At 37.1% G+C, this 60,948-nt stretch overlaps 4 protein-coding genes and 2 pseudogenes across 4 annotated transcripts; 4 read left to right on the forward strand and 2 right to left on the reverse strand.

Annotated features, from left to right (window-relative positions):
• LOC114498883 overlaps positions 1–63 on the reverse strand; it is a 976-nt pseudogene extending 913 nt beyond the window's left edge.
• Positions 64–19,224: 19,161 nt separating this feature from the next.
• Positions 19,225–20,160, reverse strand: LOC114500508 (olfactory receptor 51A7-like). The gene has a single exon (XM_028517218.1). The coding sequence runs from the start codon at positions 20,158–20,160 to the stop codon at positions 19,225–19,227; it is 936 nt and encodes a 311-aa protein (XP_028373019.1).
• Positions 20,161–31,427: 11,267 nt separating this feature from the next.
• Positions 31,428–36,866, forward strand: MMP26 (matrix metallopeptidase 26). Its single transcript, XM_028514895.2, has 5 exons — positions 31,428–31,566; positions 31,957–32,144; positions 34,016–34,141; positions 36,601–36,761; positions 36,837–36,866. Exons 1-5 carry the CDS (start codon positions 31,472–31,474, stop codon positions 36,864–36,866), a joined length of 600 nt encoding a protein of 199 aa, XP_028370696.1. The 5' UTR covers positions 31,428–31,471.
• Positions 36,867–40,594: 3,728 nt separating this feature from the next.
• LOC114500901 (olfactory receptor 51L1-like) lies at positions 40,595–43,803 on the forward strand. The gene has a single exon (XM_036028926.1). It carries the CDS (start codon positions 40,969–40,971, stop codon positions 41,932–41,934), a length of 966 nt encoding a protein of 321 aa, XP_035884819.1. The 5' UTR covers positions 40,595–40,968; the 3' UTR covers positions 41,935–43,803.
• A 4,018-nt stretch (positions 43,804–47,821) lies between these two features.
• On the forward strand, positions 47,822–52,730 carry LOC114501033 (olfactory receptor 51G2-like). The gene is made up of 2 exons (XM_028517773.2): positions 47,822–48,094; positions 50,762–52,730. Exon 2 carries the CDS (start codon positions 50,786–50,788, stop codon positions 51,725–51,727), a length of 942 nt encoding a protein of 313 aa, XP_028373574.1. The 5' UTR covers positions 47,822–48,094; positions 50,762–50,785; the 3' UTR covers positions 51,728–52,730.
• A 1,647-nt stretch (positions 52,731–54,377) lies between these two features.
• On the forward strand, positions 54,378–55,346 carry LOC114498885 (annotated as a pseudogene).
• Positions 55,347–60,948: the final 5,602 nt, after the last annotated feature.

Consider the following 60,948-nt stretch of genomic DNA (forward strand, 5'->3'; position numbering starts at 1 on the left):
CCCTGGGATCCCAATGAGGAAGAAGGTAGAGATTTGCACTTCAGAGATGTTCAAGACTGACATTGCAGGAGTGTGAAGGAATTAGGATGTGGGTCTCTGAAGAGCCTTCTGCAATGGCTTAAATAGATTAGCTCAGATGTGAATGCCTTAATCATCTGGTTGGTATAAATCTTGAGATTGCAGCTATTTTCCTACAACAATTCTTCTAACTAAAACAGTGTTTTGTAATATATAAATAACAGCAATACCAGGACCTATATAAGTAAGATATTAAGAAAAAATATGAAACTATATTAATCTGCACAAGTAATCTCCAACAGACAGATATCAATATTTCAAATTCTTTTCCTGGACTTAGTACACAGAAAGTAAAACAGTGGATTTCACAACCTCTATTTCCAGTAGCATTTTAAAAAAAATAATAGTGCCTTTAAATGTGAAAATTGTAAGGACATCACTTACTTACTACAATTGCATTTACAGTTATTGAATAACATAAACTTTTAAGAAAGACTATTCTTTCAAAACATGGGGCTAGGACAGTTGGATATTCCCATCCAAGAAAATAAAGTTAGATCCCTATTTTACTCCTTGCACAAAAATTATGTCAAAACATATTATAGACATAAACTCAAGAGCTAAAACAATAAATGTCTTAGTGGAAGATATTGGTGGTAAATTTCTGTCACTTAGGTTTAGAGTAGACAGCAAAGGCATAAAGAGAAAAAATATGTAAATTAGACTTTATCAAATCAATCACTTGTGATTTAAATGACATACTCACAAAAGTGATGACAAGTCACAGAATGAACATCTTTGTAAATTGTGTGTGCAGATTTGTATGAAGAATATATGAGAGACTATTACAACTACAGCATAAGATATTAACATCCCTAACATCATTAATCATTAGAAAAATGCAAGTAAAAATTAAAATGTGATACAGCTTCAAACACATAGAATAGCCAAAATTAAAAAGAATGACAATCATAACTGTTGACAAGGATGTGGAGAAATTTGAACTCTCCTACATTGCTGGTGGGATTGTGAAATTGTTCACCCACTTTGGAACCCTTTTTGGTAGATTTTCAAAAGTTTATACACACACACATATATATGTTACTTTGTTTTCAAAATTTTAAACATAAAGTTGCAGTATGATCCAGGAATTCCACTCCTAGGTATATATACTCAAGAATTAATGAAAGCATATGTTTACAAAAACTTGTACACAGCCCAATTTTCCATCAAATGATGAATGAATAAACTATTGTATACTCCTAAAATGGACTACAGTGTGCTAATAAAAATTAGTACAACATTGACATGCTAGAACACAAATAACAAAATAATGTTTTCAGTAATGTTGAAAACATTAGGCTAAGTGAAATAAACCATTCACAGAAGATGACATACTGCATTATCCCATTTGTATGAAATGTACAGAATAAACAAATCTATAGAGATGGAGAGTAGATTAATGGTTTTCAAGGACTGGGGGAAGGGATAAATGAGGAAAGACTGCTAGTGGATATAAAGTTTCTTCTTAGGTTATAAAAATATAAGACAGCAATAACAATTGGGTAATACCATGAATACAGTAAAAACCATTGAATTATACACTTAAAACATGAATTGTATGGTATGCAATATTATCTCAATAATGCTATTATATAATAAAATTAAACTGCATTCTAAAATACTTACCTATATATTTCTCTTACATAAGAAACTTATAATGTGGAAATGGCTTTTTATTAAGGAAACACTTGATATGTCCTCTCTGTAACTGAGGTGCAGAATAAACTAGTATGACTGCTGCCTAGGCAAATTTGAGGGTACCTGAGATGGCTGGGCAGCCACATAAGGTCAAAGGTACATGACTTTAGGTATCAGATGGAGAATGTAATAGAGGAATGGTAACCTGCCATTATTTAAAAAGACATCCCATAAAGGCAATGAGGGCATGGGTGGAGGAATAAAGATCAGCAGGCTAAAGGAGAGGCACAGCTCATCAACAGAGGACCAGTGGGAGGATCCAGCAGCAGAGTCTATGAAGATTGCAAAGGTGCCCTGAGGAGAGAGAGGGGGCCTTAAACATCTATAAAACTTGGAAAGCCTGAAGCCATTTTTTCACAAGACTAGTGAAATAAAGAGTTTCTCTGCCTTCATTGTCTCTTGCTCTGCTCCAGCACTCCACCTTCTAAGAGTCCTGTCAATGGAGAAAAGGGGAGGCAGTAAAGACGGGTTACGGAGACAAACATATCCCGTTCTATACTGCGGGATCTGCTATCTGAAATTGATCATAGCTTGGGAAAGGAAGAACTATTACTTCTGATTGAACACTGAAACAGTCGACAGGAAATTTTTGTCTTTTTTTTTTAAGTTAAAGTGACCTTAAGGAATTCTGTTACCTAAGAATTATTTGAAATCTCACCTCGCTTACCCTAGTTTCCATCAGAGCTAGGCAAGAACAACATACATTTAAAAAGTTAAAAAGTGACAAAAGAAAATAAAACAAACTTGCCTTTTTTCTTTGCTTTCAAATTTTTTCCTCTTTTATTTTTTTAATTAAGTGTATTGGAATGACATAAGTCAATAAAATTATACATGTCTCACGTACATCTCTGTAAGACATCCTCTGTATATCACATGCTGTGGTCACCACCCCAGGTCAAATCTCCTTTTTGTTGTTGCTGTTTAATTAAATTAAAATCTTTGATTCCTGCTTATTTTATTGCCATCTTGCAGCAGAATATCTGGACTAGAGCAGCAAGGAGACATCTATTTTTAGCTGTCTAAATCTAAGATTTTATGAGTTAACTAGATAAAAGGGATTTGAAAGTTATAGCAGAACCAGAGTTAAAATTTATATCAAAATGATTGCATTTATTGTTTGGGGTGTTAAACATAGTGATTTCCACAATTACTCTCAAGAGGGTCTTAGAATCCACACTCAGATCGTAGCATAGCCCTCAGGTTATGTTAAAGGCATGACATTTCATATAGTCCTCTCCAGAAAAGGAATTGTTGAATTGCAATAGGAAAATTAATAATGTGGGTTTTTTCCATTTAGTGAACAGAAAATAGAGAGTGTGGGACAAGTCATTTATAGTAGTGACCACACTGTAATCCTGGCCTCAAAGAGACATTTATTACCACCTTCGAACCTCTCCTTGACCATTGTGCCCTTTATGTTCCAGTCATAGTGTATGGCTCACTTAGTGATATCTGTTCTTCAACTTTAGAGACTTTTTTGTGGGCAGGGCACATTTTACATTTATTTGAATTGCCTTGAGGCTCTGGCTCATTTGGTTCTTAATTGCTATTTGGTGAATAAACATAAACTAACTTTGTTAACTAGAACCTAAAAGAATGCAAAACTGAAGTAAACTAGATAAGGGTATGTATTGCACATGGGCGATTATCTCATTCTGGGACTAATTCTGTGTCCTAAATGTTCTTTATGAGCGAGGGAATCATCAATCCTGGAAGGTCAGAGTTAGTTTACAAGTAGAAAAACATAAGGAATAAAAGGGGATATTTAAATTAAAATGCATATATTTCAGTATAAAAGTGCCTGTCTGATTTTTAGTGTTGGCATGAATGCAATTTTATTGAAGATAGTGTGTTCATGTCATTTAAAAAATGTAAACATTCCAAAGTGTTAATCAACATACTGCAAATAAATATAAAGTTAGAAAACGTGTTTTGCTTTTACACCAATTCTTGATCACTAGAAATTTGCAATTAGTTATGAAGTGCAGTCCAGGTTATTGCTCACTATACTACCTTGTTCTTTTCTTGATTTATTTTGTCCTTTCATATATTTCAAGGGACTTATTGATATCAATTAGTTCACATTTCTTCCAGGTCCCTCTGCCCTACTCTGCTATCTTATTTTCTATTTTTTAAAAAGATTTTATTTATTTTTTTTTAGATGGGGAAAGGGAGGGAGAAAGAGAGGGAGAGGAACATCAATGTGTGGTTGCCTCTCACATGCCCACTACTGGGGATCTGGACTACAATCCAGGAATGTGCCCTGACTGAGAGTTGAACTGGTGACCCTTTGGTTCACAGCCTGAAGCTCAATCCACTGAGCCATACCAGCCAGGGCTGCTATCCTATTTTCCAGCCCACTTTTTAACATATTTTATATTTATGATAAGAAATATTCTGCTTGCTTCATCTGCAACCTAGATACTACCTGGTTCCCACTGCAATGTTTGGACACCTTGACGATGGTCTCATTATGTCTACTACATTGCAAATTTAAAATACTGTCTGGAAATTTTGCTTGTATTCAGACCTTTATACTTGGGGTCATATATGTCTTCAAATTCAACTTACATGAACCCAGGTACAGAGCTTAAAAATTATTTTAGACTTAGTTTTCTGAATGTTAAATAGCAAATTTTATTTTTTCAGCAAGTTGTAAATGAATAATAAAAGTGTAATATGTCATCCTTCTCCAGAATACATCTCACATATGTCTACACCTTGTTTTGTAATATAGCGCTCCCCGGGGCATTTCAGGCAGCCATGGAGGCGGCCAAGGTGGTATTTGCTACAGTGAGATCCCCACACATCTCATGCCATCTTCCCTATTGAGGCACATCACCCCACAGAAGCCTGGTCCCAGATTTCAGACTGCACTTGGTTAAATTGTCTCCAAGGAGGAGTATTTCCCGAAAGCTGTACTAGAATAATGTGCTGCTTTTTGAGGAGGCTCATTAGAAATGAGTCATTACTTTAGGATTCTCACACATTCTCAGTTTCCTAGGCAGACTCTTCAGTGCTCTCTCACTCCCTTCCTGCTCACTGTCCGTCTCTGAGCCACTTGGGTGCAGTGTTTTCAAGATACCCAAAAGGCATCTGGTTCACATGAAAATGGTGTAGCCTCTCATGACTGTCAGCACCCCTGTTTTCTTAGTCATATATAGGACATGCTTATGTTGTACTTGTGTTGAGTCCTACTGAACTCTCACCACCATGGATCCACTGAAATTCTGTGCCATGGGGCTTCCCAAATGTGAATGGGTTGGTAAGGAATGGCAGGTGCTCATATTTTGCACATTCCTTCTGCTCATGTGCATGTTCCATTGTCCTGTTGGACCTCACTTGTAAACCCACGATCTAAGATAAAATTATCGAGAATCTGAAAATGGTGACAGTGGAGCATTAAACACAGCACTGAGTGCTCTTGAGTGTGTCCCCTGTGAGGTAGCACAAGCTGGATTCCTGTGAAGTTGCTCTGCAGCTCTGTTCCTTACCTAGATTCACATCCTGGTCTTAGGACATTTTGAATGTGTGAACTTGAGACTGTTAGTAAACATTATGGAAGCTAAGTTTTCTCATGCGTAAAGTAAGAACACATATAATGTTTGTTTTCAGCATTACTAGAAAGCCTTTGTTCAGTATCTATCATTGTATTGACCAATAGAAATATACTGTGAGTAAAATAGCAGGTCCCAACCCTGGCTGGTGTGGCAAAACTGGTTAGGTATCATCCAAGAAAGAGAAGGTCACCAGTTAGATTCCCAGTCAGGGCACATGCCTGGGTTGCAGGTTTGGTCCTACATTGGGCATGTCCAAGGGGCGTGTTCAAGAGGCATCCAATCAATGTTTATCTCTCTCACATGGGTATTTCTCTTCCTGTCTTTCCCCCTCCCTTCCTCTCTTTCCCCCTCCCTTCCTCTCTCTAAAAATGAAGAAATAAAATCTTAAAAAAACAAGCCAGTCCTTGTGTACCTTTAAATTTTCTGCCATTCAACTTTTAGAGCTCAGTCTGTGATTCTTTTCCAGGTCTTTGCTCAAAAGTAACCAACATGCAAAGTCCTTCCTGGACCCATTCTGTCTGAAGTAAGTAAGATTCTAAGGTGGCCCCCATGACCTCCACCCCCTGGTATACGGTCCTTGTGCAGGTGGAATCTGTGATTTAATGAGATCTAACTCCCATAATTAGGTTACTAACCCTTGGCTGAGTGGAGATTACTCTGGGTGGGCTTGACCTAATCAAAGTAGCCCTTAAAGGAGAAGAGGCAGTTACAGACATTGTCCTTCTGCCTCCATGGGTTCCATAGCTGTGGGACTAAATTCTGCCAACAAACATATGAGTTTGGAAGAGGATCCCAAGCCTTGGATAAGACTCAGCCCTGACTGAATCTTTGACTGCAACCTTGTGAGACATAAGCAGAGAACCCAATGAACACAGGCCTTGATTCCTGTCCATGGATAATGTGAGCTAATACATTTGTGTTGCTTTAAGCCACTAAGCTTGTGGTGGTTCATTATGTAGCAATAGAAAACTAATATAATGTCTAAAATACATCCTCTAATAGCATCTCTGTTCCTCTTTTGTGTATTATTTTTCTTCATAGCATTTTTGCTACCTGAAGTTATTTATGAAATTATTTCCTTGTTTAGTCATACCGTCCCACTGAATGATAATCTCCACAAAAGAAGGAGCTCTGGCTCATTTACTCCTGAATTCCCAGCTCCTGAGAGCAGTTCTTTGCATACAACAGGTGTCAATAAATATTTGGTGAATGAGCTCATAAACAAATATGTGCATATTCAGTGTTTACCTAATTTTAAAAGCAATTCTTACAGGTGTCCTTCAGTTCAAGCATACTTGGCTTAGGGAGTCTCCATTTATGTATAAGAAAAGTTACATTTGTCTTTAAAAGAATATAAAATATGAAACAATTTATCAAAAACTGCTACCTAGGTACAATATTTTAGGAGTATATATATTGCACCAAGCAAGATAAACCTGGCTATTTAACAGCCTCATTACACTTTCTTTTTACGAATGTTACCGCATTTTAACATCAAAGTGTAGGAGCAGGACAGAAGACAGATGATGCTGACAATGTGCACTTATTGAGGGACATCTCAGCTAGAAAAGCATGTTGAGTGGATAGAATGATAAAGTGCTACCAATGCAATTTAATGGCTCAAAATTACTTTAAAAATACTTCAGTGATGGCAGTGCCCAGAACAATTTAATGAATTATTTATAATTTTTATAATGGTAAATTGCTTTATGAGTTAAAAACTCATATACAAATGCAAATGGACAAAATAAATTTGTTAATACCCAGTGCTTATTCCATTTGATCATTAATGATGCTTGATGATATACTGGGACAGTCATTTTCACTTATTTTTTGAGAGGGGAATAAATACATAGCTAAAACCACAAACAAGAGAAAGAAGAGATGTTTGATGCTCTAAAAAGATGTTTTCCATTGCAGTGGAGCCCAGGGTGGGTGCCTTTCACTGGCCAGTCTGCCATGCCCCTTTGCTTCCTGCTGTGTACCAGCAGCAATGCTGTGACAGCATAGATTTGTCCTGAAATCATGAGACATTTCTCACACCAGAGGTGGAGTTTACAAAAGCATGGATTTACAGATGTTGACTTTTAGTCTGACTGCCTGGGCTACTTTGCTTAGCCTACAGCCATGAGTAGGGGGAGCATGGGATCTGGCAGTGGGGGGCAGCCCTGGGGTAGAGAAGATCATCCACCAGAGCCCAGAGTATGAACACTCATTCCTGTTTTTTCCATATATGACAGAAAATGATTTATTTTCCTCAAAAGAAAGAACAAAACAAAACAAAAAATAAACAAACATAAAAATCTACTTGATAGAAGACAAGTATCCTGAAAAGTTACTAGGAGGATAGAGAGTATGGCCTTACCTGAGCAAAAACTTTTCATTCATGAGGATCTTGTGAGGATCCCAGTAGTTCTCATCTGCGAGTGGAGATGAAGGAACCTGACAAACACTACCTCAGCCAGGTGGTCAAGGTTAACATTAACAAGGAAGTCATATTGATAGTGTATACACTGGATATTATGCCATGAGAATGGCAGCTGACCTCTGTGATCTTCCTCCAAAAATCTCTTATGAGAAAAGAAAGTTTTCTCAGGCCACTCATGAGAAAAACAGCCAAATCTCAATTGGAAGACATTCTGCAAAGTACTTCACCAGAAGATAAATATACATACAAATGTATATACACAAACACCTATATAAAATACATATTTCCATATCTAAATTTACATGTGTGTATGAGTGTATTTCAAGAATAATGATAAATTGTGGTATTTTATTTTTGCTAAAATATAGGTAGTTGGATAAATTTAAGTAAGAGTAAAAAATGAACAAATTTTAGAGTCAGAATGATTTCTATTGAAGAATTATTGGTAAGTGATTTTTAAATAACTGGAATTTCTGAAATTGAAATTTTGTTACCTACTTTGTGACAAGGTAATTATAATCCTTTCAATGATAACTTTCTAAAGCACCTATAATTTATTTTCTGATAGAGTAAGGTGTACATTTTTTTCATTACCAATTCTTTGTACTTAAAAATTATGGCTGATTTTCACATCATTAAGGACACATATTTTGCAAATAGTTATAAGCATACCTACATTCAATATTTATAGAGAAAAATCTAATAGAATAAAATTTATTTCCCTCAATAAAATGAGTATATATATCCCCTAGTCAAACTACTTCTGAATTCAATCAGAATCTTGCCAAAACCTGAAAAATATATTACAAATATATTGTCAGCCTAGCCTTCTATGTAAATGCTCCAATGTGTGCATGCATGCACACACATACACAAAGAAACCAAACAAAACAAAAACTAATTTTTCCTAATTGTCTCTTCATGTTTCAAAGAGGTAGAAAAATGACACTATTTGAATTTTTACCTTTAATTTTTTATTTGGAAACTGGTCAATTAGGCATTAATTTTCTACGTGGCATATACTAAAACATATTAATACCATTTCCACATTTTGTACCACAACATAATATACTCACTATACATGATGCTGATATTATTGATTTGTAAAGTTAGACAACACCTGAGCTCAATAAAAATAATTGACACTAAATTTTAGTTCAGTAAGCATGGTTACAATGCACATTCTTTTACAGCAATTACTTCATTGTTTGGGGAAACAAACATATTTGGAATACAAATATTTTCAAGAATGGTATAGGTTTCAGAATGAGTCTGCAGAAATATATCAAAGAAACAAAATAATTTTTTCAAATTACCTAAATTAGCAGTTAATGGAGTAAGATTAATTTTTAATTTACAATTTAAATATATTTTTATGTTTAATCCCTTCACCTCTTTTCACTAGCCTTCCAACCTTCCTCCACTTGACAGATGCCAGTCTGTTCTCTGTATGCTTCTGTTTCTATTTTGTTTGTTAAGTTATTTTTTTCATTAGCCTCCACATATAAGTGAGATCACATGGTATTTGTCTTTCTCTGGCTGCTTATTTCACTTAGCACAATAAACTCCAGGCTCATTGATGCTGTAGCAGATGGTAAGATTTCCTTCTTTTTTTGCAGGTAAGTGAGGATGGAAAGAGACTTGACTTTGCACAATGGGCACATGATGCAGTTTTCAGATGTTTTGTTGAGTTGTACGCCTGAAACCTGTATGGTTTTATTAACCAATGTCACTACAATAAATTCAATAGAAAGTAAATTTATCAGTAAAATAAGTAAATAAATACTGAGCTTAGAGTCAAAAATATAATAAAATTTAAATATCAATGTAAGCCCTTTTGCAAAGATTTATCATGAGAAATGTATACAATGAAAAATGAGAATAGGCTACTTTCTACTGTTGCAACAGTCATCAAATGACTGTGTGGTGAAATTGAGGGGTGGTTGTTTTCTCGGAGCATGTTTTTTTCCAAACAACTGTAAATATACTTTTGTCAACCTCAGTATATTTATTATATTCTGTACATATATTGTATGGAAAGAGAAAGTGCAGCGTGTGCGCACATGAGAGAGAGAGAGAGAGAGAGAGAGAGAGTTTACATCTTTTTTCCTCTCATGTTTTTTATCTCTAGTTCATGTCCATAAATTCAGGATATGCCAGCTGCTGTGTTTCTGAGCTTCTGCTTTTGTGGCCACTTTTATTGAGTTTTATTTTTTCCTATGAATTAAACTACATTTCTGTAGGTTGAATATCTTGCTTTGTTTTGTGATGTGTTTATCATTAAATTTATTATAAGAATATGATAAACATATGTGATAAACATATCCAAAACAAAATAAAGTTTGAAATAGATGAACAAGAAATACCAGGATAACCAGCAGAGAATATAAAGGAATTCCTGAATACAATTGGAAGAATATAAAAAGCTACAAGCAATTGGTTGAGTAGCTTTACATTCAAGTTTGCAAGTTACTCAACTACTAGTATCAAAGAAGGCCCTTATGTGTACATAATTGTTACAAAATGCCTTTGTGCCAGGTTCCAGATTTGTCTTCCTCTAAGGTTAGTTTGTTCTGTCTTCTCTTAAAAGATATTAGAAAGATACACCATTGTCAAACACTTTGATAAAAATGCAAATACCTGCCTTCTCCTCCTGTTAAGGGCTATGTGCAGTTCCAGCATCTAGGACTTTACTCCCCCACTTAAGTCCTCTGTTCCTAAAGAATGGATCTATTATTCCCTAAACACACACAGTATAAAAAGCTTCCTTCTTTCACACTATTACTCCAGAAAATAATCTAAAATGAAGTGTTTAGTGATCAATGAAAAGCAGTAATTTGTTTGAAGGCCATGTATTTTTAAATAAAAAGTATATTGCTCTGGCCAGGTAGCTCAGTTGATTGGAACATCCTCCTGATGGGCCAGGGTTACATGTTTGATGTCAGGTCAGGACACATACAGGAGTCAACCAATGAATGCACAAAATCTCTATCTCTCTCTTCCTCTCTCTCTAAAATCAATAAAATTTTTGAAAAGCATAAATTATTTTCCTTTAATAGAAAAGAACCTAGGACAGATTTGACATTTTTAGTGCTGCAAAAGTTGAGCAATATTTGTTGTTTCTGCTTCTTGGAATGCTGCAGGTTTTTCTGTTTGTTTTGGTCATTACTGTTTGTTTCTATCCTGTCTATACAGTAAACACAAATTAACCTCAAATCTTTGGTCAAGGCCTAACTTAGTATGAGTGTAAGAGTAACTTAGCATATAGTGCATTCTCCTTGACATTATTGTTGCTTTTGTCCTCTCTCTACCTTCACAGTATTTCATTTAAGTACATATCATTTTGCTATACTCTGCCATATATTGAATAAGTAATATACTCTCAATGTGGAGGCCTCTGTATTTAAATTAAATAATTGAGTAGAATTTATAAAAACCCCACCTCCACACCATTACTTATAATCCACAAATGGACAGTTTTTTGTTAGAATCATAAGGTTGCATTCTTATTTATTTGGAAAGGAAAAATTTTAAACAAAAGTATAAATCTAGTTAAAAACATGCTGATTTAAGACAGAGTGTGAAGAAAAGAACTCCTAGTGGTCACTTTTGCCTTCTCAATGATGCCCACTGCACAATCCATAGTCTTGCATATCTGTACCCTGAAACAACTTATACTAACATGTAAGGCAATAACGCCAACATCCAGCAAATATGTCACTCAAGGGACAGGACCAGGTATTTGGTTTTGAATATCTCTCTGCTCAGCCAGTGATTCTGGCTTAGCAGTTAGTTGATTGGTATTACTTGGCAGGAGTCTAGCTTTCTACCATGCATTAACAGAATTGTTGGACTTTTTAGAGGATCAGCGTAACGGTATTCATTCTCATCACTTGGCAACCACAGTGAAACAAATACTATGCAGATATTCTGCTTGAGCTGGTTCAAAGGTAAATAGTAACTCTGAATATCAGGAAACTTACCAGTAAGTTGGTAAGTTGTTAGACCCTCATGTCAGAGTGAAGAGGAAATGGAGGTGGCATGCAGTCACCGAAACTTCACTGTTCTGTAGGCACAGTAATTTATTCTGACCTCAGAAATTGAGCCCTGCCTCCTGATGCTCTTCTATTGGTCCGGAAAACGTCAGCATTCCAGCTCAGCAGACTCTATGAAGCAAAAAGAAAATTGCCTGTGGTGAACCCTCAAAGGACACTGGATCCAAGGAGAGTCATCCAACCTCTGTAAATGAGAAGAATTAATCCTTTGAGGAAAGAGCTCCTCAAATCTTCTTTGCCACCTTTGGCGGAATTATGCTCCTGTCATCCATCCATAATACCATAGCAGCGTGTGAACAGTCTCAGAGCAGTTTCACATGGTAACTACGTCTTTATGCATCTGTCTCCTCCATTACATTTCACTCCCTTAAACTTGTAGATGTTTTCTTATGCAAATTGAGAAAGTTTTGATAATTTAGTTTTTATGTAGCCTATGCAAGGAGAGTGGTTTTCAACCTGGGATGTTTATCAGACTTTAGTATAGGGTTTTATAAAAATACAGATTTTTAGTCCTATTCCAGATTCACTGAATCTCTTTAATTGAGATTTTTAGTATTGTCCTGATATTTTCCTGACATAATATGCATATTATTTCTCAATATTACTATGTTACATATAAATATTTTTCCACTGTAAAAACTATGCTTATTTATTTTGTGTGTATCTGATGCAACAATCTCTGTCCAAGAATATAGGTTATATCATTATCCTCACGGACATTTGTTTAAGGCTTTCTCTTTTTTGGTAATAATTTCACTGTCTTGTTTCACATGCCATGGATACAACCAAATATATTTGTCAGTAACATTGTGTAATCAACTCACATCAGATTTTTTATACTGGATGGTATAAGTAACAAATCCACAATGGCCACTTGCAAGGCAAATTAAACTTTCTTAAGTTAGCTTTATTATATTCAAATAATAGTTTTTGTTTGACTCTGATGCATTCACGAATCCTTTGCAATCTGTAACAGGCCACAACATTGTTTTCAACAAAGACCATGTCAGAGCCCATGGAAAAGGACTGTACCAATACTTCCAAGTTCAAAGAATAGACTCTTGACTAACTTTCAGATACAGGCGTAACTTGGAGAAACAACAGGTTCGGCTCCAGACCACCGCAATGAAGTGACTATTGCAACAAATTCAAACAATTTTTTTTGTTTCCTACTGCTTATAACAGTTATGTTTATAGTATATAATGTAGTCTAGTAGGTGTACAATAACATTATGTCCAAAAACTGTGCATACCTTAATTAAAAATACTTTATTGATAATAAATATTAATTATCATCTGAGCTTTCAGTGATTTGTGATTCTTTTGCTAGTACAGGGTTTTGCCTTGATGTTGATGCAAACTCATTATCTGTGAAATATAAGTGAAGCACAATAAACTGAGATATGCCAGTATTCCAGTGGGTTGAGTCATAATATCCAGGACCCTTTTAAATCAAGAAATAGGTCGTTTCATGAGCCTGCTAACTCATGATCCAGTGAAATAAGAATTCATTGCATGAGGTTGAATAAATTGATGAGAAGCATCTCATTGCATTTGCTTGTAATATTATTGATGCTGTTTTATGTTCTGTATTCTGAATATATAATGAGATTTTTCTCTCTGTCTCTCAAGCTATTTTCGACCAATAATTTAATAGACTCTGTTTTTGTAAACTGAAATGAAACATTCTGAAGTTAGACTTGATTCTCATTGACTCCTTAAATTCCAGAAACTTAACTGTCCTTGCTTTTCATGACCATGTGCTATTTGCACAGGTCCAATAAGAACCTGCACTCTTTTTGATTAGGACATAATTTGAAGAATTAGTTATGCAAGCAGGGGTTTTCCTGAAATGTCATGCTTATGAATGTTGTTCATTAAGTCAGGTGTAACTGGTCACTTCTAGAGAACTAAGATTGACTTTTTTAGAGTTTGTGCTGACAAAGCCCTCCCAGATAAACTAGCCTGTGAAGGGATTCAGAACAAATCTCTTCAGAATGTGCCACTATTTTGAGCTATAGATAATCAGGAACCCCAAAAATGCAGAAAGAGCTTATAACCTCCTTTTTAACTCCCTCAAATTATTTGGATAAAGGGCCTGGCCCAGGAACTATATTATTACCATAGATAATTACAAAGATATAGGCTAGGTGTGGTGGGATAGGGGAAGCTAGGCCCCTATCTCCAGGGACTGGAGATCAAAGTTTTCTCTGTATCCCATTGTCTCTGCAAGGCCAAACAAACTCCTGTGCATTGTCTTCCTTCCCTTTGAAGCCTTAGACCTCTACCCTCCTTTCTCCTTTAGCTCAGAATTACATGTAAGCCTTTTTATCCTAACTGCCTATGGTCCCTTGTAGTCTTATGGGCCCCCCAAATCCCCTGTATGTATGTAATTAAATTTGTTTTTCTCCTGTTAATCTATTTTATGTTAATTTGATGACTAGACCAGCCAAAGAAACCAGACGGGTAGAATAAAAATTTTTCCTCTCCAATGCATGTTATTTGGCTTATAGGGTCAGACCTTCCAGAGGCGGTAATAAGATAAAGTATGTAGTGAAAGGGTTTAACCTGTAAGGGCAACAGGGACTATCAAGGAGACAATAAGAGCAACTTCCAATGGATTTATGGCTTAGAACCAGCAGAAGACCAGCTTGATCTAACATGGTAATAAATGTTACCTTATGGTGACCCCTGGAATCATTATATGCTCATTGTAATACATCAGCACGATGAGGGATTCAAATGCTGGAAAATGTTTAGTTTCAGGTAATAGCTAATAAGTTTAGTAATCAATGTATATAAAAAGCTATTGTTTCAGGAACTGAAGGTATGACCCACTTTGACTCCAGGACACCTCCATCTTTGTGCTTCAGGAGGACTGCAAGCCATCAAGATTGTTTCTGGGCCATTGTACTCCAGGGAGAGGTATCCACTGCCCAGGGCACAGATAAAGACCACCACCTAGGACACAGATGAAAGAATGCTGCAGCTTTTATCTGATTAACTCTTTCCCTGAATTCCAAACCTCTTATCTACATTTTCCTTCTCTTTATAAAAATGGTGGTTTCAAAACAGAATTTAAGATGGTCTGTTAGGGTACAAACCCACCCTTCTTCATATCTGAGAAGATCACCGACCATTTGAATAAAACGCCTATAAGGATTCAATCCCTGTCTCTGCTTATTGAGTCTGGTAGGTGACAAGCAGCATGAACACCAGGTTTTCAGGCATGCTAAACGACACACCCAGAGCCACCAAGTTTGGAAACAGAAAGTTCTAAAAGGTCAAAAAATGCCTGGCATAGTTCTTCTGAAAAGTTTCCACTCCTTTCCTGGAAAAATTCTGATTATTTCTGCCTCTTATTGAATGCTTTATCCTCAATTAAAGGAGCCAAAACAGAAGAAGTAAATCCCACTAAGGAGGGGCTGCTTTGCCTGTGGAATAATCTTTGTCTCACTGCTCCACTAATAAACTCTTTTTCACTTTATGCTGCCTCTATGTTGAATCCCTTCCTCTGCAAAACCAAGAACCCACCAGTGTGTTGCAGACCTTAGGGTGCCTGAGCCCTGGGAACATCTACAGCAGTAAGAGAGATCACTTCTGTGTCAGGCCAGAATCCTGGGATATTTTGGGGAGTTTGAGAAAATAAAATAATGCCCAGATGTATAGGTACCTGAAGGAATAAACTGTTGGAGATAATTTCTTGGTTATAATTCTCTATACCAGATATAGCATAAAATAGCAGCTTTTAAACGTCCAATCTAAGATTCTATATGGAAATCTTGTTTTATTATTTTTTTATTTTTTAATATATTTTATTGATTATGCTATTACAGTTGTCCCATTCCCCCCTTTCACTCCCCTCCGCACTGCACACGCTCTTCTACCCACATTCCCCCATTTTAGTTCATGTCCATGGGTCATATATATAAGTTGTTTGGCCTCTACATTTCCCATAATACTCTTACCCTCCCCCTTTCTATTTTCTACCTACCATCTATGCTACTTATTCTCTGTACCTTTTCTCTCTCTCTGCTCCTACCACTCCCATGTTGTAACCCTCCATGTGTTCTCCATTTCTGTGATTCTGTTCCTGTTCTAGTTGTGTGCTTAGTTTGTTTTTGTTTTTGTTTTAGGTGTGGTTGTTAATTATTGTGAGGTTGTTGTCATTTTACTGCTCATATTTTTTATCTTGCTTTTCTTAGGTAAGTGCCTTTAACATTTTGTATAATAAGGGCTTGGTGATGATGAACTCCTTTAACTTGACCTTATCAGAGAAGCACTTTATCTGCCCTTCCATTCTAAATGAAAGCTTTGCTGGATAGAGCAATCTTGGATGTAGGTCCTTGTCTTTCATGACTTGGAATGCTTCTTTCCAGCCCCTTCTTGCCTGCAAGATCTCTTTTGAGAAATCAGTTGACAGTCTGATGGTAAATCCTTTGTAGGTTACTGTCTCCTTTTCTCTTGCTGATTCTAGGATGCTCTCCTTCATTTTTATCTTGGGTAATGTAATTATAATGTGTCTTGGTGTGTTCCTCCTTGGGTCCAACTTCTTTGGGACTCTCTGAGCTTCCTGGATTTCCTGGAAGTCTATTTCCTTAGCCAGATTGGGGAAGTTCTCCTTTATTATTTGTTCAAATAACTTTTCCACTTGCTCTCTCTCTTCTCCTTCTTGAACCCCTATAATTCAGATGTTGAAACGTTTAAAGATGTCCTGGAGGTTCCTAAGCCTCTCCTCATTTTTTGAATTCTTGTTTCTTCATTCTTTTCTGGTTGGGTGTTTCTTTCTTCCTTCTGGTTCACACCATTGATTAGAGTTCCAGTTTCCTTCCTATCACTATTGGTTCCCTGTACATTTTCCTTTATTTCACTTAGTGTAGCCTTCATTTTTTCATCTAATTTGTGACCAAATTCAGCCAATTCTGTGAGTATTCTGATTACCAGCATTTTGAACTGTGCATCTGATAGGTTGGCTATCTGTCGCTTTTTGTTTTTTTTCTGGAGCTTTGATTTGTTCTTTCATTTGGACCATTTTTTTTGTCTTGACACGACTGTTTACATAATGAGGGGTGGAGCCTTAGATATTCACCTGGGGCAACCCCTGTGGCAGTGTTGTGAAGCTGTATGTGGGGCAGGGGTCCAAGAGGGAACAATGGCGCTTGCCCCTCTCTCTGCCAGATTTCAGTCTCTTCCCCCACTTCCCACAAGCAAATTGGGCTGTTCCGGTGCTGATTCCCACATCGGCGTGTTTGTGTACATTCTAGGACCCTGTGGGTCTCTCCAATGAACTCTCCTGTGAGGCTGGGAGTTTCTCCCACTGCCTCAACCCCTACAGATGTTTTCAATCAGTGGTTTGAGGCTTTATTTCTCTGCACTGGGGCCCTGGGTTGTGCAGTCCATCCGGCTCCCCAGTGGTTTCTCCTGGTTTATCGAATGTGGGACCACCCAGTCCACAATCTGCCATTTCGCCAGGTTCTCCCGCTGCTGCCTTGCCAGCCAGCTGCAACCTTGTGTGCCCCACTCCACAATCCCCCACCTCACTGGGTCTGCCAGCTGCCACCTTGCCACGAGTCCTCTCTGCCCAGCTGCCTGTCTCCGCCCCTCCTACCGGTTTGGATGATTTTGCCTTCTTTAACTCCTTTGTTGCTGGACTTTCATACAGTTCGATTTTCTGTCAGCTCTGGTTGTTTTTTGTATTATTTGTTAAATTGTTGTTTTCCTTCTTTTGGTTGTGTGAGGAGGCACAGTGTGTCTACCTACACCTCCGTCTTGGCTGGAAGTCTTCTTTATGGAAATCTTTAGCACTGCAAACTTAAGAAGTCCTGTGTGGTAAATTAACATTCTGCAATTGTGTAAATAATGAGGCCAGATCTGATGAGGCAAGCCTTTTTTTGTAATCAAAAATAAGCTTTCTTAGAAATTCTATTTTATTAAAATGAGGGAGACAGTAGGGGGAAATGTATTCTTCAATGGACAACTTTACATGTTTAGAACACACCCTGATGGATTACTGTATGTGATTCTGATTATGTGAGGACTTTGTGTTTTTATTGCTTTTCAGCTATTTTCCAGCTCTGAAAGTTGTAGATACCAATAGCTGTTAAAAAACAAAAATTCAGCTGTGCTCTGAGAAGTTGTGTGAAGTGGAAAAACAAGGAGGCGGAAGCAGGTGGGTCGGGGAAGTCATTAGCAAAAGAAAGCACTGCTTCAGGCCAGGTCCTCTTCTTTTGGGAGGAGGGAAAGGCAGAGATTTTATCATCAGATAACCTCACTAGGACTAATTAGAAAACTTCAGATTGACTGATCAAACTCCATTTCTGGGAAGAGTTAAGTTGCAATTGTATGCTGTCTCAGGGCAAATGACTACATTTTGGGCTTGTTATTTTTTAAAAAATACACTAATTAAAGTAATTTATAATAGTAGACATGCAGATAAATTCTGGTGGAAAGTCAGTTGGCATGTGTCCTTCAAGGATGGTGGAAGAAGCCATATTTATACTCATTTGCAAATTAATATCAACATTGCTATCTATAAATGTATCTTTTATATGGGCTGTCCTTTGAACTGATTAAATCCTTTCCCTGGTTCTTTCATTAAAAGTAAGTTAAACAAGCTCTTTAATAAATGTTCATTTTATGTCTTTGTAAGAACTGTAATGATACATTTTTTTGAAGATTTTTCTTTATCAAGAAAAATTCTCCCATTCTTGCATGGGAGAGACACACATAAATTACACACAGTATAATGAGTTATGGCATTAGTTAGAACTCCCATAGAAACTTGAGAGGAAACTTTCTACCCTCCATAATTTAGAAAGTGATATTTTAATGCTCAGGCAGGACACATTAAAACTAAAATTAATGAATGAATTAAATTCTTTTTGTGTTTTAAAATCCTGCATGTGTGCATATTTATTTGTTTCATTGCTTTCATGTGTATGTGTCATTGCCCAGCTCCATTTCTATTCCTGGGAGCATACACATGCCTCGTAAAAGTGAAAATGATGTGTTGAAGGGGATTTCTTAAAAAAAAAAAAAAGAGGCAATCCTCTGTCACTTCTAATCACTACCCACTTGTCCTATAAATGTAAACAGTTAATTCTCAAATGGACACATAAAATACTACTTTAAGAATGATAAAAATGGCAAGTGTATGTTGTGTTCATAACACTGGTAAAGCAAGCTGGTGAAAATGGAACCTTAGAATGCATTTTATGTTTACATAAAACCCTTAATCCTAAATTCTAATCCAACCAATTTACAAGGCTGATTCTCCATTCTTAATAAACATTTGAAAGATGGTGTTTCACAATAATTAATATATGTCTAATTCCTTATCAATTCAGTCTACTTATTCTATGTCATTAGCTGGTTAGGTTTTTATTGTGGTTAAACATTTCTGTCAACTGTGTTTCTGACGCAGTTTCCCTAAAACCAGATTTCTGATCTGCTGGCTCTTCACACAGTATACAATAGGGTTCATCAATGGAGGTACCAGGAGAAAAACATCAGCCATGAGAATCCTAATAATTGCAGAACTGTGTTTGGCAAACCGGTAGATAACAGCAAGGGAGATAATGGGAACATAGAAGATGAGTACAGCACAGATATGAGAAACACATGTATTGAAGACTTTGAACCTTTTTTTCTGTGATGCTATGCTCAATACTGCTTTCAGTATCAGTATGTAGGACATGAAAATAAATGTTAAGTCTAAGATGCCTGTGAGAGCCACAAATAAGCCATAGATGACATTGACCTTGTTGTCAGAGCAAGCCAACTTCATGACATCCTGATGTAGGCAGTAGGAATGGGAAAGGATATTTTTCCTACAGTACCTAAGACGTTTTAATGTGAAAGGGAAAGGGAGGGTCAACAAAACATTTTTGAGAGAAAAAGCAACCCCGATTTTGGTGATTCTGGCATTGGTCAGAATGGAGGTATATCTCAGAGGATTGCAAATGGCAATAAAGCGATCAAAGGACATGATGAGAAGTACTGATGATTCCATAGCTGAGAATCCATGAATGAAAAACTCTTGGGCAATACAAGCATCTAGGGAAATTCCTGGAGCGTTGAACAAGAATATCCTTAGCATGGTAGGCAGAGAGGAGAGAGACAACCCAAGGTCAGAGACAGCCAGCATGGAGAGAAAATAGTACATGGGTTCATGAAGAGAAGTCTCTGTTTTTATGAAAAATAAGATGGTACAGTTCCCCAGGATGGCAACAAGGTAAATGAGGCAAATGGAGATGGAGATCCAAATGTTGGCAGGCTCCATCCCGGGGATTCCAATCAGGAAGAAGGTAGAAATTTCAGAGGTGTTGAAGATATGCATGCCAGGTGTATAAGGGAAGCAAGATGAGAGGCTCAGGAGAGGCTTCCTGCAGTGCTCTAAATAGAGTGGCTCAAATGCCTGACTCTATCTTATTGTAATCATTGAGGTCTTAGGAATCCAAATGATATACATATAATCCTTACATATAACCCTAAATGAAAAAAAATAGGGAAGCAGATATCAATATCCAACTAAAAACGAAAACAAAGAAAAGGAAAACAAGTTGTTATCAAAATGGAACCTTGATGTGGATTGCAACAGATATCGAGTGCAACAGATATGGTTATAATAGATATGGACTATAACAGATATAAATTCTATACAATGACTGATGAGTCAACTAAAATGCTTATGAAGGTATCTATTATCCAGTTCAAGACTTGAGGCTTTTTCTTTTATTGTGGAAATATTACAATCTATGTACTGTTAAGAATTTCTTTAAAATTTTCATAAATTTACATAAAATTCAGAAACAAATAATGTATTTTATTCAATGTCCTCTAATGTAAACATAGGTTTTGTTTCCTTTCTTCAAAGCATTTTTTATGTCTCTCAAAAATTGTTGGTCGTATCATTTTATTCATAGGGATTTTTATATTTTTATAAAATTTATTCTTAGAATTCTTATGAATTGGTTGCTATTATTTATAGGATCATCTATTCTCTGTTATTTTCTTAATGATTACTAGTCATATAGGGCAATATTACAGATTTTTGTTGCTAAAATCTGTTGTCAGTCCATGCCGGTCATTCTCTTTTGTATCCTCCCTTCCTACCACAAATCCCTAAATGATTCTGTATCTTCTTTCATCCCCTTAACCCTGTATACACTTCCATAAAGTAATCCTTCAAAAAGCACTACTCAATTGACTTTTCATATACACCTATCTCTTGCTGGTTGGCACATATCTTTCATTCTTTTTAGTTAAAATTTCTACTCCCCTCTTCTAGTATGTAGGATGTTCTCTTTTTTATAGTGTTCTGCAGTTCAATGTGTAGTACACAAATGGAGATTTATAATTAACTTATTTTTCTTGAAACTTAACCATTTCAACCTGAAAGTCAATGCATTGAATATTTCTTTACTCTTGAATATTCTCTGCCATTATAACTTTTAACATTTTCTATTCAGCAATCTTGGAAAATCTTGAATTTTCTCTTTTGAATTTCTGGTTAGATTGTTTCATGTTATCCAATTCTCTGTCTATTTTTGTTGCATTTTAATGCATTCTTTAGTACTACTTTCTTATTTAATAATTTTGCATTTATGTCTGATCTGAAATGTATTCCAGCCATTCAGTTTTGTTTCAGTTACTCCTTTTCCAATTGAGGTTATTTTGATAACCTCATTTCATTTCATATCTAACACACCTCTAATGATTTTTATTAATTTTATTGTTATTATGCCACATTTATTTTTTGAAGGTCTTAAGTATGCTTACTTCAAAATTTACTTTAGGTTGCTTTACTATCTTCTTTTCTTATGAGTGTGTATGCATTCTTACTGAAATTATAGTTTCTTTCTTGGTGTTAGGCTTCATATTTGTTTTAGAATTTTACTGTTAATCTCATCTTGAGTGGAAATTTCCTTGTTTGCTTGATGATTTTTGTTCAGGTCTCATGATTAGATGTGGTAGTTGGCTTTTCCTTACTTCCTGAAGTTTTTCTATTACACTATGTGTTTTTATAATGGTTAGTGGGATCTTGTTTCAAAAGATAATTGAGTACAATTTTGACCATTTTCTCCCCAGCTATTCAAAACTAGCTTGTTACAGCAAGCAGACATGGCCTATGACAACAGCTATCTGCACCCTCCATGTGGGTTAACAGCTTCATGTCCCTCAGACTAGTCCCTTGTCAAGTACAGGACACTATCATGCCAAATCCCACACAGGTGCTAAGCTGTCAATCACCAATATGGCTCCAGACCAGGAGCCAAATGGGTTTGTGGATACAGCTTCAACACACAATTGTGTTTTTAGATACTGCAGCTCATAATATCTACTTATCAATTATGTATTTTCTATCTATTTTTCTATCTAAGGAGCTTGGCAATGTCTTTTTTATCATTTTTATATTATTATATCTATTATTGCAACCTGTTTAGTGAGAAGTGAAAATTGATATATCTGATTCTGTTCACTATACTATATTGCAGTGATGTTCAAGTGGTGTGCTACAGCAGGCACATGGGTGTGCTGCAAGAATTTGTAAAACATCCAGTACCTGGCTCTTTAGTCAGGGGTATTGCACTCTTTTCCCTTAGACTGTCAAGTAAAATAATTACAACAGTGGACAAAATGTTTAAGTCAACACAACAGTAGCTGTCCATTGTGAAAGAATCCAAATTATGCCTATTTTTTTGTCCGGTTAGCAAAAAATATATTTTTAGTGTGTTTCAGGATCTTAGTAATTAGTTTATGTGTACCATGAGATGAAAAAGGATGGCAATCACTGCTATATTGAGTAAAATCCCCCATCAAGACTGAGATACAATTTTCAAATATAACCTGTTAGAGCTTATGTTCAGAAAATAGTTGTTGAAAATTATTTGGTCTTTTGCTCTTTGTAAAGTAATGAATTTACTAATTTATCCAATGTTATTGTGCACCAGAGTTAATTTCACCATCAATCCTAGTCATGAGGGATTTGATAATATTTCTCAGATCTGAAATGTTTATGTACTTCTTTAGTACTACTGTTCTTATTTTAATTATAACTTTGACTATTTTGATACTATGATTCTGTTGTCATACCAAATTCTTAAAAGCTCATCTTCCTTCTCTTTTTAACTACTTCTTTTACGTAATTTTTCTCTCAGGCTATCTCAAATTCTAATCAATAGAATCCACCACACTCAATTGTTTCTGGACTATTGCTGTTGCTTTCTGAATTTTTGCTGCCTTTTGAGTGGATTTTCTGGGCTTACCCCCATCTCCAAATTTCTACATTTATTTTCCTCTGCCCAAACTCCTTCCATTTACAGGTTGTCTGTAAACATTTCAGTGATATTAATTTCCCTGGAAAGGGGGATGTCAAGGAGACAGGCAGACAGAAAGGAATGTCTAGCAAGCTCTAGATCCTGCAATAAATTATACGCATTAAAAAGAGAAAAAAGATTTTTCTTTTTCTGGTGTTGAATATTTTTCACCTTAATTGGAAGACTCTTATGAAAATCCATAGAAGGCAATGAATAAACTATTGTCACTGTGACCAAAACCACTGTGATATCTGCCTGCCTACATACTAATCCAGTTGTGTTACAGGGTACAACCATCAATAGGGGCTGTAAGAACTGGTGTCTTCCAATTCCTGATATGTGCTTCAGACACTAATCTGAAAGAAGTGAGATAAGTGTTTAAGGAAAAACTCACATTTTACTCCCACAGGGATTGTGCAAGAATCTTGTTTGTTCAGTCTGAATAACTGTACTGTTAAATAGAGTTACTGGAAGTTCTTTCTTTCCAGGACAGATGGCATCAAAATATGCTTAATGTTACATTTGTTTGAGCCAAGTGAGATGTTTGAAAAGAATGCTGATTTTCCTCTTCCACCACTCACCCATTTCAGGCTTTATTTCATCCTTCCATAACAAATCTTATTAATCACTTCATGTTTATATCAGCTCTCTCAATAGAATAAAACATACTGAAGAGAAACATGGAATAATAAGAAAATTTTTAACCAGCATTCTATTTACTCTTCATTATCAACCTCTACATCTCCCAAACTACAAAAAAAGTATGCCTTTTTTTTTTTTAGAAAATACTATGTCTTTCTTGGAAAGCTATATAATACTGCTTTAAACTGTGATTTTTTTAAAGAGCCTCGAGGAAAGCAGAACACTGTATAGAAAATTTTCTAGTATGCTGCTTTCACCTCAGAAGGACCTACTGCAACCCAATTGTCTAGTTTGATAAATATTTACAAGTGCAGTTTAAATAACAAGTACAGAATGTCTTTAAATGATGGAATTATAATAAAGTTCACAACTTATATGGGAGTTGTTAAATGAAGTCGTTATCCTGTTCTTTATATTAAAAACAGAGCAATATCTAATGTAGTCAGAATGACATTATCAGAACAGTTTCTGGTCCTGAGATTAAAGTAAATATTAAACAGCAAAAATCATAACAAATTATCAGGGATAAATTTTTGATTAATGAGGTCAACAATTACAACATGAAGGTTTTCCAATACTTACCAAAAAGTTTGCAACTGTATTAATAATTCAGGTCAAAAAGGAGATGAACCCAGGAGGAAGTTATCCCCAATCCCAGTTGTTAGAGACAAAGGCTAACTGTGACAGCCTGATTCTAGTCCTTCTACTTGGGCACTTTTTTAGTGTAACAAAGGCCTCTGGGGATGGCAACTCAGGAAGCTGTACCCAGAGGGACTACAAAGCCCACAGGCGTAGGCCTGAAATGAGTTCAGCTGAATTCCCATTATGCATATGAATTAGCCACTTATGGTGAATACCATATGAGGCCTCCCCTGTTCCAGCAAGCAGAATTAATTGATCTCTTATTGAAATTTCAAGCACCTGTATGTGCTCTTCTGGAGCAGTTGTCATTTTATTTTTCTAGGTCATAATGGGCTACTATAATTAGGTTTTCAGATTTATTTTGCTACTTGCTGCTAAAAAAATGTATACCTTTTAGAATGAATGGTTAGTTTTTTTCATGTTCAAGAGCGTTGAATTTCATTTAAGAAGCTAGTATATATGTCCTTTAAAAAATGTTCTTCTATATGAAAGAATATAGCCTTTTATTGTGATGTACTTTGCAAATGATTTTTCCTTTTGTGTCACTTATATACTTACCTCTGCTAATGATGATGCCACAGGCTGTGTACCCTTTGAATCAAATGCTGAAGTCAACATTTGTGTGCAGAAGTCTATTTGGAGAGTACACGTAGGTTAATACCTACAGAAAGAAAAGGAGATAGAGCTGTGAAAGGAGAAATTGAACTCCATGTAATTTTAACAGAAGCTTATCAATCCTGCAGAGATCTCTGGAGCTAGGATGACACTTCAGAATTGTCCTGAATTGACAAAAGGGAAAATAAACTAATTGAAAACTGAAAAAATTTTAAAAAGCCGTGCAAGTTAAATGCGTATGCAATAATTATGCATTATATATATTCCCACAATCATAAAATTATGAATATTATTCATATATTTTCAACTTCTAGAGAAAATTTGAGTTTATCTTTTAAGACAACAATATAAACAATCTGGGAGTAAAAAATATAGTCTGTTGAGGGAAATTTTTTAGACACAAATATCCTCGTTTTACTAAATGAAGAGTAGAGATATAGTGCTTATATTTCCTTGGATGAGAAATGCAACTAAAACTATATTGTTTAACTACTTAGCATCATCAATAAAACAACCAAAATAATGATATAAACATACTAAGAAGGTTAGGGATTTCTGGTTTTCCAGTTTCAGAGGTGAGGAGTTTGGAAGTCACTCCCACATTGCTAACAAGTAAATGAATGAACCAACTAAAAAAATAACAACTTTTCTAAGATCAGTATAAGAGGTGAAGATGTAGGACAGAGCCCTGCCCCCAAGATTGCAGAGACAGAAGAGTCAATACAGTGAGTGACAGCTTACTGGAGCACTCACCAACAGAAACCACGTTGGGAACAAGTGCTGCATTAGAAAAGCCTGAAGTGTGGTTGACAAACTTTTAGAGGTTCAGACAAGCTCTAAAAGTCTGGACAAGCTGAGAGTGAAAAAAACCAGGTGACCCAGTCACAGGGGAGCTCCAAGTGTCTGGTAAATTTACTCCAGAAGTTTAAACAAATTCCCATAGTAAATATGAGAGAAAAAATTTCCTTGTGCCTACAGCAAAAGGATGGGGAAATGAATCATTTTGAAATATAAATATGCCAGAGCACTCTTTTCTTACCAATTCCTGCTCACACAAGAAACTGGTTAACCAGAGCTTAACCTGCTGAGATATTATCTGAACCTTACTGACACATATGAAGGAAATACCCAACTTCAGTCAGCTAGCGCCTTACATAAGGGGAAAGAGAAATACCCAACTCAAGCCTACTCTAACCATTTGGTTGCACCTGAAGGAGGAGAAAAAGAAAACTGAGAAACATTTCTGAAGTTCAAATATTTCCAAAGATGGTGCTACACCTCTGAGTACAAACTGAGGAAGTCTCTATCCTTTATAAGTTTACAGTGTAGTTTATAGGCCTGCAAACATAAGGATATTTAATTTACTAACAATTCTGAAACAGAATTTCAACAATAAGTAAAAGTAATCAAAGAACTACATTTAACAGGTGACTCTGATTGTGCCCCCTCATGGGGACAGAATGGACTTCACTTCTGTATCCTAGACCTGTCTAGACTAGATGAAGGAAGCCAAACTCTAATTGGTCACTTCATATGGACAGAAGAATAATGAAGAAACTAGGGATTGAGAAAAAAAGAAAAACTCACAATGGAAAAGTACGGGTGAATTTGGGGATTTGATGAGTGTGAGGGTCTGTTGCAGAGAAACTAAGGAGACATAGGAGATTGAAAAAGGTTTTCACATCTCTTTTTTCAATTGTGATGGGTTTAGAATAACTTTTAGTTACTTTTGATAGTTAAGCATTGCTTCTTTCATTATGACTCCATTGAGCTTAGACCCCAAAGTCTGTGAATTTATTCAGATTAAAGCAGTGTGAAATATATGTTGATGGTATAATGATGGATATCAGCCAGTAAAGATAAGCATTATGTCCTTTTAAATAAAATCTGCTATAGAGTTCACCAGATATAGATGCAAATCTTAACATTTTTACCATCTCTATGAAAAGGTTTGTATATTTCCTAAGCCTCAGACCATTCATCTTTGAAATGAAGATTAAATAAGACCTACGTCACCATGAAGTTTCAGTGAACAAATTCATATTTTACAAAGGTGAAAGAGGCTATAAGAAATAACTTGTCTTTACACCACACCTAACAGTGAACATCTGTAGTTCCTTAGGCAACCCTAACTGCACCTTGCTTTTTTCATATTTAGGATGTTCTCTCCTCTAAGTTTATCATGGATAATTTCATTCTTATTAATTCTTAAGGTTGAGTGCCCATTATTTGCCTATATTTTAAGAATACAACTTCCTTCTTTTATAACATTAGCAAGTTTATATAGCACTTTCACAGTAAAATAACATCCACAACATTATTATGAATATGCCTATCTAATCACACATCTTACCACTTACAATCCTTCATGATAAAATAGATGTAACCTTTGGTGCCTTATTATGATCTACATTTTTCTTGTATTTATATTATAGAGGTATAATTAGTGCATGATAAAATATACAGATATTAAGAAAACAGTGTAATGAGTTTTGAAAAGTGAAACCATCTTTATTACCCCAACTCTAGTCAGAGAAATAGATAATCATTGCCTGATAAAGTTCCCTTGTGCTCTTGTACCATCAATCCTCTCCCTTCTACAACAGAACAAATCATTGTTCTGGTTGCTTTCCATAAGTTAGTTGTGTCCTTTGTTGAACTTCATATACATAATCATAATCTCACTTCTTTAACTCAATAATGTTTTGATGTTGCCTATATTGGTAATTTGTTCCTTGCTGTTACTAAGTAGTAGTTCCCTCTATCTATCTATCATCTATCTATATCAAATACACATGCTTAATTTTGTTTACCCTTGTTGATGTAACATTTTGTTGTTAAATTTGAAGTGAATTTATCTAATCATTAACTGACTTTATGTTGCTTATCATATTTGAGTCCCATTTTTTAACCTATAAGAGTGTTACATTGTAACCTTACTAAAGGCATAAATATAGGTTTGTATTATAATTGGCTCTATTGTCTATTGTCCATTTTTTATAAGTTCAATGATTTTCCATTTTCATCCTCAATACCTGTTGTTTGATTTTTGTTTCTACCATAGGCCCAAGGCCCAAAACTCTGGCTTCTAGCACTTCTTGCCACCAGGCTAACATTAAATTGTGAATCTAGTCTTACAATAAGATTGTGGTTGGTGCAGTCCTTACACCTCTCACCACTCCTCAATGCCAAATATTGCCAGTGCAGAGAAGCATCAATCAACTGTGGTGTTTGTCCAAGCCATGAAGAAATGAGGGATGGAGACATAGAGTAAAGGGCTATAATTTTCCATAGGAGTAACCAGTGGTAATTACATTACCCTAAAAGAGCATAGTAGGTTTTCAAAGTATAAGAGAAGGCAAACCAATTTGATTAATTGAGCTTGTGTTTGCAGGGACAATGTGACTTGATGGCACCATGCTTAGGAGATAGGCATCCCTGGAAGAAGGAGAAAGAAATATGATTATATCAGTTGTTGGGAGGAAATTCAGATGGGGGTGGGGACCTAGAGGTTTGGGGGTGAGTCATGAGTAGTGAACACCACTCCTTGCCCCATTTATTCTCTATCCTATTTCCATTCTCTTTATAGAATGATTTTATCCTATGTGGTTTATCTGGAAAAATTGTCAGGAGTGACAGAGAGGAAGGCATTGGTAAACTCTGTTCTCTGAGGACTAGTGTAGAAAGTATTCCTGTGATTGCCAGAGGATGAGCTCCCAGAGGGCAAAAAATGGAATCACACCTAACCATTGTGTCTTCCTCACTGGAGAAGCAATTTCAGGGCTAGGCACTTGGAAAGGGCTCAGTAAAGAATGGTGTTTGATTCATTCTCTCTCAGTGTCTCCAGGTCTTTGATTGTGCTTCAGTTTTTTGTGTCTGTGTGGTTTACAGTGTACCAGGCCCACTGTTCAGGTGCTGTCTCCACTACTATCAAGTTATATGAATATAATCAGTTTCCTTAAATTTATTTAAATAAAAAGACTGAAGCAGTATAGTGTCAAATGACTTGCTTAAATCAAATATGCTTTTAAATAGCAGAGTTAATATTCATACCTACATGTACAAGATTTCAAAGGCTATCAGCTGAGGCCTTATGCTGTATATGTATTTTTCTGTGTCTCTCTCAACTTACTATTAATGATTTATTTTCTAAAACATATTTTTAGCAATGATCTCTTTCTGTATGTCTCTATATCTCTCCTATAAGGGTCTCAGAGATTTCTTATATTCTGATCTGGATCTTCCACCTTTAGCTTTTGAAACAAGGTAGTATTTGTTTGTGACTAGTAAAGAAATTATTGTAGAGGCAAAACTGTCATAAACTACTCCTATGTCACCTACCATTTGTTTTTATTTATCTACTTTTTAATAATAAAATTCCCTGTGATGAAATATACCTGTATTTCCTCAGCCAAGGCTATGGCCAGGTGTTCTAAGGGCCATTAGGTGTGAAATCACCATGAAAATAAATATCACAACCACTGTCACCACCCTGGCAGGCTGACCTCTGTGCCTTCAACTCAAAATGGGCATTGACAACACTAATCAGTGCAAAGAAAGGGCATACAAGCAACATGAGTCATTGGACGTTGCTGGCATAGCTATAAAAGCCCCATAATCCATGTTAAGTACATAGATTCAGGCAGGGGAAGAAATGAGCATTTGCCATGCATCCTATCATCTCAAAAGCTACTATTTTCTTGCTTTGGTGCCTGATCTTCCCAGTGCCCCTGCTACAGACCATAAAGGATTGGACTTTGCTAAGGTAGGTGTGCTAATCAGGACCACATAGTCACGTTGTAACTATTGTGGGCTCTTTTTCCATATGTGTGTTATATGCATGCTCATTACTGCATGTTATAAAGATAAATATATCAATATTACATAATGAATCATTTTCTTCAATCACTAAGTTTGTTTTTTCTGATTTTAAAAGTAATAAAAAGTAATCAAATCATTTTGGGACCCCCCAAAAAGTATTGTGCTTATTGTGCCTAATTAATAATTCAACCCCAGAGCTCATGTCTCATGTTCTTGGCCTTCTCTAGGATAGAAGGGGAATACACAGGTGTCTGGATCTCTGAGTTGTTAGGTAGTAAGGGATCAAGGAAAGGAATTCAAATGAATAAATATGGTATTTCTGTTGACAGAGAAACCTCTCCAACTTTCTGCTATACACTTTCAAATTCCCCAAGAAACTGAATTTGTTCCATAACTACTAAGTACCCAAAATACCTAAAATCCCTTATAACTCATTTTAGTCATGTATTTTATAACAGTTCAGAAAACAGGTAAAATATCCTGTTAATACTTAGCCCAGAAAACTACGGTAAATCAGGTGACTCTTAATGCCTAGCCAAGATCACAATAAAATAAAAGCATAAAAATGCAATTTGATACAAAATGCAAAACTTTATTATAGTTTTATATCAAGTACTATCTTAAGAACTGTTGTGTAGACCCTATTGTATGAAACATGAAAACTGCTCTTAAAATACTTTGAGTTTGCCCTGGCTGGCGTAGCTCAGTGGATTGAGCGCGGGCTGTGAACCAAAGTGTTGCAGGTCTGATTCCCAGTCAGGGTACATGCCTGGGTTGCAGGCCATGACCCCCAGCAACTGCACATTGATGTTTCTCTCTCTCTGTCTTTCTCCCTTCCTTCCCTCTCTGAAAATAAATAAATAAAATCTTTAAAATACAAATTTAAAAAATACTTTCAGTTCAGGTAGAGTTCACATAAAACAGAAAGCTTGACTATAATACAAGGTGCTATTTTTTTTCTGGAAGTTAAAATTTAGTACACTAGGCTGGTTAAGAAAGTCAGTGAAGACAGGGAGTAACTGATAAATAAGCTTTTAAAAAGTATTTTAATGGCATACAATGAGTAAGTGTAAATGGACTGAGTGTACAGAACCAGGCACATTATGTCTGAAGGGTCATAGATTCCTAAGGCTAATTAGAAAGCCCAGAGGCCACCTACCTGGGCAGTTCTCACCTAATGGCTTCACAATCTTTATTCTTGGGCCTTTCTATCCTGAAACTTGGATGGTTTACTTTTGGAGATTTTTTAACAGGTTAGCTAAGTTAGTTTAATTTTTCTACTGTTTAATATACCTCCCCAGTGACAGGAGAATCAGGGATAGTGGTCATGATTTGACTGAGAACAGAAGGTTTACAAAGAAGTCTGGATAGACAAAGAACCATCTTTCCCAGGCCCTCAAATAAGACTCCACCCTGGGATACTAATCCCCTGAGTCTGCCCTGATTTGTGTCTAAGCGCTCACTCCTTCCTTGTCTCTCACCCAGGATGATTTCCTTCTGTGTTCTTTGACTAAGAAAGAGTGGCCACTCCTTACCCCGGGGGAAGAGATGCAGTTTCTACAGCAGACCCATTTGAACAAGACAGACCCATAGGATGAACAGAAGCTGGTTATGCTGCACCACCCTTGCTACGAAATAACTGATAGGGCTGACTACTCCATCTCTCCAGAAGGTTCCAAATGGAATAAGCACACTCTGACCTATAGGTACTTGGTGTTAAGACCTAAAGGGATAAGTGGGGTGATTACCTCAAAGGACTTCATACAATGTCCTTCCTGGAGGCATTTCTACTGTCTTCTGTTTTCCCTGTCTCGTTTTTTTTTTTTTAATCACAATTACCCTCTAAAAGTTGTAGTTCTCAGACTTTTGTTTACATAAGAATAATGTGAGAAATTTATTAAAATGACTAGAAATCCATGTTTTTCAGGTTTAAGTCCTTGGGTTTCTGATTCAATGAGTCTAAGATTTGTCTGTTTTACAGATGAGCAAAATGAAGCCCCGAAATATTCAGTGAATTGCCTCAGAGTCATTCCTTTTTAGAGCGAGGATAATTCCCCTACCTTTGATCTATTTCACTTAAAACTTTCTTCTTGCAGGATTATCAATTACCCAAAAGGTATGACTCCATCTACAGTGAATGGCATTATACATGATGCAGTTTCCATCTGGAGCAATGTGACCTCCTCGATCTTTCAAAAAGTGAAGGGTCAAGATTCAGACATTAAGTTTTCTTTCTGGCAGTTGGATAAGAAGCTGACATGGGAGGGAGGATCTGGTGTCCAATGTAACATGCAAGTGGTCTCAATCTATAAGCAAAAAACCTACTCCACCTAGTCTATTCTCCCAGAAAAATATTCAGACAAAATTCTAATGGAAATAAATTAGTCAATAACATGGGAAAAACATTTTAGTGCAATGAAGGAGTAGGTAGGTGAGGGGATACACTGTGGTGTGAATAAAGCAAGGGAGGAAGAATTAAACATTTTCCTTCTCAAAGAAAGTTGTGTAGCCCTCCTGTTACAGGGTGCAGCCAAGAGGGGGGACCCCAAATAGGCATTTGAAATGGGGTCCAGAACTCAAGGTGTCCAGGAGATTTTAGGATGTCCTCACCCCGCCCCCCCCAGGTGTGTGTTGGGGGAAGGGACAAATGGAGCAAGGCCTTTGAGAGCTGTTTCGCATAGCAACAGCCTTGCAGCTACCCTCTGGCGTGGTCATTTAACATATCTATAGCCTTTGGCTGGTCACTTAGATATGTTAAATAGCTGTGGCTGTGCTCAGAGCCAAGGGAATAGAAGTAACTTCCCCACCAAGACATAACTGGGGGGCAGGTCCCCCAAATTACAGTGCCTGCATGGGGGCTTGGGGATGACTGGCTCCATGACACACGGCCACACCTGCCCAGACTCATGATGGCAGTCCAGTAAAGCTGGAAGGATATGAGTTCTGGCATGTGAAGCTGAGTGTAGGAGGAGTCGGAAATGGGGCTGCAGAGGAAAATTGGCGCAGGGATTTAAACCCAGATGCAGCAGCCATTGGAGGGAGAACCATGCAGCTGTGGAAGTGCAGAGAGAATCATAGCTATTGGAGAGAGAACCACACAGCTTTAGCAGAGTGAAGACTCCCACGGCCCTGAGGGAGAGAACCATGCAGCCTTGACAGAGTGAGGACTCGCGCAGCCCTGAGTGAGAGAATCACCATGCGGCTTTAGCAGAGAACCACCACTCGGCTTTGGCAGAGTGGCGACTACGCCCCCACCCCTTGCAGCCATTGCGCAGGGGGAGAACCACGCAGCCTTGACAGAGTGGGGACTCCCGTGGCCCTGGGAGAGAGGACCATGTGCCTTTGCCAGAGTGAGGACCCCCACAGCTTTAGAAGGGAGAACCACCACCTGGTTTTAGCAGAGATCCTGGTGACTCAGCTGAGGGTTCCGGGAACCAAGGGAGGTCTCCCAGTCGAGAGGGAGTACTAACTAGGGAAAAGCCAGAGGACTGCCTGAGCCATGGACTTCTATTTCCTTTCCTGAGATACAGTACTCTGGACTGGGCAAAGGGAGGAAGGACTGCGTCTGTCTGTGGGTGTTTTAAGGGACTTTGAGATTTTTTTGATAAAGACATTAGGTCACTACTTTAAGTTTGTATAGCATTAAATAAACATTTCCTTTCCTTTTTATGAATCTCTGGCATTGAGAGACGTCTTTCCTCTGGCAGCGGACATAACAGACCTGGGGGTTTCTTTCAGTAATAGTATATTGTCCCAGGCCCCCATTGTTTGTGCTCTGTAACACTCCAGTCTGTTGAAATGCTTCCCAAAGTTGATCCAATGTATTTATAAAACCTGTAGAGTCTAAGTTTTCTCCCCCTATTTCCCTCCTTTTTTGGAGGAGGTTTTTTGTGTCTAACTTTTAACTTTCAATCAGTCTTTCCCATCTTTCCCTGTTCTCTTTACCACAGAAGATAGATAGCTAGGATTTTGGCCCCATCCTATTGCTCTGCATACATGGTGCCTTAGTTCTCTAATACCTCAGCAATACCCTGATGCAAATATCCTAAGGCTGTGAGATTTATCTAAAGCCATTCCTACCCTTAACCCAACCATCCTCCACACCTCACTCTACCACATCCTTTTTGTGAGAATAGCTTCTGTCCTTGTCCACAGACCATGGAGATGGTTGGCCCTTTGATGGGCCAGGTCATATCTTAGCCCATGCCTTTTTACCAAATTCTGAAACTCCAGCAATTATCCACTTTGACAAGGGAGAACCTTGGTCAACTTCATACAAAGGTAAAAACCTGATGTGGTGGGGGTGCTGAAACTGGCATTAATGTTCTACATTTCAGTCTGGAATACAGTAAAGAGGATAGAGGTAAGGTTTCGGAGTGCTCAGTGTTAGGTGGAAAGATTTGGCTGTGGGATTGGGTCTCCTATTTGAGTGGGAAGAGGTAAGACTATTTTTTAAAATATATTTTATTGATTATGCTATTGCAGTTGTCCCATTTTTCCCGCTTCACTCCCCTCCACCCTGCACACCCTCTCCCACCCACATTCCCCCCTTTAGTTAATGCCCTGTGTCATACTTACAAGTTCTTGGCTTCTACATTTCCCATACTATTCTTACCTTCCCCCTTTCTATTTTCTACCTACCATCTATGCTACTTATTCTCTGTACCTTTTCTCTCTCTCTGCTCCTCCTACTCCCCTGTTGATAACCCTTCATGTGTTCTCCATTTCTGTGGTTCTGTTCCTGTTCTAGTTGTTTGCTTAGTTTGCTTTTGTTTTTGTTTTAGGTGTGGTTGTTAATTATTGTGAGCTTGTTGTCATTTTACTACTCATTTTTTATCTTGCTTTTCTTAGGTAAGTGCCTTTAACATTTTGTATAATGAGGGCTTGGTGATGATGAACTCCTTTAACTTGACCTTATCTGAGAAGCACTTTCTCTGCCCTTCCATTCTAAATGAAAGCTTTGCTGGATAGAGCAATCTTGGATGTAGGTCCTTGCCTTTCATGACTTGGAATACTTCTTTCCAGCCCCTTCTTGCCTGCAAGGCCTCTTTTGGAAAATCAGCTGACAGTCTTATGGGAACTCCTTTGTAGGTAACTGTCTCCTTATCTTTTGCTGCTTCTAGAATTCTCTCCTTATCTTTCATCTTGGCTAATGTAATTATGATGTGCCTTGGTGTGTTCCTCCTTGGGTCCAACTTCTCTGGGACTCTCTGAGCTTCCTGGACTTCCTGGAAGTCTCTTTCCTTTACCGGATTGGAAAAGTTCTCCTTCCTTATGTTTTCAAATAAGTTTTTGATTTCTTGCTCTTCCTCTTCTCCTTCTGGTACCCCTATGATTCAGATGCTGGAACATTTAAAGATGTCCTGGATATTCCTAAGCCTCTCCTCATATTTTTGAATTCTTGTTTCTTCATTCTTTTCTGTTTGATTATTTCTTTCTTCCTTCTGGTCCACTCCATTGATTTGAGTCCTAGTTTCCTTCCCATCACTATTGATTCCCTGTACATTTTTATTTATTTCACTTAGCGTAGCCTTCATTTTTTCATCTAATTTATGATCAAATTCAACCAATTCTGTGAGCATCCTGATTACTAATGTTTTGAACTGTGCATCTGCTAGGTTGGCTATCTCTTTGTCGCTTAGTTGTATTTTTTCTACAGCTTTGATCTGTTCTTTCCTTTGGGCCATTTTTTTTTGTCTTGATGTGCCTGTTACGTAGTGAGGGACGAAGCCTTAGGTGTTCACCAGTGTGGGGCAACCCACATTGCTGGGCTGTGATTCTGTATCTGGGGAAGGGATACAAGAGGGAACACTTATTCCACTCTCTTCTGGATTTCAGTCACATCCCCCACTTCCCGCAAGCAAATTGGGCCCTTCTGGTGCTGATTCCCATGTGGATAGGTTTGTGTACATCCTGGGACCATGTGGGTTTCTCCAAAGAACTCTCTTGTGAGGCTGGGAGTCTCTCCTGGTCCCTCAACCTCCACAGGTTTTTCAATCAGTGTTTTGAGGCTTTATTTCCCTGAGTTGGGACCCTGGGTTGCACAGTCTGTCTCATTCTCCAGTTTTGCTTGGTTTATCTGTGTGTGAACTTGGGACCCCTGGGCCAGGCAGCCGCCTTGTGTGCTGCATCCCTCCACAATCTGCCACCTCACTGGGTCCTCCAACTGCCACTTTGTGCACCCAGGGTCCACCAGCCACCCTGCCATGAGCCTTCTCCATCTTGGCTCCCCAACTCTACCCTTCCTACTGGTCTGCATGAATATGTCTACTTTAATTCCTTGATTCTCAGGCTTCCATACAGTTCAATTTTCTGTTAGTATTGGTTGGTTTTTTGTTTGTTTGTTTTTAAATTGTTGTTGTCCTTCTTTTGGTTGTGTGAGGAGGCACAGTGTGTCTACCTACACCTCCATCTTGGCCGGAAGTCCAGGTTATTTCTAAACAAAGATGTTCTAATAATAAACACATTCATATTGTGATTTTCTCTATCTCTTTGTTTCCAGTTATCAAATTTCTCTATGTTTCTATTCACTTCCAATTTATCTATTTATATATTTTGCTGTTTTATATCCCACTTAGGTTATTTTTCTCTCTGCCTAACTTTTTTTTGGTGGTGGTGGGGGGGTGTAATTCTTTCCTCCTTTTCTATTCTCTCTTTTTTTCTTCCTTGTTTTTCACACATCAGTTTCTGCATTCTCTATGCACATTTAATTTTTATCTCTTTTGTTTGTGCCTTTCCAGTGTTTAATCTGCTCCTGGTTACTATTCATGAGCTGGGTCATTCTCTAGGCCTCTGGCACTTCATGAGTCAGAACTCCATTGTGTACCCTAGATATGTTTATCAGAACCCTAGAACCTTCCACCTTGATGTTGATGATATCCAAAAAATCCAGCAATTGTGGTCTGTGTCCCTGGAAGGGAGGGGAATCTGAGCAGAAAAATTCACTTGAAGTGTACTAATTTTTCTGCCTCCATTAGGAGAAAGATGTTCATCTGAAATGCCCTGATGTTGACACAGAAGAATCATTTAACCTGATGTTTCAGTGGCTTCATTGGAGGATCAAAGAACTCAATTCACTAAACTAGCCTTGGATACTGCTTGAATTAACCCCTAAAGAATAAAACTTGGTCAGTGGCCCTGACCAAGTCCCATTCAAAACTCAAAACACTTCAGGGTCAAAATAAAGATTATTTTTAATAGTAAAATTTTGGTCTTATAATTTGGTATGTCTCAGCATTTGGTATGTTCCAGCACTGTCTGTGATGAGATGGGAGAGAAGAGTATAATAGAGTGGAGAACTCTAGCAAAGATGGGCATGGGACTCTTGAATTACCTGAAAAAAAAGTTAGAAATAAGCCTTTTAAATAGTACATGGGCAGAGTTTAAGGAAGGTTATTTATGCTGCATTGAAGATTGCAGCTATAGAGACCAACTGTCAGGATGGTAGCTTAATCACTCATTAGTTCTGAGTTGTTGGGCAAGTTATTTAACCTCTTTGTGACTCGGTGTAACATTTGTTACATAATTGTAATAACTTTATCTACTGTCATGGTGCTAAATGATATAATGAAGGTAAACCTGTTTAATCAGTGCTTGATAATTTTAGCTATAATGAATATTGTAGTTGAGATATTAGATTAAAAAAGTATGTTCTATTAAGTCTATATCTTACTGCCTGGATTTAGAGAAGAAAATCGTTGGTGGAGAGTATGAGATGGGTAGGACAACAGTATGTAATCAGATGCAGAGTAGAAGCCACAAGGAGGTGTACGACATACTAGACTGAAGGGTTATTCCACTCACCTGGCCAGACATAAGCACTCATTTTTCTATTTTAGAATGAAGACAATGGGAAAAATTTTCTGACACGAGAGACTGTAATGCTTAAGGCAATATTGGCTTGGTAATAAAAAGCCTAAAATGAGAAGACTGAGTTTTGGGTGATAAGCTGAAGTAAAGGCATTTGCCAAGGGAAGTAAGGCTAGTACATTACATAGGAACATTATTTCAAAAATGGGTCAGGAAAGACTGTACTAACAAAGGTGTAAAAAAGGACAAGAGCAAGTCATATAAAAAGAAAATTTCATAAACTATTTTAATATTAATGTTTTCATTGCAAAAACAATATAGTATATGTATTAAGATAAGCCAATATACTTGTTTTTGAAAATACAAATGGTATTTGAGAGTGATTTCTGAAAAACTCAAATTACTGTGCATAAAATGATAATTTGAGTTCCTAAGAGTAACTGTAGGAAAGTAGATGAGAAATAAGACAGTAAAATTGGTTACAATCTTTTGAGTTATGGGACATGACATGTCTCTGTAAGTTGTGTCAGCTTTCAGAAAAAAGCCATTTCCCTTCAGTCACACCCATCTTCACCCACAGCACACAAATGGGTGAAGCTGGGAAGCAAATGTCTCACCATTTTCACATTACACAGGGAAATTCTTTAGAGTGATGCAGCAGAGTCTCAATGTGTTGGGCCCAGGCTGTCTGGGCCATGCAACATGCAGTTCAGCACTTTTCTCCTTGCCCAATGTTCTTCTTCCCCTCATGGGTGTTAATTTCTGATAAATACTGAGATCTTATAAGAAATTTAATGTCATAACTTATGGCCTAACATTTAGGTTTTTGCAATCTGAGCTCTGAAGCTGCTTGCAAGGCATGACTTAGCCTTTTTAGACTCTAAAACCACCTGCAGAGCCAGCAGCCTCACTGTGTTGATTGTACTGATTGATAGGGCATGCTCCTTGCATCGCTGAAAAATAATATTTCCTGGACTGTAATTGTGTGACCAAAGACCAGTTTTTTTGTTGTTGTTTTGTTTGTTTTATAGGCCTCAGCTGAAACTAGGACTTGATAAATGTTTTATCATATATTATCTATTGTTCTCACAACCCCATTTGTTTGACCAGTGAACCAGCCAAACATTGAAAAGACCAGTCAGAAAATGAATGATGTAAATTTATGGTCTTGTTTCTCCTAGCAACCCATGTCTTTGATCACCAGCTCCTTATAACTTTTACCTTCAGAAAATCTGCGTATCCCCACTATCTAGGAACATATTCTCATTTCATTCTGAGGGCTCTGTTTCCTGGTTTACATATCTATTACCTGAATAAGCTCTCTTTTAATTTCTTAAAAGGATCCTCTGGACTTTTGCATATAATAATTTGATTTATTTTATTTTTAAAAAATTTTATTTATTTTTAATTGTTTATTTGTATTATATTTTCCATGATTTTATTTTTATATATCAGTACCAAAGACTTAGAAAAAGATAACCTATGAACTCTGTTACCATTAGCATAAATTAATATCAAACACATAAAAATAAATCTAATGTAAGATGTATAATATCTCCTAACAAAAAAGTACAAACAATATTTTGAAAAAATAAAGACCTTAACTAGCTGAGGTATATGTTCTTAAACTGGAAAATCTGGTCATCTAAAAATTTTAATTCTCCCAAGATTGATTTATAGATCAATTTCAACTTCATTCTCAATAAAAGTCTCAATATATATTTTGAAAGAAAATCACAATTTATTTCTAAAGTTTATAAATAAATTCCAAGTGGTGGATAGTCAAGATATAAGCTAAGATTAAGAGTATATTGGGAAGCCTTGCTTTATACTGAGTACTGTGGAAGTAGTGATGTCCCAGATAATGGTTTTTGCCTTTACAGAGCTCAGTACGGAGACTTGCATCCTATTGTTTCTTAATGAATTACTAGTAAACACATAACTAATGAACAACCCTGTCCATGAAGAAAGGGTAAAGACCTTATAATATTGTAGAAGGGCCTATTATCACACTTAAGTACCTTAGCTCTATATGAATGTCCCTAAAGAAGCTGAAGTTTTAGTATTCCTCTGGGTTAGAGTAGGAACCATGAGTTCACTCTCATATGCTCACTCAAGAAGGGAAAACTATTCCATTTGAAAGAAAAGACTGGCTGTGGTCGATAGACGTAGAGACACATTTCTACAATTTCCAAGATCATAATCATATGTTCCTGGCAAGCTGTAGTTAAAGCCTGTTTATATTAATAGCTTCTCTGGGGAATCTATCAGACTGTGACACCAACCCCAAATCTCATAACCCAGGAGTATTCATAGGGCTGGTGAAAGCATTCAAGCCTCATTATTCATGGAATCAAAGCTTTTCAGTACCTGAGGTCCATGGAGAATCAAAATTGTAGCATATATAATCCATTTAAGTTTGATCTTCAGATAGAGATGCAACTCTTCTCAGGTGAGGAATATACCAAAGAGAGCAAGAACTAACAGCACAGAAATACAAAGAAAATTTCAAAGAAAGAGGCAATAAAAGGACTGGGAAAAGTAGAGAATTATTTGGTGAAAAGACACAAATTTAGGTAAAAAGAAAATAGAATGAAATGGCAACCTGAGCAGAATATGAGAATAAAGATGTTTAGAAAGTAAATTAATGGGAAAGAGAGACAGAGAGACAGATACAGAGAGAGAGAGAGAGAATATGGCTTTCCCTACCTACAAAGGAGGAAAATTTAGGCATATAAAGAAAAATAAAACTGGATTATTTGGGAAAAGGACTACTGGTAACATGATTAAGCATTCACATTGATGAATTTGGCTTCTGTGTAAATTTCAGGTGTTAACTTTTGTAATTGCAAATAAGGCATAAGTAGCTTTTGTCATAGTTTATGTTAATCTACAAGGACTAAAGAAAGTAAAATCATTAAAAGGACAATGTACAATTTATGCAGGAGAACAAGTGAATGTCATTCTCCTTAGAGGTAAACAATTTTTAAATGTATGAAATGTGGTATTCTATTCCAATCTTTCTTAACAATTTTAAGATGGGCTAATGAGTGGAAGATTATTGATGCAAATACATAAAAGTTCCTGTCAGAGATTACCAGGTTTGTGTGGTACACACTTTTGTTCCAGAATTTGTTTTTACTGCAAAATGTTTCTTACATGAGAACCGAACCATAAAAGGTACCTCCTTTCTCCCTCTGTGAGGTTAGAGGAAATATGTATTGTATTCTGATGGCACTGCCTATGCTCACAAGGGATAACTTTGGGGGATAAAAAAGAATAACAAAAAACTATTCCTCATGTTCACCAGGGTCATCATGGTGATCTGGAATGCCAATAGTACTATGGAGCCCATATTTATTCTGAAGGGTTTTCCTGGACTGGAGTATGCTCATTCTTGGCTCTCAATTCTATTCTGCTGTGTATTCTTGGGATCATTTATTGGTAATATTACCATTCTGTCTGTCATTTGGATTGAGTCCTCACTCCACCAGCCCATGTATTATTTCATTTCCATCTTGGCACTAAATGACCTAGGTATGTCCCTGTCCACACTTCCCACTATATTTTCTGTTTTATGGTTGCATACTCGAGAAATTCAGGCAAGTGCTTGCTATGCTCAACTCTTCTTCATCCACACATTCACATTTCTGGAATCTTCACTGCTATTGGCCATGGCCTTTGACCGTTTTGTTGCTATCTGTCGTCCACTTCACTATACCACCATCCTCACCAACAGTGTAATAGGCAAGATTGGTTTGGCCTGCTTGCTAAGAAGCATGGGAGTTGTACTACCCACACCTTTGCTGCTGACCCATTATCACTACTGCCATGACAATGTCCTCTCCCATCCTTTCTGTTTGCACCAAGATGTTCTAAAATTGTCCTGTTCAGATGTCAGGATCAACAACATTTATGGACTGTGCATAGTTATTGTCACACTAGGTGTGGATTCAGTCTTAATTCTTCTTTCATATGTCCTGATTCTGAATGCTGTGCTGGGCATTGCAACTGGTGAAGAACGGCTCAAAGCACTCAACACATGTGTATCCCACATCTGCGTGGTGCTCATCTTCTTTGTTCCAGTTATTGGAGTGTCAATGGCCCATCGCTTTGGGAAGCATCTGTCTCCTGTAGTCCACATCCTCATGGCTAACATCTACCTGCTCCTTCCCCCAGTGCTTAACCCCATTGTCTATAGCGTCAGGACAAAACAGATTCGGCTAGGAATTCTCCGCAAGTTTGGGTTAGGGAGGAGGCTTTAAATAACTCTCTCCTCCAGTTTTCCCACTGAAAAATCCTGAGGCAACTACTGGAGTTGATGAGAAGTAAAATATTTGGAGCTTAATCGTCTGTTTAAATTCCTAATTTTTCCACTTCGTAGATGTATGACCTGAGTTAATCATCAGCTTATGAGATGCAGGTTTTTCAGAGCCAGATTGTGATAAGAATGGCCTTTTAATAATTTTATTTTAATCCTTAAAGTAACCATGAGACTTATAATAGACACTGTATGTAAAAGTGATTGTTTTTAAAAACTGGAAAATTAATATGATTAAATTCTTATAAATAATAATATTACTTATGAAATACAACTATGTTTATATAGTTTCTCATGTTTATGATCTAAAAAACATAAATCAATCTTTCTCTTTTTCTAATATGTTTCCCCGTATTGTGTTTCTCCTGCTAAAATGTTATAATTGTTTATGAAAATATTTCTGACTTCTTGGGGTAAGTTTGGAACTTCAGTTCCTGGAATTTCTAACTGCTAATGTGGCTATTGGCTATGGACTAAGTCTTCATCTCATCACCAGACAGTGATGCCCTGTCTCCCACTGCCACTGTAGACCTAGCTGCTCTTTCAACTTACCAGCAAGTACTGGGGCAGAAACATGAGAGTGGCTCAAGAAAGCCTGACAGTGCAGCTCTGAACATCTGGGAAAATCTATAGATTCTCTGCTCACTACTACAGCACAGGATTTGATAGCACCAATAACCTGTTAGTGAGTTTGGCAAAATAACCCCCCTTATCTTTTGGTAATATTTTCTCCTCTTTTTCTGCATGCTTATGTGGATCTTTACTATTACTATTGTGTCTTCCTCAGTTTCTTTATTGAAGATAACACATCAATTGCTTCTTCTTCATTAAGATAACTTACATGGCTGCTTTTATTGGTGATATTTTATTATCTCATACATATTCCTGGGGTCATGGCTGCTGCATGAATACAGCACTGTGGGGCTGGTCTCACCAAGCTATCATAAGTACACATAAAGTAGTTATAGTGTAAATGCTGTTGCCTGTTTACTCACCCTCTAAAACTATACTGAGGAATATGAAATACTGGCTGTGACAATTATTGCTTTCAATACTGTGGATATGCACAAAACAATGCATGGTCTTCATGTTAAAACCTAATGTAACAGTAAAGATATACACATATAAACATTAGTAAAGTTAGTAGATACCAGCATGGATATAGGTAAATAGTACAATATTGCTATTAAAGAGTGGCCAATTTTCAGTGAAGATTTAGAAATCAGGAATTAAAATACTTGACAATTTAGTTGTACCTTGTGGGTCAAATTCATTGTTATCAGCTAGACAAAGAGTGAAAGAAATGGGTTTGCTGAAGCTGACTTGTACTGGCTTATGAAAGCCAATTGTTGATATCTTGTTCCAACTCCACCTTCTGTGATGTCATATTGCTAGTTTGAAACTGGTCATGGTGGCAATATTTCCAAAACTGAAACTGGTAAACTGTAAATTCCAAGGCTTTACTTTTCTTCCTTGAGAGTTAGTTAAGTGTTATCAGCACACCACTAGGCAAGGTATTCTAGGTAAAAGAGGTAGCATGTAGAAAACAGTGTAGAAAGAACATGTGTTAGTAACATTCTCCGATCTCCAGGAGAAACTTAAGACTTGCCCAGACTGTCTCACAATACCTCAAAGAGAAAGGACCCTGAAGTGGCTTGTGATGGACATGGACATGCACTGCCCAGCTCACACTTCAGTGAAGAACTTGTGAAAAGGTGAAGGGATTAAGAAGTAGAAATTAGTAGTTACAAAACAGTCACGGGGATGTAAAGTACAGCATAGGAATATAGTCCACAATACTGTAATAATGCTGTATGGTGCCAGGTAGGTACTGGAAATATAGTGGGGAGCACTTGTGAAGTATGACATTGTCTAACCACTATGCTGTACACCTGCAACTAAGACAAAATAATAGTGAATGTCAACTTTAATTAAAAAAATAAAATATAAAGTTCTTTTTAAAAAAGAAAAAGGAACTTGCAGCTTAAGCTCCCATATGTGATGTTATTCTCTGCTTATGGGATACAAGTTATACCTTGCTTCATAGAAATCATTAAGAAGTGATTCCTTTCTTAATATAAATACATATGTAGGGTTTCTGTTATTCTTTCATTAAATGTTTTAAATGATTCATTAAAGATGCTACCTTGGTGTGGGGTTTTCTCTCTATAAACTTTTTAGGAAAGATATAAATTCCTGATAATCTACAGAACACTAATTTCAAATGAAAGTTACTCAGCCATGGTCTCTTAAATATTTGTTCTGATATTGTTTCTTTTTCATCTCCACCATATGTGAGAACTTTTTAAAAGTATATCTTATTGATTATGCTACTACGGTTGTCCCAATTTTTTTCTCCCCTTTTTCTCCCCTTGATTCTATATACCCTCACACCCTCCAGTATCGCCTCCCCCACTTAATCCAGGGACTTAAATCCTTTTGATGGAACAAAAGGAAGAAATAAACATCCAACTGGAACAGAATGAAGAAACAAGGGTTCAAAAAAATGAGGAGAGGCTTCAGAACCTCTGGGACAACTTAAATGTTCCAACATCTGAATCACAGAGGTGCAAGAACTTTTGAATATGTTTCACATGCCAACTATTCATTATCCTATTTGTCTATTTTTTCATACTTTCACATGTCCCACTTTAGGTATTAGCACAAGGATATTTTATGGAAGGCTTGTACTTGTGCAAATAAAGTGCCTTGAGGAAAAGGGCCATGATTTCTGTTTCCTTGATGCACTGAACCATGTCTATATGATGCCTCAATAAACAAACTGATTCAGAGAAGAAAATGCACTCAACAGTTAATGGGATGAGTTAAGAAATGGTTAGTATTAGGATACAGAATTCAAATGATTTCCACTGATCTAATAAGCATTTCTCATCATCTCGAATATCTTAAGCCATGTCACTCCCCACTGCCAGCTTTCACATGTCCTCCACGGAAGCTCTGCATCAGGCTCAGTGATGAACTTGCGTTTCTGTGAAGATACTATGTTAAGAAAATGAGAGCTTTCCAGATTCCCCACCAAAACACTGACATTATCTTAATTCTGCTCATAAAGTGAATTAGGAACAAGGTAATTTTAAGTTTGGGTGAATATATTTAAATATTTTTCTGTGGGTAATAAAACTCACTTTGAAGTGGACTGTTGCCCTGTTTGCTCTTCCATCAGCTCAGTCAACAAAATCTACAAAACGTTATTGAAAGAAAAATACATGTGATTATGGATCTTTGTGGTTAATATTTGTGAAAAATAATGAGATTTAAGAAAGCTTTGGAGAATGGTGTCATCTTGGAAAACAGCAAAGACAAAGTTAGTGTGATTAATCTTCAAGAAGAAAAATGAATATGGGAACTAATCATTTAAATTAAGTCTTATTAAAATTGATGGAGGTGGAAATAAGGTAAAATATCAGAAAGGTTATTAATTGATTTTGTTGTTCATATTTGCTTGGATTATTTCCCCCTTTCAGAAAAAAAATTATTCTTAATACTATTTCTTGACTAATAAGATGCCAAGAGAGCTGAATCCCCAAAAACAAACTCATGGATACAATGTACATTTTAGAATGTCAACATATTAAATTAATATGAGAAATGCAGCCTTTTAAAACTAGATGCATACTCTCCAAGAAATGAGTTTGCTTTTTGAAAATAAACACACATACAAATCCAAATCATGGTTAAAGAGCCATCTAACACCATATAGTTGACCCCCTTTACCTTTTACTATCCACTCACCTGCTTCTCTCAGGTAACAACCATATCATTGTCTATGTGTATAAATTTTTGTATGTTTGTTCTCTCTTCTTATTTTTCTTGAATCCTCACTTGAGGATATGTTTATAGCTTTTAGATAGAGAGAAAGGGAGAGAGAGAAACATCAATGTGTGAGGGAAACATCAATTGTTTGCCACTTGTATCACCCATCTGGGATCGAAACTGCAACCCAGGTATGTGCCCTGACACGGAAGTGAACCCTCAACTTTTTGGTGTATGAGATGATGCTCAAACCAACTGAGCCACCTGTCCAGGGCTCACTTGTTTTTCTTGTTTGTTCATTTCTTGCTCTCAGTTTTATACCCTCCATATGAGTGAAACCATATGGTTCTTAAGTTTTTCTGTCTGTTATTTTACTTAGCATGATATTCTTAAGGCCTATCCATGATGTTGAAAATGGCAGTGTTTCATCTTTGCTTATGGCTAGGTAGCATTCTACTGTATATATGTACCACATCTTTCTCTAATCAACTATGAAAGGACACTTTGATTGTTTTCAAGTCTTGGCCACTGAGAATAATGCTGCACATAGAACTATATGCTTGAAAGCCATATAATCTTATTAACCAATGTCACACAGTAAAAAGCCATCTGATACTCATGAAATGAGATTCAGAGAAATTGGCCTTATGATTTAATTATTTAATGTCTGTGAAATTTGATGTACCCTTTGAAAATACTTGACAGGGTCTTTGAAATCAGTGTCACCTCAGAGCATAAAATATCGGGTCACAGAATTGGAAGATTGGATGAATGCTAGGAATGATTAATTTTAAATAACAAATCTGTACCAAAGCATCAGGGAGTCAATTTTTGGTTGTCTGTTATTAAGGACTTAATATCTTCTAAAGATATACATATATTAACTCATTGAACATTTACAAACAAAGAGACAGATAAATTATTATGAACTCATTGTACACATAAGGAAACTGAGGAGAAAAGTCTGAGTAGCAGTGTTTGCTAGGTTGCATAGTCATTCATTGAGTGTCAGCACCAGAATTCAAAGATCAGCACCTTTGGCTCAGCAGTCCATGCTCTGTACTGTTGTAGTTACAGAGCCTGTGGGTTTTGCTTTCATATTACCCTGAGACTTAAACAGCAAATACTGAGTTTTTGTTCAGTTTTGTTCCCTCACCTCCCCCAACCCCATTTGTTCCTGTGCCCTCCCCCCAGTTTAAAGCAAAATTTCTCTATCTTGGCACTCTTACCATTTAGACTGAACAATTGTTTGCTGTGGGAACTATGTCCTCCTTGTAAGATTTTAGGAGCATCTCTACTATCTACAAACCAGATGCCCTTAACCTTGCCCCCCTTGTGACAACAGATAATGTCTCCAGACATAGTCAAATAACCCTTTAGGAAGAAATTTTCTTCATGTTGAGAATTACTGCCTTACATTAAGGATTCTCTCAACTCCTGTTTCCCACATGGAGATCTGCTGAACACAAATTTCAACAATTAATAAATGCTCTCTGGATACCATATGTCTGGAAAAGTCTGAAACATTAGCAAGCAATATTAATGTTTACACACAATGGAATTACAATGTGCAGTTTGTCCCAAACAGAATTTTGTCAAGGTTTACCTGGTATGTTGGGCCATTAATTCTATTTGGACAGTGGCCTATTGTACATTTTAGAAAAATTTGATATAGGCAGACTAAAGAATTCACATTTTGAGCAGTTAGAACTTGCTCTATGTCTCTGATTCTTCAGAGCACAGAATTTTTCTTGCGCAGCATTCTGACTAACTAAACCAGCCCATTTCTCCATCAGATGAGTTCAGGGATACTTCCCAGTTGCTGCCATATCTGGACTCCCACCTTGAGAATTTGGCATAATCATCTCCTTCCCCTGAGCAAGACAAAAAGCTCCAATGCAGTGGCATCAGTGGCATCATTTTTACTCCCTGAAGATTGCATTAGGAAAAAAAAATGATCCTGAGAGAATGGACTAGTCTGGGGAGGGACGCTGAGTTCAGAGTAGTTAAAGCACCAGGTATAATGCTAATGAAGCACATTGCTGGATAGAGTCAAGGATGCTGAACCCCCAAATATGCCATCTTCGCTCTGGAGTTGCTGTAAAACAAATGGAAGCTTTCCTGAGGAAAGCTATGCTTCCTTGAAGAACTATCTGCTTTAGGATCCACTGTATATATGTATGTATATACGCACACATATAAATTCTCTTATGTTCATCATTGGTGGCTCTCTCTTCTTACAAGAATCCCCTATCCCTGAACAACCTGCAGCAGGGTGAGTGACTGTCTACACCTGAGGGCTCAGGTATGCATGAAGGAATGTTTCTGAGGTGAGAAACATGGATAAAAGATTAGTACCTATTTGAAGAATCCAGGAAGTAGAAAGCTGACCAAGTGAAATTACTGTTTTGGGGATCAGAGATACAGGTTGTCATTCCCCCAAAGAAGCCAGACTATCATCCTCAAAGGCTGCTCAAAAGGGTTTGCAATGGAATGCCATTAAAATTCACTTCAAGGTATAGATACTATAAATGATGGAATCATGCTCTGAAATCTCTGGTTTCTCACACATTGCTGTCTCTTATTAACTGAAAATTATAAGGTTAAAATGATGATGGCAATGATGATATTCATGATGATTCCAATACCTCCTCTATCTCACTCTCATGCACATCGTGTACACTTAGCAATATTATAAGCCGAAAGAGGAATTTAGGAAAAGTAATCCTCCTAAGTCCTAAGGGGTAACATGTTTACCAGTGACACTCCACTTGGGCACTCCAGTTCACACCTGTCTTTGGATCACTGTTGTATACGGCTGATATGTTTGAGATGTGACTACTTCCACATATCCATTAATGTTTTGCTTTACTTAAGCCCAAAGTAACTCCTAGGTCTCAGACTCTGTGCTGAGCACTTTAGATACATTTTCTTGAATCTCTTGAATATTATTATATAAGGTAAAACAGGTCCCGATTTTTATGTTCAAAGAAGTTTAGTAAACTGTTCAAAATGATAGAAATAATGAATGGCAGTTGCCCTCGGGGTTTTTTCTTGTTGTTTTTTTCACTATGGAGAAGTAGCCACTGAGATCAGGGTGCTTGTGTCCGTATCCAACAGACCCCTTTAGGGGAGATGAATTATGAATATCCTAAGTCAGAGGATTTTCTACAAAGGAGTCAGAAAAAACATCTTAGAGGGCAGACTGGCATACCTGGGCAGGATGGAGTGTCTGAAGACACTGAAAGATTTGAGGGAGGATCTCAAGGGAGGAGAATATAACTGCGTGCAAATGCCACAGTGATGACAATTCTTGTTCAATGATGCTAAAGGGGCAAGGGGAAGTTTGAGATATGAAAAGCTGGGATAGTGAGGGAGATGTATAAGGACCAGTATTGCCTAATATGCTGATTAATACAGTATATAAATCAGACTATGTGAATATGTAAGCCAATTCCTTTCTTTATTGTATCTCTTTCTAAAAAGGGAAGAAAGTTTTATCAGAGTGAAAAGGTTCCTGTGACTCCTTTAGGAAGGGAGGAAATTGGTTATTTTAAGTCTGTCAGAGGAAATCGCAAAATGGAAGTGTATTAGTGGAGCAGGATAGATTGGGGAACAGATGAACTTTGAAAAAAATGATACTCAGTGAAAAAAATTTCATTGACATGTTGTGCCTAGAGTAGCTGGAATTGGGTCACCATCATGTTGCTAAGTAATGGGAGTTTCTAGGATTCTATTAAATGCCTCATCTTCTTCAGTCATTAGTAACCTCTGCCTCTTATGTTCCCTGAGCACATTTTGTCTACTTGGTGCCTGTTAGACTCTTCTTCTCACATGCCATGTGTTCTTTTGCATTGTTTTTCATTTTTTTTCCTAAGGATTATTTCTTTCTCTTTCTGCTCTATTATGCATCCTTCCCAGTTCTCCAAGTAGCAGTCATTTCCCTTTTGATAAATCTTTATGGAACCAAAAATACCACTATCTCATCTCTTTGACACACACACCTCAAATTTATTTTAACCAAACTGAATTAATCTTAACTCCTAGTCTTTCCAACATTAAAATTTTTGTTTTTTTCTATGAATGACACTAAAATCTACCAAGTAACTTCACATCTCCTGGGTTTCTTCCTTTTGCTTATTCTTAACATATGATCATCAAACAATGTTTCATTTTTCTACCTATAAACTTTTATATCTATTTATTCTTTATCCTCCTCTCTGTCACATGTCACTTTTATCCATTTTTTATGACTACAAGAGCCTTATAAAGGATTTCCCTGCCTTCTCATCTGTCAATATTTAAAACAATCTTAACATTTGTTCTAGGTCAGCACTGATGTAATATACATTTGGTCAAATCATTAACTTAAGAAAGTGTCATCTTGTATCCTCTAATAGTAAGACCCAACTTTATGTATTGATGCACAATTACCCTCAGAATTTCCATCTTAACTCCAATAACAATCTGAAAAGCCATGTCACCTACAGCTTTGCTCAATTATATTGATTTACAGTTGTAATGCAAAGAGTTTCCTGCTTTGCATGGGTGCCCATCAGCACAGAGTATCTATCACAGCCCTTTGTTCCCACAGAACTCATATCTGCCATTTGAGGAACTAATTCAAGAATTACCTTTCATAAACCTTCACTAACCTCCCTGGTCCCGGATAGATCCTCTTTCTGTGTTTTAAACTACACTTTGTTTTAATTTGAGCTCTTTCTATCCACTAGAGTGTAAGTGTTTACTTGAAGACATGTTCTATATATTACTCTATATTTTGACAGTACCCAATTTTCTTTTATAAAATAGGTTCTCAATAAATGTGCAATAAGGAAATAATGAATTAATTGGTAAAATAATAAATGTAGGTAGTAATGTATATACAATGAGCAGAAGAGTGATTGAAACAGAAAACAGAGCAGTGTGCATCAGAGCTTCTTTTTACAATATTGACTTTTACCTTAATTGTTTTCCTTTCTTGTCTCCCCGCATAGACTGAAGGTGTCTCCATTCCCACAATGTCTGTCTTCAATAGCTCTGCTCTATACCCTCGCTTCCTCCTGACAGGCCTCTCAGGCCTTGAAAGCAGATATGGCTTGATTTCCCTCCCCATCTTCTTTGTTTATGCCACCTCAGTTGCAGGGAACATTACTATCCTATTTATCATCAGAACTGAGCCTTCCCTGCACCAACCAATGTACTACTTTCTGTCAATGTTGGCACTTACTGACCTGGGCCTATCCACTACAACCTTGCCTACAATGTTCAGTGTCTTCTGGTTCCATGCACGGGAGATCTCCTTCAACACTTGTCTGGTCCAGATGTACTTCATTCATGTTTTCTCAATTATCGAGTCAGCCGTTCTGTTAGCCATGGCCTTTGACCGCCTCGTAGCCATCCGAGAGCCCTTGCGCTATGCGGCCATTCTAACCAATGGTGTCATCATTGGGATTGGGTTGGCAATTGCTGGAAGGGCTTTGGCTCTGGTCTTTCCAGCTTCCTTCCTCCTAAAGAGGCTTCAATATCGGCCTGTCAATATTCTCTCCTACCCTTTCTGCCTGCACCAGGACCTCATAAAGACAACTGTGTCCAGCCGCCGAGTCAGCAGCATCTATGGCCTCATAGTGGTCATTTGCTCCATGGGACTTGATTCAGTGCTCCTCCTCCTCTCCTATATCCTCATCCTTGGCACAGTGTTGAGTATAGCCTCCAAAACAGAGAGGGTGCGAGCTCTCAATACCTGTATCTCCCACATCTGTGCTGTCCTTACCTTCTATACACCAATGATTGGGCTATCTATGATCCGGCGTTATGGGCAGAATGCTTCCCCAATTGTCCATGTGCTCATGGCCAATGTCTACTTGCTGGTTCCACCCCTCATGAACCCCATTGTCTACAGTGTCAAAACCAAGCAGATTCGTGACAGAATTCTCAAGAAATTCAAACAACAGAAAGTTTAGGGAAAAGAGGTTCTAAAATACAACTTTCTTCCCCCTCTTTATATTTATTAGAGTACTCCACACCACTGTAGAATTTTCAATTTATATATTAGTGATAATGTTTTGACTTTAAGAAACTAGACACAAACCTCAACAACAGTAAATCTTATCTTTTTGGTGTAGAGAATAAAGGCATGATTTTGTTTTACATTCATGTTGACATACTAAAGAATATGGTCCTTAAACCCAGGTTGGGCCATTCTTAGAAGAACTCTTTTAATAACCAGCAATAAATGTTTGTGAAACTAAGATTCATCAAATCAGCAATCTCGTGAAGTTATTCATCACACCTTGTTAAAGCCCTCAATTTCTAGAGAAGATTTAGGTTATGACACTGGGTCTCCTATGGGTTCTGTAGTCAAGAGCTATAATATTTGCTCATGAAATAGACCGTATTATGAAAGTATTTTTAATGCATTTTTTAAAAAATCCTCTGTTCAGGAGAGAAAAATGATTCCAGGAAGAAAGACTTCTTCTATAAAGAGAAGTTCCATGACAAATGGGCAAAGCTCAGGATGTTTTCAGAAGCATTAAAGGAAGACACCTTGGCCCAAATTATTAAACTGATTAGAGTGGCTCTCAGATGATCCCAAACCATCATGTTTCTGTGTTTAGAAACTTATGGAGGCTTTTATATTCTGAGTAGGCAGACACTTCTGAGACCCACATTTCACCCATTTTGATCTGCTTTTAACCTGTTAGTTACTGAAGAGAGATGTCAAAGGCTCCAAAACATCATAACACATTTGTCTATTTTTTTCTTGGTTATGCTATCAGCTTTTCCCCAACTATTTTAATGCTACGTTGTTAGGTATGTAGATGTTAAGATTTGCTATGTCTCTCTGGGTAGTCCCTTCATTAAAATGTAATGTTCTTTATCCTTGAAAATTTCTTTCATTCTAAAGTAGTCTTTTCTGACTTCTGGCCAAGATGGAGGTGTAGGTAGATACAATGCCTCCTCACACAACCAGAAGAAGTATAATAAATTTAAAAACAAAAAAAATGACCAGAACTGCCAGAAAATCGATCTGTGTGGAAGTGTCACAACCAAGAAGTTAGAGAAGAAACAACATTCAGTGTGGTAGGAGGGGAGAATACAGGCAGCTGGGGCAGAATGGACATGCAGCAAGGTGGCCGCTGGAGGATCAGGTGGGTAAGGTGGTGGCTGGTGGACCAGCTGGTCCCACATTTGCAGGTGTATAAAATGGGAAGAACAAGTGGGGAGCAAGACAGCCCATGCAACCCAGGGTTCCAGCATGGGGAAAGAAAGCCTCAAACCTCTGGCTGTAAAATTATGGAGTTGCAGTGGCAAGAGAACCTCCTAGCCTCACAGGAGAACATGCTGAAGAGACCCACAGGATCCTAGAATGTACACAAAATCACCTACCAGGGAATCAGCACTGGGAATGCTGGTAGGAGGGAGGTGCAGGGCAGAGAGGAATAAAGAGGAGAAAACATGGGGCAATTGTAATAATATAACCAGTAAAATATACTTTAGAAAAGATAAAAAAACAAAAATAAAGTGTGTCTTTTCTGAATTCAGTAGTTTGTCTAGCTTTCTTTTGATTTATGTTATCATGGCATATGTTTTTTCTTTTCTTCACTTAAAATACATGTATTTGTTAGTGTATTACTTTGCTAAGTATTGTTTTATTTTTTAAAAAATTTTGACAGCTCTCTTGGATGCAGTTTACATACCATACATCACCCATTTAAAATGCATCAGTGTTTTTCGACCTCATTGGCATAGCTCAGTGGATTGAGCCCGGGCTGTGAACCAAAACATTGCAGGTTTGATTCCCAGTCAGGACACATTCCTGGGTTGCAGACCATGGCCCCCAGCAACCGCACATTGATGTTTCTCTCTCTCTCTCTTTCTCCCTCCCTTCCCTCTCTAATAAATAAATAACATCTTAAAAAATACATCAATGTTTTTAAATATATCAACAGATATGTATAACTGTCAATCAATGTTTATCATCTCAAAAAGAAATCTCACACTCTTTAGCTATCACTTCTTTCTCTATATCCTTCACCTCGTCTTAAGGCACCAATGACATACTTTCTGACTCAATAGATTTCCCTGTTTTGGATTTGGATATGAATGAATTATTAAAATATGTGGCATTTTGTGGCTGATGTCTTTCTCTTAGCATACTGATGTAGCATGTATCAGTACTTCAGTCCTTTTTATGGCTAAGTAATATTTCATTTCATGGTGTTATATAAATGAGTTAAAAATAGTCCCTGTGTATTTACCTGTATACTTTCACAGTATATTTTCACAGCAAGTAGGTCCTTCAGCTCAAGCTCACTGGCACCAGATTGAAATTCTTTCACAATCAATTGCTTTAAATTGATACGATTCTAACCATACAGAGACTGCCTGGTTTATATACCTCACAAAACTGCACCCAACTTCTGCTAGTTCTAGATAAGACAAACCTTAGGATTAAAAAAATCTGCAAACCACTGCTCCCCTTCAGGTTCTTCTATCCAGAGACTACCTCCCATGCCAGATGATTAAGGCATACACATCTGAGTTAATGTATTTAAGCTGTTGTACAAAAGTTCTCTGAGACCCACATTCTGATTCCATCTCATTCCTGAAATGTCAGTCTCGAACACCTGCGAAGTGCACATCTCTACCTTCTATCTCATTGGGATCCCAAGAATGGAACATGCTCACATCTGGGTCTCCATCCCCATTGGCCTCACATACCTCATTGCCATCCTGGGAAACTATAGCATCCTCCTTTTCATAAAAGTGGAGACCTCTCTGCATGAGCCTATGTACTATTTTCTGTCCGTATTGGCCTTTTTGGACCTCAACTGTCCTTCTACTCACATCCAACCATGCAGAGAATTTTTTTCAATGCCACTGGAATTTCCGCTGATGACTGCTTTGCACAAGCATTTTTCATTCATGGATTCTTATCTATGGAGTCATCATTTCTTCTTATGTCAATGAATCACTTTATAGCCATCCACACTCTATGAGCTACACCTCCATCCTGACAAGTGACAGAGTCATTAAAATTGGCCTTGTATTTGCTATACAAAGCATGTTATTGGTCTTGCCTCTTCCCTTTATTCTAAACAGGCGTAGATTCTACAAGAAACACCTTCTATTTCACTTCTATTGCTTCCACCAGGGTATCATGAAGTTGGCTTGTTCTGACAACAGGGTCAATTTTATCTGTGGCCTGTTTGTGGCTCTAACAGCTATGTTACAGTTGGTGTGTATTTCTGTGTCTTACATGCTGATCTTGAAAATCGTATTGGTCACAGTCTCACACAAAGGCCGCCTCAAGGTCGTCAACACTTGCTTCTCCCATATTTGTAAGTATTCATTTTCTATGCACTTATTGTCACCTTAGTTATTATTCACTGACTTGCCAAAAATGTTTCACCAGTTATTAGGGTCCTCATAGCTGATATTGTCCTTCTGGTTCCTACACTAATGAATTTCAGTGTGTACTCTGTGATGACTCAGCACATTAGAAATTGGATCCTCGGAAATTATGTGACAAACAGGTTTGATGGGGTATTTCTTGCAGCAAATGCCAAGCTCACTTGACAATTTTCAAACAAAAATGGGAATAAAGAATTGCAATGAAGTAATAGATATTAACATGAATATGTACTGTATATACTCAGCTGCCCCATCAAAATCCAAGTTATTGGTTTAACAGCAACAACATACTAGATGGCTTGGGGTTAGAATATGCTGATAACTGCATTTCTTACTTCCTCTCTCTCCTCTATCCCTTCACACAATCAGCTATATGATTTTATCAATAACAGCTATATACGTACTATCTTAATTTGATTTAATGAAATTTCAATATATTATTCTAAAACAGCAAAAAGTATTTAGGAAAAAAGCAAATGTGATTCTAATGAACTCAGGCATGATCAGTAATGACTAAAATGAAGTGCAAGATTGGTCATACACACAAACACACACATATGCTAGCGGCATCTCCTGAACACAGCTCACTTGATGTGTGTGTGTTGTGGGAAATGTATGTGTGATTTTGAGCATAGTTCATCAACAATTTTAATAAAAGGGCTTTTGTTTTAGTACTGTGAAACATGCCTTAACTGTAAGAACCTAATAGATGAGCAAATATTTCTTTCATTTATATTTTAAAGTGTTTGTAATATATTTAATAAATTTCCTTTTTTGGTATGCATATTGGGTGAGCTGCTCCTTATCCAAGCCTGTATAACCCCCTCTTTATGCCAGTTATAGGCCTATATAAGGGTATTATTTCTTAATTGTCTATATCCTACATCGATGTGTAGGTGATTGAAGTAGACTATTTTAATTTCTCTCTTTGTCAGTGTCAAGCAAAGTGCATAGAAAATACGAGTGGCTTATTGTATGTTTGTTAAAAGCATAGCAATCCTAGCAAATTTTGAAGACATGAATATAATGCATAATAAGAAAACCAAAGAATCTGTTAGAGTATGTCTGAAAATGCCCATTAATATGGAGTTTACTTGTTCTACAAGTTAATTACTTGGGACAAGCAGTAAAATAAAAACAAGCATAAAAAGGATTTAAAAATCAAAAAATAAGTGAAGTAATCTCATGTATAGAAATAAGATATAGTCGGGTTCTCACTAAAAGTTACTGACTGAATTTAGTCCCACATCTAATAAACACTACTATATTTAATCCACACTAAACTCTAAAAATTATAAAGATTGTATTATTATAATATACAGTCCATTGCTAGTGACAGTAAACCAAATCATATCACATTAAACAAACTTAACACCCTTAGGTAGAACATTACAATGGTTTACAGATAGGAAGCAAAAGTTTCAGGAACCTAGGACTATTATCATGTTCTAGAAGATATTAGCACCACCCACTCACTCTCTTCACCTCTCTTCTTTGCTTCTGTCAGTGTTCTGAATGAAGCACCAATATGGTGTGGTAAGTGGTTGTAAGCTGGTAGAATGGGTAGGTAGTGGTGACACTTCTTACACCTCAACTAACAGAGAAGAGAGTGGACTTTCACTATATGAGCTCCACTTCAGAGATCTAGAGAAAGGGCTGAAAACTACACACTTGATCAATATACCCATGGGTGTACATGCATTGTGATTAGCAAAAGTGAGTTATGGTGCTGCTACAATCACTGCAACTGTAATAAATAAAAGGGGGACTTTTTCTTCCTAGAAGGGCTGGAGAAATGGCACTTAGAAAGAAGAAACAAATCAAAACAAATCAAATCAAGTAAAAGAAACAAATCAGGAGTTGTCTACTAAGAATGCCAAAGATGGCTGAATGACATCAGTGAGAAATGCTATTAAAATACAACTCAAAGTAATTATTAAAGGATACATAGAAAAACAACCCATAGAGTGGCCTGTAGGTATTTTTTGGAAGTTTTTAGAAAATACATACATCATGCTATTACAGCAAGAATTAGGAACCAATGTACTGAGTAGGTAGTGCAAATTATCATGAAATGGTAAATCATCTACAGAATGCTATGTTTAAGAAGACAGGCAGGTACCTAGATATATATCATTTTATCTGATAGCATTTCTAAAGGAGGCATGGAAAGCCCTCTTTTCAACCTTGGCAAGGCAATTGAATTACTTGAGGAGCATTTCAATGTCTGGGTAATAAGGTAACATCACAAGCCAATTAAATCAGAATATAAAGTTATTTTAACCAATCTCTGATTCATATTGAAGTTGTTTCAAATTTTGACTATTTTGAATACAATTTCTATAGATATTCTTAGAGATGTGTTTGCTTGTGGCAGTTCTAGTTGTTGTGCTATAGTATAGTATCTCATTGTGATGTTAATTTTCATTTTCCAAAATGCAAGTTGGACGGTGCCAGTTTGGGTACCTTGTCCATTTTTTATTATTTTACCTACTAATTTGTAGGAGTTCTCTATATTTCCTTTGGCAGATATGTAAAGTGAGGACATTTCCTCCTGGGGGATGGATTGTCTTCTCCTTCTCTTAAAAGTGTGGTTTCATAAATAGATGATCTTTTAATTAATTTTAAGTGATTAATTACTACTATCTCAGGGTTAATGTTTATTATCCTTGGCTATCCAAGGTCATGAACATGTTATCATAAATTTCTTCTACACATTTTTTCTTTTACATGTACTACTTAGATCTATGATCCACATAAAATCAATTTATGATAAAGCTCAACAGTAATTAATTTGTTTTTATATATAAATTCCTCCACTTATTGAAAATACTTAAGTCTATGATCCAAATGAAATTGATTTATGATAAAGCTCAATAGTATTTAATTTATTTTTATACATAAATTGCTCATTTTGTCTATTCTGTACTGGTTTGCAACCTCAGGCAATTTCCTGGGAATATCAGGAACTGGCCTCTGTATGCAAACGACAAGGAGCAACAGAAGCAAGAGGCAGGCCACTTCAGAATGGTGGGTGGCAGGGAACATATGGGTGGGTGAGGTTTGTCTTGGGGCCACAAGACCAGTATATCTCCATACCTGCTTGCAAGAATCTTAAGTTTATACAGAGGCCTTCACTAGGTCCAGTCATATGTACTGTCCTGATGGTCTCAATAATACATTTCTCACTCAAGGTTACCTCCTTGAAAATGACTTCCACTGTAGGAATGGTGGGCAGACTATACATTCTAAGGACAGAGGAAGGGTAAGGAGGTTCTAATTGTGTGGGTCCAGCTTGTGGTTCACTGGAGATTATGACCTCACAATTACCTCCTCCAACATTGTGTCAATACCACACTGCTGGATAAAAGTTGCTTTAGAGTTAGTCCTAAGTCCTAGTGGTGTAGTCTAATGTCTTCCTCATCTTGCCCATTGCAGGCCTTTTGCATTTTCACATAAAGTATACAATCAACTTGTCAATTTCCACAATAAAACCTACTAGGATGTCAGTAAAATTGTGCTGTCAACATGCTCCTTTGGGAAGAATTGTTATCTTAACAACATAGAATACTCTACTCAATGAACACGGTCTACAGGTCTTTTGAAATTTTCTGCAATGTCTTGAAATTTTCAGTTTTGATATTTCATAAGTATTTTATGTTTATTTTTACATTTTTGATGTTCCTAATTAAACATCTTGATTGTTTGATGTAAATGGTATTCTAAATTTACACAAATTGTTTTTTCAAGCATGTAGGGATTCATTTTCTTTTTTATTTTTTTAACCTGGCTTACTTTTCTTAAATTCACTTATTCTTTATATTAGTATTTATAAATTTCTAAATAAACAATCATATCATTTGTGAATAACCATCTTTACACTATCCTTTCAAATTTTTATGCATTTTTCTTTTTTTCCCCATATTCCCTTTTTACCCTATAATGTTCCCTATATTACATTGTCTTGGACATCTAAGAAAATTTTGAATAGAAATAATCATGGGTACATTCTGACCTTTACTTGGTAGTGAGTGAAAATGTCTAATGTCTTTTTATTTTTTCAATGCTAGCTATAGCATATTATACATATATATGTGTTACACATATATAAAATCTTTCAATTCAAGGTAGTACCCCCCATTTATACTTTACTCTGAGTATCTTTACTCAGAGGTTTATGATGAAAATATATTTTATCTGCTGAAGTGATCATGCAGTTTTTCCTCCATGTCACTGGGAAGCATATATATGATTTTTTAAAAATGTTTATTCTAGGTTAAACTCTACTTGGTTATAATATTATATTTTGGTACATTCCATGCTCTACTTGATATTTTTATTATGTTTGTACCTACACTCACATGGTACATTGACCATTGTTCACTGTTTCTCACTGTGTGATTGGTTAGACAGCAACACATGAAACTGATGAAAAAGTGTTTTATTCTTCAATGGACTGTTATAATATTGGTCTTTTTTGTTGTTGTAAAATGTGTGGCAGATACCAGCCAGCAGTATCCATCTCTGCTGTGGATGCTTGTCGAAAACACGAGAAAAACATACACAGAGACAACCAGGTCCTGTGGGGGAATAGGGACAGAATGGCCACTCTCTCTAGTGGAGAGCGTGCCATGTCCATTCCCAAGCAGATTTTTATTGAGAATACAGACGTAGTTTGTGGATTCACAGTCTGGCAGAAAAGATCAAAAGAAGTAGGTGACTTACAAAGGTGCAGACAGAACCTCCGCTATGATTCTGGGCAGAGCTTGGAATTTTATCATGTGAAAGGTCTACCAGGGCTCAAGGGCCAGTTTTGGTTTCCTGTCTGTGCCTTCAAATTCTAACCTAATAACATCCTTCAGCAAACAGATCTTACAGGATCTTGCATATTCTATGTCCCAGGCCTGATTACCCCAGGAGTCCACCATTTCTGGTCTGGGCTGCACCACCCCTGCTATTTCTGCAGGCCTGAGTTAACAGAGAAGATAAAAGCAGCCAGGAGACTTGGATTTCTCACATCTTAGAACAAGGAAGGACTCAGGCTTTGACAAAGCCAAGGGGGCAGGGGTGGTTGTCCACCACCCCTTCATTTCCACAGCCCCGAATCTCTTCCCAGAAGCCTCTACGTGATCATACCTGTCTTAGGCAATTCCCCTCTTGGGAAATCTTACCCATCATTGGCTAACTGATCAAGCTTAGGAGGTCGGGCACAGAAGAGGCAACGTTCATGCCAGGGAAATAAGTTTTGTCTCCTTAGTAGCTCCTGATCTGGAGGCCTCTCATTCAGCGTAAGTCACGGGGGGTTACAGCTTCCTGAGACCAAGCAGGGTGGTCCCCAGCAAAAATACTTAAAGTAAATCACACATTTGGCCTTCTGACCTGGAGTTTACTTTCAGGTTTTTGTTTTTTTTTATTTCAATCATTGTTCAAGTACAGTTTTCTCCCCCCTACTCCCGTTCCAGCCCATCCACCCAACCCTCCCCCCTTCCCCCCATTACCCCCCACCCCTAGTTTTTGTCCATGTGTCCTCCAAATTTGTTCCTGTAATCCCTACCCATTCCCCCCTGAAATTCCCTCTTCTCTCACCTCTGGCCACTGTCAGACTATTCCCTATTTCAGTGTCTTTGGTTATATTTTGCTAGTTTTTTGTTTTGTTTTGTGTTGTTGTTTAGATTCCTGTTAAAGGTGATATCATGTGATATTTGTCTTTCACTGCCTGGCTTGTTTCACTTAGCATAATACTTTCAGGTTTTTTTTAAAACTTGTG

The sequence above is a fragment of the Phyllostomus discolor genome, chromosome 6, assembly GCF_004126475.2.
Source record: "Phyllostomus discolor isolate MPI-MPIP mPhyDis1 chromosome 6, mPhyDis1.pri.v3, whole genome shotgun sequence".
NCBI lineage: Eukaryota > Metazoa > Chordata > Mammalia > Chiroptera > Phyllostomidae > Phyllostomus > Phyllostomus discolor.

Bases quoted from the DNA above. Each gene is read 5' to 3' on its own strand.
- LOC114500508 (XM_028517218.1), bottom strand. From the start codon at position 20,160: ATGCATATCTTCAACACCTCTGAAATTTCTACCTTCTTCCTGATTGGA.
- MMP26 (XM_028514895.2), top strand. From the start codon at position 31,472: ATGCTGCACCACCCTTGCTACGAAATAACTGATAGGGCTGACTACTCC. The intron at 31,567-31,956 runs GTACTTGGTGTT...TTCTTCTTGCAG, and splicing joins AAGCACACTCTGACCTATAG to GATTATCAATTACCCAAAAG. The intron at 36,762-36,836 runs TCTGTGTCCCTG...CTGCCTCCATTA, and splicing joins AAAAAATCCAGCAATTGTGG to GGAGAAAGATGTTCATCTGA.
- LOC114501033 (XM_028517773.2), top strand. From the start codon at position 50,786: ATGTCTGTCTTCAATAGCTCTGCTCTATACCCTCGCTTCCTCCTGACA.
- LOC114500901 (XM_036028926.1), top strand. From the start codon at position 40,969: ATGTTCACCAGGGTCATCATGGTGATCTGGAATGCCAATAGTACTATG.